This window comes from Aythya fuligula, chromosome 24, assembly GCF_009819795.1.
Source record: "Aythya fuligula isolate bAytFul2 chromosome 24, bAytFul2.pri, whole genome shotgun sequence".
In the NCBI taxonomy this organism is placed as follows: Eukaryota; Metazoa; Chordata; class Aves; order Anseriformes; family Anatidae; genus Aythya; species Aythya fuligula.
In genome coordinates this window covers 4,043,059-4,114,087 of record NC_045582.1, presented here as the reverse complement: position 1 = coordinate 4,114,087, position 71,029 = coordinate 4,043,059, and the positions used below count along the sequence as shown (strand labels likewise).

General features: G+C 48.6%; 1 protein-coding gene across 1 annotated transcript; it reads left to right on the top strand.

The window, feature by feature from the left end:
* The first annotated feature begins 34,502 nt into the window (after window positions 1-34,502).
* CRHR1 (corticotropin releasing hormone receptor 1) lies at window positions 34,503-61,631 on the top strand. Its single transcript, XM_032202820.1, has 13 exons — window positions 34,503-34,592; window positions 42,799-42,883; window positions 51,282-51,401; window positions 52,891-52,976; window positions 54,083-54,189; window positions 54,466-54,586; window positions 54,943-55,096; window positions 55,316-55,376; window positions 56,337-56,409; window positions 57,481-57,566; window positions 59,310-59,445; window positions 59,630-59,671; window positions 61,491-61,631. The coding sequence occupies exons 1-13, from the start codon at window positions 34,542-34,544 to the stop codon at window positions 61,629-61,631; spliced, it is 1,263 nt and encodes a 420-aa protein (XP_032058711.1). The 5' UTR covers window positions 34,503-34,541.
* The last annotated feature ends 9,398 nt before the right edge of the window (window positions 61,632-71,029 follow it).

Sequence of the window (71,029 nt, the reverse complement as noted above, 5' to 3'; positions counted from 1 at the left end):
GCACTCAGCATCACATGGTCCACATCCCACTGTTCCATATGTGAGGGACTGGACCTCTCTTCCCAGGGCTGAGCTCAGGGCTTGGCCTTTCTGCTTCATCAAAACCATCGCTTTTCTTAGCATCAGAGCCACCTGCACAATGCCCTTGACTATGTGCAATCATGGCCTGCAGTTAATCTACTCTAACAAGTCCTTTGGGAGGCTTTGGTAGTAAAGGCCCTCCATGGGGCCAATTAAATGCTCCAAGAAACTTTGGTGTTTGCCTCTGACTTTAGGTCCTTGAGAGATTTATTCTATCTCCTTGTTGTACCTGAGGTACCTGAGCATCAAATACACCATGGGGGTCATTAAAATGAAGAAAGCCTTAACAAGATATGTCTATTTTGACAATATAGTTCAATTGTTCAAAACTTCTACAGCTAATTGGTCAAGTTTAAGGAGTGCAGTAAAAGGAAGACTTGAATGAGGCCTTTATAAAGAAAGATTTTTCATATTTACTGATAGTTTTCATTGCTCTTGAGTTGAGGCAAATAGTGATAACAACATTCCCCAGCTGATGTTGATCCAAGTCTTCTCCTAAGTCTCTCAGTCTATTGAGGCTGGACACCGTATAGAAAACCTTGCTCCTCACCTTCCAGCTCTGCCATTTCTCTCACTGACCACCTGAGCTTTGCATTGATTTTCCTTACACCAGAATTCTCCACTGAAATCAGCAGCTGGATGTCACTGCCCCCTTGCACCAGCTCCCACCTTAGGCTGCACAGAGGCACAGTGTTTTTCCTTATTTTGAAGCAAACAACAGTAAACCATGATACAATTCACTGAAATATAGAACAAACACCTCAGCTGTGTGCCAAGTCCAGGCTGCCTCTAGACAGTTTCACTTTTCACAAGGGATAAGTGTAGTAGAAGTTAGATTGAAAAGAAGTGAGAAAGATTTTTTAGATAAAATATTTTAGACAGCTAGACACAAACAGAGTTGAGGAGCTAGATAAGGGCAAGATTGGACAGAGAGATGTAAGATGGGCAAGCTTGAACTCCCTGATGGGGTTTAACTCAGCAGGCAGCTAAGCACCACATGGGCATTCACTCACCTTCCCCCCTCCCTCTCTGGGATGGGGGAGAGAATCAGGAAAATGAAGCCTGGGGGTTAAGATAGAGACAGTTTATTAGGACAGAAAAGAAAACAAACAAAAAATAATAATAATGATATTAGTACTACTAATAATAATGTGTGCAAAGCAAGTGATGCACAATGCAATTGCTCACCACCTGCTGACTGATGCCCAGCCTACCCCCAAGCAGCCAGTCCCCCCCCACCCAGGCCAGCCACCCCTATATATTATTCAGCATGACGTCAGATGGTATGGAATGCCCCTGTGGCAAGTTTGGGTCAGCTGTCCTGGGTCTGTCCCATCCCAGCTCCTGCTGCACCCCCAGCCTGCCCACTGGCAGGACAGAGCAAGAAGCTGAAAAGTCCTTGGCTTGGTCTAAGCACTGCTCTGCAACAATTAAAACATCAAGCATGTTATCAACACTCTTCTCATCCTAATCCAAAACATAGCACCCTACCAGCTACTAGGAGGAAAATTAACTCTATCCTAGCTTAAACCAGAACATATATCCACCCCTTATTCCATACAATTTATGTCATGCTCAGATTACACCCTTTCCAATACATTCAAATTAATCATTATTTTCATTTATGTATATATGTCCACTGAGTTTGCACAGTCCATGACTGACTTTGGGCTCCATCTGTCACAGCAGTCTTTCAGGGCAGAAGAGATGGTGTGAGATGTTGGATCATCACACGTTGAAGCCGGTTCTCATTCCATCACACCAACACATACAGGTGTTGGGTGAGGGTCATATTTATATTTAGCATTAGGGTTAAGGTTAGTGTTTTGGCTTGGACAGTGCAGAAGCGTAGAGTCAAAGATCTTTACTTAGATATGGTCCACGGGGTCCATTCCAGCCACAGCCCTTTGTTTCCCTCCATGAATTTTGTATGAGCAGTAAAATATGCTTCAATTCTCACTTCTTTGTCTTTACAAAATCAGTCCATTTTGTGACACATTCTCGCTTCTTTAAATCCATACTTTCAGCTGAAAAACTGAACCTGTGGTGGACTTTTGGCCAGGAGTATAAATTAAGAAGAAACTCCTTTAGAAAGCAGAAGGCGGCTGTCTTTTTCATACCTGGCAAGTTTGGAAATGTCTCACTCAACCAAACTGCACAGGTTCACTGTTCCCTGGCTGGTTCACAGCAATATTCATGTCCAACATTTGTGCATTTTGTCCCAATTTTTCCTAAGAACATTGATTATCAGTTGTCCCTAGACCATCTTTTTTTCTCATCAAGGGAGAGAAATATTGCATATTCTTCTTCTTTTTCTTTTCCTTTTTTTCAGGTCTCTAACTTTCAATCTTTATTACTTTTATTTCCTGTGTTCATGCATGTGTTTATCTTCCTGAAGCACCTTTTCCCCCAAATCCGACAAGTTGCAAACACTGAATGTGTGTATGTTGTTTCCAGCCCTTTGTGCAGCTGCTAACTGAAATGCAGTCACCCAGAGAGAGATTTTAAAACAAATCAAGTAAATAAGTAAGTAATGGCCATTAGCCTGATAGTGATGCACATAGTCCATGGAAGTTAATCACAGGGAGCAAGAGTCTGCTGAGGTAGAGAGCCTTTATTGGGGGAAGGGGGGTTGATGGTGTTTTCAAAAGCTTTTGTCAAGGGCAATGAAGGAATCTGGCAGTGAACACTCACATTAACCCTTCCTTCATGTCATTAGAAAGTGGAGTATTTCCACTTCCCCCATCCCTCCAGCTGTGAAAGAAAGAAAGAAAGAAAGAAAGAAAGAAAGAAAGAAAGAAAGAAAGAAAGAAAGAAAGAAAGAAAGAAAGAAAGAAAGAAAGAAAGAAAGAAAGAAAGAAAGAAAGAAAGAAAGAAAGAAAGAAAGAAAGAAAGAAAGAAAGAAAGAAAGAAAAAGCAAGCTTCGTTAATCATACTCTAGTTATTAACTTTTCCAGTTTTCTTCTGGCTTGGAGTTTAATAAATTAAAGGCTTTTAAAATACACCCCTCCACATTTTTGTCTCTAGATAGCATTGCTTGGTTTAAAGAACATATTCAAGAGCAGATATAATCAGCTGTCAAAACAGGGAATAGATTTTTGATTGAAAATGAAGCAAAACTGTATCAGAAACTTTATAGCATGGCAGTGTGGGCATCACCTGCTGTGTTTGTTTCCCCACAGCCTAAAAAAAGACAAGGGGAAGAAAAGGGTAATTCTTACCTCTGAGACATTGTGCCCATTATTACACAGATGTTGATGGGCATGCAGATGAGACAATTCACAATGTAGAAAAGTCTTTTAATTATGTTTAATATTCAAATAGGGACTTAATGTGGATTTCTCTAGCTGTACTTACAATAATTGCCATGAAAATAATGGGTCCTTTCAGGGATAAATTAAAAAAAAAAAAAAAAAAAAAAAGATGATGAAAGAAGAAATACACTTTGGGCAGGTCCAGTGCCAAACCCTTGTTCAGTTCACAAGAAGGGAACAAAAAATTGTTTACTTGGGGCTGATTAAAGCATGAGCTGGTGTGAAACATTTTCTCCTCATTTTCAGGCTCATCGTTTATTTTAATTCACCCAGGGGAAAATAAATAAATAAATAAATAAAATTATTTCCAAATAAGCTTTTTTTTTTTCCTTTTTCCAGAAATAACAAAATAAATGCTCCAACTGCTTCCATGCAGATCCAGAGAGAGGCTGCAGATACATGTGCATGAACATCCTACTTTCCTCCTTTGTTATTAACAAAAGTGATTTTGCTTCAAGTGGTATAGCTAAGACAGAGGGTGTGACTTTCCCATTCCTGACTGCAGTATTTACCTACTGTATCTTCCTAATGAGCCAGTATCATAATTATTGTTTGTACTGAACCATGCAGGCACACAAAAAGAAAATGAATCTTCAACTTGTTCTGCCCTTCCCTTTCATCTATTGCCATATTTTTTTTCTCCCTGTTCTCCTGCAATGCTCTTCGGCATAATTAGTAGCATTCAAATAGCTGTAAACACTTTTAATTTGGTTTATTTTATCTTCTCTCATTAAGTCAATGAGCTTAATGCATTCACAGATTGTGAGGCAAAGAATCATTCACCTATGCCTCGCACTTTTTGCACAAAACACAAGCTCAGACCAAGCAATCACTTTCAAGAAAGTGAACTGACTTCAACAAACTGCTGTCTATCAAGGTAGAGTGGAAACCTTTTAAACGAGATGGAGAAAATGCCAGAGAAGAAAACTTTTCCTCTCCATCCTCTAATTAAAAAATAATTTTCTGAGTGAAAGCAACATTTTCTTTGGAACATTCTTCTTTTATCAGAAACTATTGGGGAAAAGACTAGAAGAGAGGCCAGAAGAATTGTCTGAAATGAGGTCCAAAAAACACTTGTGGAAGCCAAAGTAAAGTCTCATTAGAACTTCATCAACAAGTAGGTTTGAATTATTCCTTCTAGGCAAAATGTAAATGAAAATAAAGATGATGACAGTAGTGTCATAACCATCACTCCAGTGAGGCCATTGGTCTCAACCCAGCTCTATTCTTGCTCCAGTACCATAGCTCTATTTTAATCCCTGCAAGTGATTTTCCAGCTCTATAGCTCTTGCTGGCCCTGCTACTGCTGCTGGTTCTTCCCTGCTTAAAAAAGCCAAAAAAGGGATCTATTCCCCCTTGGGTTCCCAAGGAACCCATTGGGATCAGGCCATCACTGCCCTACAGAAGGCTGTGCTCAAAGCCTGGTCTTTTCAGTGTTCAGTGGGTCCTTTAATGAAAACTATACACTCGTTGCACTGCTGTTGTCTTGGCCTGATGTTTTGATGACTAAATTTCATTCAGTTTAATTCCATTTCAGTGACTTAGACTGCAAGAGAGTCATGTACTTTTTAATGCATGAATAATTCCATACAAAATACTTTAAAATTAGCCACTTTGCAAATCCCAGGCACTCGATGGTTTAGGGGATAGCAGACCTCAGTGTTCATTAAATATTAATCTGCCTGGATCATGCGTATCCATTCTGATACAGTCTCATTATACCACCCCACTGTATTTTTCCAGAGCCCCTGCCTGGAATTGCTGTTCCCAAAGAACAGCCCTGAAAGGCATTAGGTCTGCCAAGAAACTGCTCATGATATTTCATTTTCATACAAAATGTATTGTAATGCCGCTTCCTAATCCAGTCCTTTAAATCTGTCTGGACAATAACATGGTTTGTTTTACAGAAAATAAATCTTTTTGTGCCCTTAATAATAATGGCAGTAAAAACAAACTAATAATCCTAGGAGACAGGAGAAAAAGCTGCTGCAGCAGTTTTGTCAGCTAACTTGCGTAAATAGAAAATGGTGGGGAATAGAAGAAATGCAGATGTACACTTGTCTGCTCCACAAAAAGCTCTTCTAAGTGCATCTCCGCTGATGGAGGGAGCAGCCCCGGGTGTGCCTTGTGCCTTTCTCCTGCACTGCTTGCTGCAGAAGTGCTGTTTTGATGACAGTAATTGAGAAAGGGTTCAGGTAGGAAAGCGATTCTTGAGACTCTGAGAGTTCCTTGGCAATATGTGCAAAGTCAGACTGTGTCTCCCAAAAGTGCACTGCAGAAAGGCTTGCTAAAATTGCATGATGCTTGTATTTTGATCCATTTGCAGTTTGAAAACAACAACAACAACAAAAAAGGGAAAATAGTATAATTCAGTTTTAGCTTGAAAGACCTAAGTTCTAGAAGGTCTTCTTGGACACTGAGAGTTGTATTTATCTTCCTTGAGCTTCCCATATAATCACCCAGCCATGGTTTTTAAGCCCCACACTGTCCTGCTTTTAGGTCTAACATCCAGCTACACCCATGGTGCTGGAGCTGATGATAGGAAGTATTTCCAAGGCCACACAGCCAGCTCTGGCAGGACCAGGGATGCCACCACATCCAGTGGGGGCCAGCATGGTGCACACAGCCTGGGTCTGGGCAGGGAGCTCAGCCCCCAGGCATCTCCTGCAAACACCACACTCTTCAGCCTCAATCTAGTAATACACAGAGCAGAAAGCCTTGATGATATTCAGTTCCTTTAAAAGGATTTAGCCATTCTGCACAGAAGCAGCCACATTCGGGTCTTCAGACCCACAGCAAGTGCACTATGGGCTGTATCCTGCAAGCTGAAAGCCCTCCTGGGCAGGCTTGAACAGCTCTCCTCCAAGCAGCAGCTGTGAGCTGTGTGGCCACATCCCTTTTCTAGGATAATTCAAATACAAAAGGGCAAAACAAGCAAGGCAGCCACAATGAAGCTGGATAATTTGGCATCCCCTCCACACACCCATCAGAAATGGCTTGGGCTTTTTTCAGGCAGGTGAGAAAGAGCTAACCTGCCTCCACCATGAAGGGTTGTGGGGAGCAAGAGACAAAACTTTCCAGTGTCAGGTGAAGAAGCTCATTTCAAGGGGCTCTCTTCCAAAAATCAATTCACAGGTGCCAAACCGCTTCCTTCGTAACCTAGGCTTGAGATAATTAGATAACATTTAAAGTAGTGCCTCTGACACTCCTGAGCTCATGTGGCACTCTGAGCCAGGACATCCCAGGGATAATTCTGCAGTTTCTGAAGGTAGATATTTGCTTGGAGGCTAATGAAGTCCAGGCGGTGTTATTGAAACCACAGGGCATTAGTTACAGGCTAAGGAAACAAATCTCATGGCATAATCCTGAGGCGTCTTTCATGTTCTAATTAAACCTATATATAGCAGCTGCAGGCAGGAACAATTGCCTGAAAAACTTTCTCATCTGCTGAGTATTTTTCCATCCACCCCCCGCCACTACCCCCACCTCCCCTAACCTGGAGAGGGTCTGAAAAAGATCCCTCGCATTGATTTGGAAGGAGAAAGAGAGAGAAATGCCAGGCAGATAGAGATCAGTAGCATTTCCAATCCCTGAATCCTGTCTGAAAGGCACAGTGCTGCTGACACTCCCTGATAAGACCCACTTGTGCTGTGATAAGGCAAGGCCAGCCCAAGCCACTCACTAGGGGTCGAGCACAGTATTGTAGGCACCAGCTTTTTCTCTTTCTCTAATTGCAAAGCCAGGCTGGAGATAGGACAATAAACCTGAGGTCCTGGGGAAATCACAAAGGCTGTCCATGAGAATTAGTGTTCAGCAAAGGTCGGGAGGGGATGGGGCAAACTTCTCAGCCTTTTAATCTAGGAAGGGTCACAGGAGACAGAAGAAGGAGGGCAAAAGCCTGCCGTATATTTCAATGCTTAGCAGAGCCATCAAAGTGATGGATGATGAGTTTGGGAGACAGAAGGCACTGGCAGAAGCTATTTCATTGGGACAGTGAGGTCAGAAGACGGTTTACAGGAGGCACTGAGCACAAACTGGAGCACACTCTCTGAACACCGGGAAGTGTTTCTTCACTGTGCAGCTGACAGCCCTGGCACAGGCCGCCCAGAGAGGTTGTGGAGTCTTCTCCTGGGAATTCTTCAAAAGCCTCCTGGATGTGGATTTGAGTAAACAGCTCTATTCTGTGATTCTGCAATTCTGTCAGACTGGGATCCTGGTGTTCACAAGGGCTTGATGTTGCTCAATCTCTTAATTTTTTTCCACCTTGCACAAGTGGTCTTTTATCAGTTAATTTAGCATCCACGTTATGAGTTTTTCTCCCCAGCATGGCATGCACAGAGTTCTTGATGCTCGTGGAGTAGAAGTCAGACTTTCCCAGGATCTTGTGGGGGGAGCAGTGGGGCATGCGGTGAGGTTGCACTTCCAACCGTATCAGACATGAGGAGGCTGGAGTTAGTTTAATGTGCAAATCCTGAACCACAGCACTGGCTGAAACCTCTTCTAGCCATGTCAAATACTACCCAGAGACTGGTTTTACCCCAGGGAGAACACTTGTAAGAAATGTATCTGCTTTAGCAGACCTTTCACTAAGAGTAATAGAGTGATAGTCTGGGGTACAGATTCCCATGGGAGCTCCCTGGGTTGTCCATGCTGTGACAGACATGGAAATGAGATCCTCTATCATCATACCAGGGGTATCTGAAACCCCGTAACTCTAATTTCCCTTCACAGGGTCTGCTTCAGAACTAACACTGAGGGTATCTTTAGCCTCAAGGCAGCAGATGAAGGGCTGAGCCTGCCGACAAGGAGGCATACTGAGATGTTCATTACCACCCTCTCCATGCCAAAGGAGCCCCTCCCACAGCAGGGATTATTCTATAATTAGCTTAAAGAATAAAGAACTTTTAATTAAGGACTGAAATTCAGCAGGCCATCTGCCTGGTTTTATTTGCAAGCAATAGGCATATTCTGCTGGCAGCAACATTTTTCCTGGTTCTTTTCTCTAACCCTCCAAGGCTCTCTCCTGGGCTGACACCAGGACTGAGCACATGAGCCAGTGTCAGCACTTCACAACTATGCTGCCCAAGACACTGCATTGTAATTTGTTGGTTATTACATTTCAAAGCCACTCTCAGAGACAGGCACGACAGCAGGGAGGGCATCTCAATCTCGCAGTCTTCCTGCCACCGCTTCTCAACTCCATGACAGCATCTGCTGCAAGAAACCCACCCAGAAAATCTCAGCAGACGCTCTTGCCATTAGTTCATGGATAAGCACTTTAGGCTGCTCTGCAAATACTAAATGAGCTTCAGGACGACCAGAGGCACAATTCCTGAAGCCTGCCTGTCTTGCACAATTGTGGGAGGTAAAATAATTTGGATAGGTGCTGATCTGGATGCCACTTTGACCAACCTGTGAAAAGATGCAGGATCCAAAAGGCTCCTACAATTGCATGATTATTTTAACACCTCATTACATTCCCCTATTATAATCCATATGCTTTCTGAATCCCATGGAATAAGCCATTTCTTCTTTAATATCCTTTCTGGACCTGTCATCTCATAGTTCTTACTCATTTAAACCAAGGTGAGACAACATTTCATGGTCTTGCAATGAAAACAGAAGTTTCCATTTTGACAACACAGACATATTTCATGTCAATCAAAAGCTGTTAAAATATTTTGACATCTCCAAAATTACTTTTTTTTTTTTTTTTTTTTTTTCTGTCCCTCAAAATCTTCTGTTCCCTTAATCACACTTGTAGAAATAAGCTGCATTCAGAGTGGCTCTGCAGGAAAAAAGAGAGATGCTAGGGTAAAGCCTCTGTTTGTGGCTTGGTTCCCACAGGAATGCCCATGGGCATCTTATGTCCAGGAAAGGCCTCACTGACAGATGTTCCCCTGGTCCTGCCCATCCACCCTGACACAACTTCAGTCCCTGCAACTCTGCATCGAATGTATTTTGGGGGAGTAGAAAAGAAAAAGACTAACTAGTTCATCTCCCCATGCCATCCCTCTCTGCCTTTTCATCCCATCTCCAGGAGAGTAAGGGCTGAGGCTTAGGCAGGGGAATAGCCTTTCACAAGGGCTGACTTAGGCTGAATTCAGACGTTACCATCCATCAGCAGAGCCAGGGTGCTTGATGGTGTGCAGTCATGAAAATGGGTTAAATGGACTTACCCTATTTCTTTTCTGGGTGGGCCAAGAGGGGGGAAATAGTTGATTGCTATAGCTTAACAAAAGGAAGAAAGCTGCTAATTTATCAAACTGAGACTGTAACTATTCCCAAAATGAAAACCAGCTCATTTTGTAGCACACATTGGATCAAGTCCACAGGACACAAGCTGTTAAATGGGGCACCCAAGACATCTCTGATATTCATTCATTCATTTTCTTGTGAGTTTCTCCAGCTCCATTCAACAGCTACAGCCACACAGACAAGAAATCAGCACCATGTCATACTGCCAAGCCACACCACTCAGTCTCACCCCTCCTCTTTGCTCTGCTCCTCACTTTTGTATTCAAAGGCTGTTGTTCTGGGCTTGAAGTGAAGCACCGCAGATCAGAACCATCTCTGGAACTCTTCATAATATCTGTTGCTCAGACTTTGAGGCATCAGGCAGCTTTTCAGAGCCAAAAGATAAAAACAAGGTGTAGTCTGCCAGTAATGCCTGAACTGAAATTGGTTCATAAATATATTTACCCAGTTGCAGATGGCTAACTGATGCATAGGAAACACACTCTGCTATTGTGTGAAGACAGAGGTACGGAGCAAATCCATCTAATAAATTATCTCCACAGTCCACACAAGCAGCTCACAAGAACATCTATCTCACCAGGCAGGCTTTCAGGCAGACACTAGTAAGGTGTGTGTTTCAGTAGCACAGCTGCAAGTCTTCATTCATTTATTTATTTTTCTTTGCAAAGGAGGACAATTAATTTCTAACCAGCACATTACTAGCTTTCAGCACCTAATCCTCAGGTCGAAAACTGCTTCAAGAGTAATATGAGGGAGACATTATGAAAGGCACAACAATCGGGCAGTCGGTGACTTCGGCTTAAAGTAAATGATCATCCTTCCCCTACTCCCCTTTAATTGAAAAAGTGGTACTGAAAAAAAAAAAAAAACTTTGAAGGTATGAAAATGAAAATTAAACACAAAATTAAACAGCAGTTGAAAGCTTTCTCTGTGGAGAGGGGTGTTTGCAGAGCACTTTCCACAGTCTGTCACAGTGACAGCTTGCAGAATCAATAGGAGAAAGGAGAGAATAGCATATCAGGGTATTTTTGGAAACTCATGAAGGCTTACAGGGAAATTCCTTTGCAGGCAAAGAACAAATATTTATTGCCCTTGCTTTATTTCTTTGGCCCACTACAAGACACGAAGGGCTCTTTCTCAGATCTCAATAAACAAAAGCTGACATGCATCCTCTGATCTTTTGGTCAGGTTTTGATTAATGCTGAAAGACATGAGGAGCATAAAGAACTAGTCTGATATTTGTCTGGGGGGCACCAGTTGGAAATACCAGAGATAGAATCCAGAGGAGAAATTACCTGGTTTGGGTTTTGTCACTAAGTTTACTGAGAATCCCAGCCAGAAATCTTGAATGCCTAAGATGCAAGTACAAGCCCAGCCTGAACTGAACGTCCAGCCCAAGGATATGCTCCAAACCAAGACATGGGGAGATGCTATGCAGATCCGACCCAGTCTGAAGGTTGTTGTTCTGACAGCCCAAGAAGTTGTTCTCCCTCTACAGTAGAAAACCCGGCAAAGTTTAGCAGCCAAATAGACTTTACCTGTATTTAAATCTACAGGCACAGACCTGTGGGCAGGAGCTCAGCCCTATGGCAGCTGTTTTTTGAACTTCTTGATAAAATGCAAATCCTGAGTACCACCTAGGCACACACGTGTAACCTGCCATCTCAGTACAGGCAAATCTCTCCATGCTTGAAATGTTTATGGTTTCCTCTTTTTGCTTTAGAAGAGCAAATATTTATGATGAGAAAATGTCCTGGTCTGACAAGCAGGGTTTCTTTTCTATTTCTTTCACTTGCAGATGCCTGATTTAGGAGAGGAGATGAGGCAACAGGTATTTTCCTGTGGTGGGGAGTACCATTGCCAAATGTTTGGAGCTCATCAGATGAAAAGTGCTATCTGTTCTCCAACCACAGACTACCTCAGGCCTTTGCTCCAGACCTCAATTTCAGGCACAATCCTAACAGAACAGCCTTTCCCCACTCACACCTTGCTAATTTGCACAATTCCTATCACCTCCCCCAGCTGCCAGACTGCTGCCACCACCAGCACGGCTTAAACAATACATCAGCGGAGGAAAGTACCCCCATCCCAATTAGTCTGGCAAAGACTTGTGACAGCCCTGATGAGGAGCTGCTGTTGAAGTAGTATTTATTCTACCTGAAAACCCACCCTCGCTTTCATGGCACATTCAACAGCTTTCAGAAGGAGAGCTCTGCAGCATTAAGACCTGCCTCCATGTATTGGAATAAATATGAGAACACTCAGGAACAGGACCTGAATCCCATCGTGTTTTGCTGCATTTGCTTGTGTCACAAATTCAGGCACTTGAAAGACTGAGTCATCCTCCTCCTCCTGACTCAAGCCGAGGGATTTTGTCCAGTTGTTTCTCCTATAAGCTCCTGGTGATGTTTTCTTCTCTGGCAGCCTTCTTAGGGGGTGATTTCACTGCAGGTTCAATGCTGACAGCCGGCAGAACGTGCCTGCTGGTGTGCCAGCCCATGGGGCTGGTGTTGCAGCTTCAGCTGCAAGACAGTGAATGGAGCAAAAGGAATAAGGCAGCTCACCAGACCTAAGGGCTTGTGGTTGAGTAAATGGAGATATCTAGCCCCATGTTGGATGCAACAAGGTGGTCCTCAGCCTTTGGCCATCTCTTTTGATGAGTCTATTATTTCCCACTGTCCCATGTCATATTTTCCAGCCTCAGGGATCTCCAGATAGCTTGCAGCAACTCAGCAATAGGTATAAGTGTTTGGACAGCTGAACTGCTCAAGGTGTCTATTTTAGGCAACATCTATTGAAACCATGTGGGACCAAGACAGCATTCCTGACCCAAAATGGTTGGAGCTCTTGCTGAAATACTTCTATTTTCTGCCAGATGCTCTAATTCTACAACTGGCACTCTCCCAACATCAAAATGTGGCATCGGAAAACCTATTGCTCTGGCTCTGGGTGCATATTCCTGCTTTCCAGCAATGCCCTGACTTCATGCTCATCTCCTCTGTGCCTCAGGTGAGATGCCAGCAGAAGGGAGCATTGACTTCTTGGTTTGTGCTCCCCGGTTTCTGATCTGCTGAACTCGGTGCTTGTCATGCAAGCAACATCGTCTTGCTCCATGGCTGGTGGGTGGCTGTCTGGAAGTGGAGTGGAAGTTGTTTGTGGAATATGTAATGAGGACTTTGCATGTATGCAGATCACTTGGAGATTGGCTGAGCTCAGCGTCTCACAATGATGCAACCTCCTACTTGTCTCTTTTTGGTTTTCTTAAACACAGGAGAACCCTTCCCTTCCCCCATCCAACTGAAAAATCAGGATTCTTCCTTCCCCTCTCCACCTGTTCCATCAAATTGAGGTGACTGATTTAAGTCACAATATTTTAGAAACGATAATTGACTCTGGGTGTCTTCAAGCTACTACTTGATTTTCTGAGCCTGGAAAAGTAAAGATTTCAAACTAAATTGCAAGCACTAATCCTAGACCCATGTTTTAAATGGTAACTGGATTTCCAGCACCATCCCGGATTATTTTTTCTGATGGGATCATTGAGAATTGTGAAAGGAAGTAACATGGATTTCATTTTATTGTCTGTTCCCAGTGCTGCAGTCTGAAGTGTCAGAGCAGTCTTACAAGAAAGACAGCAATAGTTGAGGCTGGGGGCTCACAGCTCCGGACCAACAGGGGTAGGGTATTCCTGCGCCCCTCACCCAGGGTTTCTAAAGAGCACCTTGCTTCCTGTGGCAGCATTTGCAGATAGTGGACAGGGAGAGAAAAGTCCTTTTTTGTTCAAACCTGGAAATCAATCTGAACTTCTAGAGCTGGAAGGGGACACCTTGTCCATCCTGCCACTAAACTTCACTTTTTGGGGAGTAAAATTATATTTTACTTTGAAGCTGTTTTGTTCCTGTGCCAAGGTGTGTGTTTGTTTTATGTCTCTGCCCTCCCTCTCTCTGTGTACCAGAACCCATGCTCTGTGCAAGGTGCCCTGCTCCATCCTGTCTCCCACTCTGTTTTTCACATCCTGCATCCCTCCTTCCTTGAACTGTGCTTCAAGGCAAGTGCTTGCTACAGAAACACTGGCTCAGGTTGGAGAGGTGGGGAGAGCGAGGAGGGCAGAGGGATGGGATGTCAGCAATTGCAGTGGAAGGGAGAAAAAGACAACAGAAGGGCAAGGGAGGAGGAAAAGTATTTGCACCTTCTCCTGCAAGACTGTTTTGTTGATTATGAAGACACTGTCAGTAGAAAGATAAGAGAATGTGTTTTTTGTCAGTAAATCAGCTGCATAGCTTCTACAGTGCAGAAGTCCAAGCTCCTGTTCACACAGCTCTGCTGACTCTCAGCAAAACACTTCCACCAAGAGACACTGAGATGCCCAGGAGCACCAGCAGTGTTGCTGTACTCACTGTCTTAGCCCTGATATTTGGCTCAAGTTCACAGCGGAGGCAGAGAGAAAGCCTTGGAGGTGTCTGGGGAAGCTCAGATTCATATTTCAAACAGCATTGTTGGCTGAAAAGTGTTTGAAAGATGAAGTGAGAGCCACAACCCAGGGCACAGGAATTATTTTGGCAGCCTTGGATGTGAGGAATGCTCACTCTATCCACCTATACAACTGCTTGCTGCTAGTAGGTGTCTGAGATGTGCAGTGTCTCTGAACAGAAACGAGTGAGCAGTGGGACGCTTACTTCATCACTTCTGCTTCCTTCTTCTTCCTTCTTCCTTTTCATTTAGCTTTTCCTAGAGGCTTCAGTTTCTCACATCATGTGCTATAAATGATCACTCGGGCTTTAATGTGCTTTGTATAATTGTATTATTTCCAGAACAGAAGTCAGAGGTTGCCTTTGGTTTTTCTTTTGAAGTCTTTTAAGAAATAGCTTCCTCTCTTATGAAAACAGTGGTCATTTCTTTCCCCTAAGAACATTAACTGGGTTATTTCCAGGCTTGTTCTTTGATGAGGTTTCATTCTTCTGTATGTCTACATCGCCGAGGAACAGATACTGGCAGCCTTGAAAAGATCTCCAATAATATTTGGGGAGGGGTGGAGGGTAGGATGACTGTGGGTTTTTGGTTTTGGTTTTGGTTTTGGTTTTGGTTTGGTTTGGTTTTGTTAATATTAGTAAAGAAACAGAAAAATATGCTTGTATGACATGAGAAAAATAAAATACTTTCCAGTCCATTAGGAACTAAGGAGATTGTTAACCAGCATCTAATAGGAACAAAACTATATTTATATAATTTCAAATAGATAATCCCAGATAATTTTCATTCAGAAGCCTTCCAAAAGCTTCCAAGGAGCTCTCAAGCATGCTGATATTAAATGTTAATGAGTGATGAGTCCTTCTCCTTATGGGGGAGCTTGCAGAAGTTAATGGAGCATTGTGCAGAGAGAACAAGCAAGATGTCACAGACCACAACACATTCATAAAGCAGACGTCACTCAAGGACATGATGGGGAAGTTGATCATGGGATTCAGTTAATTGGGAGCAAAAGGCTGGGAATGTCTTGCCATGGGTTGTCTGAGGCTGTCTCTGGTCAAGTAAATTTTCAGTCTTACACTTATGGTTGATAAAAGTACCTGCTCTTGTGTGATTGATTTCAGCTTCTGAAAGGCTGTTGGCTTAGCACTGATTAAAAGGTTAGCATTAAGCCCAAAGATGGCTTGGTCTGCCCAGCTGGACTGAGAAAAGGTATCACCTCTTGGGCCAGAGCCTGGCTTGCCAGTGTTAATGAAGCACATGAATAAAGAGCTGCTGGGGAAATCACCTTTGGATGGGATGCTTCTGGGGGAGTGATGCAGAACTGCTTCCAGATGCTTCCCTCCCATTTCATCACCACCATGCAATAAAGGCATGTGCAAAGCTATGTAAATTGGTGAATAGCAAAGCAGTGAAGACAGAACAATATCACAACTCTCCCTTACAACAAGCCTGCTCTAATCCATGCATTTGTGCAGCTTTCTTCCCTTCAGCTCTCCCCAGAAACAAAACTCGGCATTGAAGAACAAGCCAGGCTTTCCCACAGCAGGCTGTATCCTGGAATTTGACAGAAGATGAACCAGGCTACATAAGCACTGAACACCAGTCTGGCTCAAAGGGCCAGAGGCAGTGCATGCCTGCATTGCAACCAGAAATGGTCAGCTAATAAACGTGTGCTACCCTGGCTCTGCCAGACAGCCTACATGAGCAGCCTGGGTGCTGTTTGTGTCTCCCATCTGTAAGAGAAGGTGAAAAATCAGAAGGGACTGAGAGCAGGAGTCAGGTGTGAGTGGAGACAGGAAAAATGCAATAGTATGGGAGATTTAAAAAGCTCCGTCTGGTTAGCTGTTCAAAAAGGGGGGGGGGGGGGGGGGGGGGGGAACAGAGGTGATTTGATGACAAGGAGTAAGTGTCTCCCTGCAGAGAAAATAGAAGCTACTCAAGCGCTCTTGAATACAGAAGAGAAAGAATCAGTGGTGAGGATCTGAACCAAGGCAGCTTTGCATTGGAAATGAGGCAGAAGATTTTTCTGCAATGAGCATGACTAATGCATGCAACGAGGCATTAGCCATCCTTCTGTCATTCCAACCATGAATCTAGATGCAATCTAGATGAATCTAGCAGCCTGACCATGTCCAGTGGAAATGATCAGGCTCAAGAGCAAATGATGTGAAAATTGAATAGTGACTTTACAGTCCAGTCCAGGCTCTGCAGGAGCAGAGAGGCTGGAAATCATGGGCTTAGCTATGTGTATGAGCCCATCCATGGCTGGAGCAGCCCAGAGCAAGGGTTTGTCCAGCAGAAAGGCAGGGTCCTCAACACATGCTTTTTATCCAAATCTGGGATTTCTGCAGAAAATTGAAAATATTTAAACACTAAAAGTCTGCTTTTTATTTTTTGCTCTGGTGGGACACATCAGGCCTTTGACCTGAGCTGCAATGATCCAGATATCGGGGACAGGACATAGAAGTGCACACCTGCTCCAAAAACTGCTGAGAAACTGCCTTTGCAGAGAGTAGAAGGAGTCTTTAGCTTCCTCTCATCTGAAGCACTGCGTTATCCCCAGATTTACCCTCAAATAATGCACATGCCAGGTTAACTCCTGATGAGTGAGTGCCATCCTGGTGGGGAATACAGCGCAGTGTCAGTGACTCAGCCTGAGTGGGAGAATGTGCTGAGTACGAGGCATGGGGGGGGATGACTCACAGCACAGGAACAGGGGTTTGCAGGTCCAAAGGCAGCTAAGGAATGTGAAGTCCCTGGCGCTGGAGGATGATATGAATCAGGCACAACTTTACACCTTTCTCATCCGTTAATGAAAAGGAAAAGTAGGCCAGATTGGAAATAGCTGGAAATGGAAACCCTCTCTGGGCAGGGCTGACTCCACTTCTTTGCAAATGGCATCTATGGTGATGGGGAAATTCCAGCAGCCTCCAATCAGGACAGCCTGGGCAGCAACAGCCTCCCGCAGTTTTAGGGAACCATCGCTCCCCTAGCACTGCCCCTGAACACCAGGGACCACCCATCAATCCTGCCTCATCCTGAGGACTCCTAAGGAAAGATTGCCCCTCCTGCAGTGAAAGAAAGTTCATCAGATTCATGCTAGCAGCAGCATAAACCTTCACAAAGGAGCTAATATACCCCCTTCTGGAGTGCCGTGTAGTTTAAATGAAAGCTTGCCGACTAATTAAAATCCCTTCATCCATCTCATAAACATCCTGGAATCGTTTTTCTCTCTGACTGAATTATTTAAGAGTCCATTCCCTCAGGATTCCAGATGATTGTTTTAGTGTTGCATTGCTGCAAGTTCAGTGTGGTGAGAAACCCTTTGGCCTCTAAGGAACTTCATTTGTATAATAAACCAATACTGAGATATTGTGGCTCTGCATTTAGACATTTTCCTTCAGTGAAACCTGCCACTGGTGCAGGAAACCAATAACGCAAAGCTTTCAAGGACACCTCTGCTGCCCTCGTGCTTGCAGAAGCATGGGAAAGGGTGAGAGAAGGGGGCAACTCAAGGCTTCGATCAGTTCCCAACTCACTTGGCAGAGCAGCCCCAGAAATTGCACCTCCAGCACAACCAAGAGGTTCACATGGGATTGGGCTGGAGGAAGAGGAGGAGGAGGAGGCAGGAGCTGCTTAATTAGGCCCTGCCACCATGGAAAACAACTGTGGCATCATGGCTAAATGGTTCAGGGGACTTGTGGGATATAACTACACAGCTGAACAGAGGGGCTTCTGCTAAACTGCCCCAGCAGACTCCCAAGTTGTTCTCTTCTACAGCTCCAGCTGAATTTCAGCCATCTGTAGGTGGCAGCCAGACACAGCAGGACAGCAAGCACTGTCAGGGCTGGCTGAAGTCCCCGTCAGGCCTGGTTGGGAGGCCCAGAGTCCAAGCAGACCTGCTGATGTTGGTTCCTTTGCTTCCACTGGTACCTCGCAGCGTGCTTTGCTGGGCAGAGATGCCACAGGGGAAAGGAGCTTCTATAGCTACAGTCTATGCCATATCTTTACCTGCAGCTAAAGTTCCTGCTAGCCCAGTCTTTCAAAATCTGCTTCAAAATCCACCGCTATTCCTTTTTGTGACCCCTTTGGTAGGTCTTGACCCACCAACAGATGGGCCAAGGCCTTCAAATCAGGCAAAGCTCCTCACCCGTGGCAAGGGACAGACACACTCCAGAGCCTGGCATTTCCCATCTGCTTAGCTTCTTGACCCATGAAAGATGCCTTTGGGATCCCTCTTTCTTGGGCCAGGCATGTACGTGGCAAGGAATGATGCCTCCAAATGACTTTAATAATGTGGAGAAGTGATTGATCGAGGCATTTCACATGAGCGCTATCACTTTGCCTCCCTCACAGTCACTCTGGAATTGCTAATCATGGTACATCAAATCCAATTTAATTTCAATTACAATCTCTCTGAGAAAGCTTGTGGCTTCTCTCCCCATCCCCCTTCATGTGCTGCATGCATCCTGCTCTCACAGATACACAGAGCACTCTCAGAAAGGAAAAGAGCCGATACATTTCTGTTGCATTAACAAAAGTTTTCACTGGCTTTTTGCTCTTCCACACATATAGGCATAATGAGAAAGTAGGAATATTATTAACAAAATGTTACTTGCAATATTAGGAGTTAATAGATTCCCATGGGAAAGAGACACAGTTCTGACTTCAGCCTGACACTTTGGAAGAAGCAGAAGAAAGAACTTTTTTTATTATTTGAATGACATGCGGCTTGGAAAGCTGATGAAAATTGTATTGATTTCAACGAGGTTGTGGAATCATTATGAAGGATCTGGCTAGAACATAGAATAGCTGTTTATCTATTCTGCAAATGACATCTGCAAGCCTTTGTATGTTCAACAGGAGCTGTGAGATTCAGGGAAAGACAGAAGTGATCTGTGTCTGCACAGCTCCATGGGAGACGAGGGAGGGGGGACATGCTGCAAGCAGGAGGGAGCACTTGGGGAGTGAGGGGAGGGAATGGGCAGAGAACAGAGGGACACAACCCAGGCTGGGACCTATCTTCACCGCTGGAAAAAAAAAAAGGGGGGGGGGGGGGAAGGCCATGGCCAGTGGCAATAAGATGTGCTTTGTTCTTGGCTGTGGTGTGCATGGCCCAAAACATGTGTTTTTATGGTCAAACTTCCAGATGTACTCATCCAGCTCAGCAGTGCCCTTCTGCTTCATCTCAGGCCTGACACATACATACACATATATATCTGTGGATTTTATAATTAATTCCTACAAGTAGGCCAGTGGGGCTTTGACAGTGCTGAGATTGCCTCTAGCATTTTCATTTTTCCCTTTATTATTTTTTTTAACTTTGCAGCTGCTCCTGCCTGCTCTACAAACCTAGTTCGCTTTGGAAAAGAACATGAAAAGTGGAGAAGACAAAAGCAGCAATTAGCTATGTGGCCCTGCACACAGTCATTAGAGCACAGGAGATCAGAGCCTCCCTCTGAAGAGCAAATTACAGCTGGCAGCTTTGTGGGGGCAAAGAGACTTCCAAGGAATGTCACAACCAGGGTTATTTTCATTTCTGTTCCTTTCCAGTTTATTGCAATTGACTCTGATTTGGAAAATGTCGTTTAAAAGAATACTAAATTGGAAGCTCTCAGAAGCAGCTCTTCACCGCTACTCTGGAACGTGTGGGGTTCACCCTGATTGCAATATGGCTGGACCCAACCCCATGCAAAAGCATGGGATTTTGAAGAGGTTATTGGTTATTTTATTGCATGCCAGCACAGTACAAGAGCCTAGAGAGTCTTCAAACACACCCCAGGCCCGCCACAGGTGAACACTTGGAGGACAACCTTATAATTTGTCTCTCTTCCCTCCTGTATAGAGATAGCAGGGAGAGAGCTGTGTGCTGCAGTCCCCCTCTTCCCTTCCATCTCTTACAAGAGAAATACAAATCTATATGGTCCCCCATCCCCCTCTCAGTTATTATTTTTTTCTCTATTTCCCCTTCCCAGAACACTTTTTTCTTTCTTCCTTCCCACAGCACACGTGCTCCCAACTTTCAGGAGTTAGCTCTAATGAGTTGCAGCCCTTTGGCACTTCTCCCTGAAAATAAGCCTTTTTTATTTCATATCCAAATACTTTTCAAATTTCAGCAAAGCCAAGAATCTGCCTCCAATTGAAAGAGCTTTTCAGAAATATGTCTCAAGCTGAAGCATGAGCCTCACCGGAGCTCTATACCCGTGCAAGTGAAAATGGAAGTTGTCAGGAGACAATGAGATTAAATCTTCACAAAGTGTGAATAGCAAATGACCAGACTGCTATGAAAAAGAGAGGGTTGGAGATACAAAATGCTTCTAAATACAATTTCTAAAGATTTTGAAGATGAAATATAATATAATAAGGAAAGAAAATAAGAAGGAAATCAAAGGCAACAGGAGAAGCATTGACCCTTTGGATGGAGAAGACAGCCAGAGCCAAAGGTCATTCAGGGCTGTCTTTGGCTGGGGACCAGGAGGCTGCAGGTGGGGTGGCTCTTCCACAAGGGACATCAGGGCCACCTCCTCCTTGCTCAAGTCCCCAGTGACATGATATGCACTGTGCTGGTGCAGCCAAACCTAACTGTGTCTGAATTGAGGAGGGGGCAGCACAGGTGTCCCCAGGCACTACCTTGGATACTCCTGTGGGCGTCCTTTTTCCTTTCTGAGGCTCCAACCCTAGGACAAGATGAAATGTGCCCTAGAAGCCCCCAGACTTCCTTTATGGCTTGAAGCGTGATACCCCTAGCTTAATACTTTTATCCAGTTTCTTACAGGAGTGACTTATTAAGCAGCTGAGTGTTTTACCAGCTCACCCTTGCCCAGAAGTGAGTATGCCAGTGCTGGAGGAGAACTTCAGTGTGAATAAACCTTGACCCTTCACTTTGTAGGGGTCTGCTCTGAATAAAAGCAACGCTATGAATAAAAGCAACGCTTCCCACTGCACCTGTAATGAGAGCTGGGTTATGAACCTGCTCCATTGGCTTCCACAAGATCCCTTGTTTTCAGCAGAGAGCATCCTAAATCAGAGTGGTGATGCCTGACCAGTCCATGGATAGTGGTGCCAGTAGGGTGCAGCGAACAGGACTTTGCTTCTCTCCCCACACACTTGAACACATTGGACTCAGCTCTGGAACTGAGCTAACCCACATACTCAAAAACATAATGAGAGTATTGGAAAGAGACCATGTGAGAACTGATTGACCGTGCATACGCTGATGTCAGAAATTACTTAGCTGAAAATGCCACCCAGAGCCAGGGGGGCTGGGGCAGCCTCAGCAGCCAGGACATGGGTGATGGCACTCGCTCTGCCCACACCTGGGACTTCCTCATGTCCTCTGGCACTACGTGTTTTTGTCAAGGCAATTAAGTGCAAAAACGCTCCACTTTCTGATCTAGCAAAGGTTCCCCCAGGCAGTCCCCGGTGGAGCAGAGCATTTATCAGAGCCACAGACAGGCAAAGCTCTCTGTGGATCTGCTTCCCCCAGGCACTGTCGCTGGACCAGGCGCCCTGCCTGCAGCCTGGCACCGCTCACTGTTTCCCAGCTGATCCTTTAGATTTGCTCTTTGCCTCCGGCAAATCCCTCTGCATGGCTGCTGTGCTGTCAGCCTGGCTGAGATGAAAATGCTGTTGAGCACCTGCCTGGTCCTCGCTCCCTGCACCAGCAGTGCTTCTAGTGTGGAGTAGTAGAGGACAAACAGCCTTGTCCATCTCTGTTTTCAGAGGTGAGCTGGACTCTGCTTGCAGGTGATCATTGTCATGACTGGAGCCACCTTCAGTCATTCCTTGGGCCCTCTGAGTTATTTCAGCAGAATCCAGCCAGGTGGATGAACAATGTCCACTCCTTGCCCTGTTGGCTCCAAGGAGTGTTCTTCTCTCTGAGCACACCATGGTCCTTCAAACCCTCACAAATACAAACAGCAAACCTCTACAAATCACGGTGGAGCACAAGCCTGCTTTTTTCCAGTTAATGCATCACGCTGTGCAATTTGTGAGCCTTTTTTCTCCCGCTGGTACCAACACTTACGTCCCCTGGGAACAGCCGTTATTGAAATAGAGGAGCTGGGGAAATAACTGCATCCACACCAAGATATATACAGACAGAGAGAGAGACATCTAATTACTCCACTTTTTTAGGACCGGCTCTTTTCCTTGTAGGATGTAACTTTATTGGCTTACAGGTTATACCAAGGAGCTCACGATGTGCTGCAGCTCACCAGCATCCCCCAGTCCAGAGTCTGATTTACTTCATCTCCAGTGTTAGTGAAACATCAAAGCTTGAACCCCTCCAGTCCAATCCAAAGTATTTGTCAACAGAGCCTCGGGTCAATGTCAGCAACTCTGGTTGGTTTTATTCCTTCTCTGAGGTTTCTTGGCATCACAGCTGAACACAGGGAACCTCTCTCTAGCTCTCACTCATTCAGCTCTCTCTGTGCCACTACATTTAAGTGGAGACCTAATGCATTGCAGCAGGTAGCTTGTCACAACATATTAGCGGGGTATCTCTGGATAATTCCCTTCCATCAGCTGAACTACATCTCACTTTCTGGGAAGATTTTAAGATTATTTTTTTTATGTGTTGTACAAGGCTCAGGAAATAGCTGTGACTTGCTTTTCAGGGCTACAGCACAGCCTGGATGGTCCTTCACCTGCTGATTTTGATGTATGCCTTGAACTGATTTTTTCCCCATATCTGATGACTTTCCTCCCCTTCTACCTTTGTCTTGCTGAAGCCTTCATTCATCTGACTTGTCATGATGATGTCTCCTATGGGGTGGGAAGAAAGGAGCTTAAGGTGAGCAGCCCCTGTGCGGAGACCTCCACAGAGACAGATGACCACCTTCACCCAGCTAGAAAGATAAAAGTTGGAATGAAACGAACAGAAAGGACAGAGGTGAAATAAGTGGTTTTGCTTTACCAAATGTTTTAGTGCCTTAAAAAAATCTCCCAAGCCTGACACCAGGATGCACTTAGGCCTTTTCCCACTGAACATCATTTCCCAGCCGCCAACTCATTTAGCATTAAATAATCCCAGTTGCCATCACGGGCCTGGTTAAATGGCAGGCAAACGGATACAGATCAGCCTGCCTCATCCTACAGCACAGTGATTACATGGAAGATGTATTGGCTGGGTAAGATTCACAGCGCAGCTATTAAGCTGACTGGGGACTGATCCAGGTCCTTTGGCTGGAATAACAAGGTTAATCACACAAACTTGTTTCATGACAATTATTTTTGTGGCTCAAGCTCCCCACGCATCTTCATCATAGCAGCATGAACACAGCATAGAGACCATGGGAATGGCACTGAGGAACAGAAATCATCTGTAATTCACTGCTGTCTTCCTGGGGTTTGGGATGAAGCTGCATCCCCTCTTCAAAAGGAGCCCTCTGAGAGGGGATCCAGGCTCTGGGCTCACCGCAGTGTTAGGAAACAAGACCACAAGTATCTGGGGATGATCTCAGCTTCCAGACACTGGATTTAGGGATGGAAACATGGCTGAGCCACTGCCAGAGTCCCAGCACCCCACGACCAGACCCTGGGGCACAGCAGCAGGGTTTTCCTTCCCCTGATCGGACCTGCAGCCCTACAAAGCTTGTGTTAGAATAAAACCTATGGCACAAATAAGCTCTTGCAAAATGTACATTAATTTCAAGGGACCAGAGCAAGCCCAGAATCTGATGGGATCACTGGGAAGAAGGGCTGGTCCCAGACAAGATGCACAGGTTCCTTCTTTTCCACCAAGCTAAGGCAAGCACTTCTGGTCCCTGGCCAGCTGAGCATGCTAAATGATGACAACAGAGTGAGAAAAGGGACAGAAAGACATTAAAGGCTAGGAAAAAAGGGGAAAAAAAATCATCAAGATCTCTCTGACCTGGGCAATGTTTAAATCTCAGGAAGAATTTGAGCATTTTAACATTTTTCTGTGCATCCAAGGGCCCTGGCAGAGGTCAGGCGAAAGGTTTTTTGGTTTGCAGTAGTGGACCTTTGCTCTGAGAACAAACCTCCACCCTGGTGTCTGCCACCAAGGAGCAATTTGCCTCTGCAACCTCCTGAGCTTATAAAAGCTGACAAAGGTCCTGGGTCACCTCAGGACAGACAGGATTGTATTGATGGTGATACCTCAGCCTGGCATGAACATAATGGCTGTGTGCATTAGTTATATTTATGCATGTTTTTCTTCTTTCCTTACAAAAAACAAAAACAAAAAACAAAAAAAAACAGTCTCTCGGTGCTCCTCCACCCTTTGACTGCAGCAGGACATCTCTGGCACTGTAGAATCGCAGAATTGGCCAGTCTTGCCAGCTACAGTAAAACTGAGCCCTGATGAAACTGCTCAGCAGCAGGTATAGTCTGAAATACAAAAAAGTATCAAAAGACATAGCTCTTGTCCACCAGCCAAGCACTGGGGCAGTGGCAGGTGAAGACTGCTGGTTGTTTCTGCTCCCCCTTATTTTGGGGCATCTGTGATTTTGTTTGCAGTTCTCGTGGAAACCAGGAGGCAGTGGAGTCTAGTCTTGCTTGTGTCCCCTAGGTGGCATCTACAGACTATGCCATGACTTCCCAGCGCTTTCTCGGGGGTAGCCTGCTTTCTGAAACTCGGCGCAGCTCTTCCCATCGGGCTCGATGTTGACTGCTTGTGTTTGCAGCAAAGGGGCTGAAAAGCCACCAACCCTCCCTGGCCACATCTTCTGGGTTAGTAACATCTCCACCAGCTCCAGCTGAATTTCACCCCTCCCCTGATGCTTGTATCTCCTGATGGATTCACCCTGTAAAATTCCTGCTTGAATACCACATTGGGATCCTGCTCTGCAATTCACCCTGTTAAAAGCATTTATATATGTTATAGAGGCTCTGCTTTGCCTCTATAATGTTCTTCACAAGCTGGGAGTTAAGCTTAGTTTGCAATATGGGAAATGAAAGCACAGAGGAGCCCTAATATGCCCAAAACAGTGGAGCCAAGCAGATTTCTCATAAGAATGAAAAATACTGGGGAAAAAAAAAAAAAAAAAAAAAAGCCTGATTTCCCTCACTGCCCCTGATCTACAGCATATGTGGAGGAAATTGCATGGGGTCATGCTGGTCCAGGTCCCTCTTGTGATGTAGGGATTGGCCTTTGGGCATCCAGTTTGCTTTAGCCCAATTTTCAGGCTTACCTCTGAAAAGGTTCCCATCTGCCTGGGGTCTGGTCTTCTGCAGCTGTCACCACTTCTCTCCTTCCCAGCACACCTCCAGGGACCGTCACACCTCAGTGCAGCCAGGCTGGAGGCAACTGCCCCTGTGTGCTCTGCCCAAATGGGGAACGAGAAAAGGAAACTGCTGGGAAATCCCAGCTCTGAAATGCAGGAGCTAAGGAAAGAGCAAGCAAGGACAGGCCCCTTCAAACAAACATCTGCTGGATTAAGCTCACAAATAACACATTGTAGGACCCTTGAAATAATCCTGGTCTTTGACATCTCCCCCCTGGAGGATAGTGGGTGGTGAGCAGTGGTTTGGGGTCACAGTCCGGAATAACAGCAGCCACTGCGCTTCTGTGCACCTGTGTCTGGGAGCAAACTCCAACAAGGCAGCTCATCCTTCCCTGGTCAAAAGGAAGAAGGTGCCTCAGAGAAGCTGCACTGTGACCTACATGTACTTACAGAAGGGCAGGAGGTTGTACTGGACATCCTACTTATCGAGCACACGTGTGAATTTGCTGGGGAAGCATGCTGCTCACAAAGGGATGGGGTGCAGCAGGCTGCAGTGCTGGCTCAGCATCTTGGAGCATGACATAAATCACCACCACTGCTCCGTCCAGTGAGTGTGGGGGATGCATGTTCCCTATAGGTGCTCCGCACAAGATAATAAATGTCTGATCTCTGCCAGGAGGCAGTGACAAATCAGCAACACATTTAGCTCTGACCTCCTTGCACATGGCACTGCTCAGGCGCTGGGGATTCAGCCACAGCAGAATCCACTGGGACATGAATCGGCCAAGGACGAGGACACATCCCTGATCTTTTAGAAATTTTATCTTGATAAGGCATTTCTTATTCCTTGATATGGGGTTTCTAAGGGCACCAAGACTTGAGAGCATCTCTCTGGGGCTGGACCAGGCTCCCATCTTCTTGCAGAGCTTTGGCTGCTGTGTGCTCCCCATCTGAAATCCCAGCAGCCCAGAGAGGTCCCTGAGGGTCCCTGTGACCATGGCCATATCCATAGGAGAAAAACGAGTCTGTGGAGGATACCCTGACCTGCACTACTTGCCCGTGAGGAGGAGAGGATACCTCTTGGCAACACCACCACACAATAAATTACCAGTCCTGTGACCAGGTTGAGGAGACAGAGCAGGTGACGCTGAGAGAGCCTGTGCATTTCTGGGCTGGGATTAGATGTAAGAAAGAATAACCAGTGCTAGAAATCACAGGAATGGAGAATAACCACACTGGAGGCCTGGGTGAGCAGCCCAGGCAGCCACTGCCTCCATGTCCTGACCTGCTTCTCCCTGCCACCCCCTGCCTGCTGCTCCTTGACTAATTTTAGGTTAAAGGAACTTTATCAGCTGCCGAGCCTCCAGCATGCTCCAGGCACTCTGTAAGAACCCAGACTGCTCCCTGTGGCTTTCCAGAGGGAAAAATATTCAAGAGGTTTTGAGGGCGGCAGAAGTGACAGCTTGCTGCGAAGCACCCACAGCTCCTGCCTTGGAAGAGCCTGGGAAAAATATCTCCTGGACTGGAATTTCTTGAGGACCATTTCTTGGCATCACTGTGCTTGTTTTGGCACCTTCATCTTAGGGGAGACTCTCATTTAATGCTGGAGGAGGCATCCCAACTTCCTAGAAGGCCCCAGCTGTTAAACGGCCTAAATTTCCAGATGCTTTATACAGAAAAGATCCACTCTGGGCTTCTTATCCTCACAGGTTTGGTGCCTTTGGATCATGTTTCTTTGCTTTCATTTTCTGTTTTTCCTATCTGAACAGAAGAAGACAATTCCTGAAGGTTCAGGAGCTGGAGCCTGAACACAGACCAATATGCTGGGGCTCCCAATAAACCTGAGCAACATGAACAGCTCTGCCTTGAAAGCAAATGAAACTTGTTCCCTCCCATGGCCTTGCTCCTAGCCTTGAACGTGGCAAAAATTGCATCTTGCACCTTACTAGGCTCACCTTCCAGCAGGAAGTAGCTTTGAGCAGACCAGCGCACTGAATTGCCGAGATGGAGCCAAAACTTGCAAAAATGTGTTAATTCCGATGCATATGCTCAAGGTAATGGGAATGCAGAGACTTGTGTTGAGTCATCCTGTGGTGCAGCAAAACCACTAGTAGAAAAAGACCCAGGAGACCACATCCCTGCCCAGAGTGGGTGTGATTGCCCTTCTGTAAAGTGGATGAAGCCCATGAGTGGGGAAGATGGACTGTGTCTGGTGGAGCTGAGCACGGTTTTCTTCTGCTCGTAGATCATAGTGATGCCAGCACACCTTCTGCTGGCACACGAACAGAAGCAGCTCCAGCTGCTGTCCATTTCCTTCCTGCACTGAAGATCTAAACCTGCTGCTCTCTGTGCTGCCATCACAGCTGGTTTCTGAGCTGCTTCTCTTGATAATTGGCAAAGCACAAGCAGCAAGATTGATCGGAGAGTGGAATTAGATTCTGAGGCTGGTAGCTGCATGTCCCAGCACCCTGGAGACTGTAATCGCCTCAGTGAGCATCAGAAAGTAGGGAAGATGGACAGGGAGAGAGGAACAAGCTGTAGCAGGTATCTGCTAATGCCTCCATGGGGCTCTGCTGATGGATTCAGCCCTGTGGAATTGCAACGTGGAGAGGTTAGGGGACAGTGTCCTTTCTCAGGGCAGCACACCCAGTGTCGAGCAGCTGGGGGTGAGGATGTGGCAAGGGAGGACTTGTTCTCCTCCCCTCTCCTCTCCTCTCCTCTCCTCTCCTCTCCTCTCCTCTCCTCTCCTCTCCTCTCCTCTCCTCTCCTCTCCTCTCCTCTCCTCTCCTCTCCTCTCCTCTCCTCTCCTCTCCTCTCCTCTCCTCTCCTCTCCTCTCCTCTCCTCTCCTCTCCTCTCCTCTCCTCTCCTCTCCTCTCCTCTCCTCTCCTCTCCTCTCCTCTCCTCATTTTTTCTTTTTCAACCAGAAAATAGCAATGCACTTCTCCAAAGGCAGCTCTGACCTGTTATTAACTCTGGAGTTAATACAGTTTCTACAGTGATGCTCTCCGTGTGCATGGAGGGAGGAGTGGGCTGCCACACACAGCTTTCCCACTCACATGCAAAGTCCACCAAAATGACATTCAAAAGCATATGCCAAAGAGGGAAACACATCCCCCATCCAAACTGGATTCCTTTCTACAGACCAGCTTTGTGATTTCCTTCCCCTTTAATAAACTTTGGTTGACCCTCACTCAGCAGTTAATTTTACTTAATGAAAGCAAACTCCTGCTTGAATAACGATGGAGTAAAACATTCACAAGGAACACAGTTAACAAACTGCCAAGTTTTTAAACTCTATGGAATTGAGCATTAGTCCTTTCTATGCACCTGATGGTTTCCATAAAGAAGAGCAGACCAAAAGAAACACCCAGTAAATGGCTGGCCTTTCTTATATTTCCCAAGCTGAAGCAGCAAAAATCTACAGGATCACAGTTACCACGCTCCTGGAGAAAAACATTTGATAGAAGTAGGATTTTTACCTACATGGCCAAACCATTTTATCACAACTAGTAGGCGAGATAGTTATCCCATCACTTCTCAGATCATCCACCTCATCCACATTCAAGCCACAGCTGGAGAAGAAGAGGATGTGGAAACCTGGGGTTCATCAAGTGTCAGGAAATTGCCTGTGACATTATTATAAGGAAAAAAATGTGCCAACATTCCCAAAGACACACACACACACAAAAAAATAAAGGCAGAGAGGATATAGAACTGCTCAACACTTTGTCAGACTTCTTTTGTGGCTGCCCTGGCAAACTGTGTTGTACCAGTATCAACCACATTAGCCATGAATATTTTCCAGAAGCCACGGTATTGGGCTCAGAAGGATGGAGGAGAATGGCTTTGGGGGATGTAGCCTTGCAGAACACCTCAGAACATCAGTGGAGTTCAGCTTGGGGTTGCAATACCCTAAAAACAGATGGAGATGAGGCCTCATACTGGCCTTGGGTGTTGAAAAGAGACCTCTCATTAAGGAATCATCCACCCTCTCATTAAGAAATAAGGGAAGGAAGAGGAAACCTTCAGCAAAATCCCAGCAAGAGCATAAGATCTGCCCGAGCAGGCAATGATCTTGGTCCCCCTATCCTCCCATACCATTCCTGGCAGGCTCTTGCTTAGCCTCCCAAGCCCATCGACCCCAAGGGCACTGGGCCATCTGGTCTCTGCTCTTCATGCTACCATAATGATGCTTTTTATAGAATTTTCCATTATGTTTGTTTTTACTTTACTTTTATTTCGCTGCTTTTTTGCTCTCTGCATAGAGGCCCCGTGCGTCATTCCTTCTGGGTTTTATTTGATTGCCTTTTGGAGATGAGAAGATTAATATTTCATCAAATGTACAGGGAATAAATAACCAGATTTGAAAGACATCCACAGTCTCTCCTGCCTTGACTGGCATTTACGGGGCTGAAAAAAGGGGAGGTATTTTTACAATGAGACATTTCTGAGGAAGCCACAATCCTTGCCATGATCTCTGCAGAACATTTCCATTGCTTGTGGCACATCCATACCCACAATGTGGTCATGCTCAAAGTGTGCATTAGCTGTAACATTCAGCACACTGTGGCTGTGGCTTTTCACCCCACCTTGCCAGTGGCAGGTCCCCTGGGGGCATAGGTATGTCCTCATGTCATCAGAGCTGCTCTGGCTACAGTCCATGCAACAGTATCATCTACACCTATGCTACACTGCCACGTACATCAGCACAACAAAACTTTCCTAAGAGAGATGCAGCCACAAGCAGGCTGGCTGGATGCTGGCAGGTTCATGCATCTTTGTCACACAGCTCATGAAAGCAGAGCACTTTGGGCTGCTGGCTCACTGGGATGAGTCTCCAGCGTAAATCTGGGGAGTTTTTCCGGATCACAGACTGTGGCATTTTGTCTGATAGGGAACACGAACATGGCAATTGGCAAATTTGGGTTGACTTAGCTAAAAGCTTTTTGATTGAGGAAAATAATAATTATGACTATTATTGTGATTAGTTTAGCATCCTGCCTTGAGGTTTAATTAGCTGTAAAACAAAAGCTTTTCTCTTCCCATTCTATTCAAAACTGACACTTCCCTCCAACAGAAATCTGAAAAATATGACAAGCTATTTTAAGAAGCTCAGAAATCAAATTAGATGTTCAGTGAGATCCCAGATCTTTGTGGGTTTCCCAGCTTCCTTGAGTTGCTCGCTTTTATTTGCAGATGCTGTCTCAGCGTTTCTGTTGACATGATGTACTGATGCACACAATCTGGGAGAGGGAAAAGAAAGCATGGGAGGGAATTATCCGTGCACTGAAGGAATCGGTCGCTTGCTGCATGGAGCAGTGAGTCAGAGCAAGACTCAGCGCACCGTGTGTCCTGGCTGGCTTTTCCTTCTCCTGGGAGTATGCTGTTTTCTGTCCCTGCATGACTGCATCAACAACTCCAGCCTCTCTGGTAGAGTTCGATGGGATGAGCAAGGGCCCAAAGTGTCTGGAGGCCACCCAAGCCTTTCTCAGGGTCTTCAAGGCCAACAAACCTTTCTGCCAGCACAGCTCTAAGGCATTAACCATTACAAGTAGTTGCTGGTTGAGCAAGTAGCCAACCTCCCAACAATGTATTCAGCAGGTCTTTGGGTTAAGCTTTGCCCTGTAAGGCTTGCAGGGACAAAGCAGGCTATATGGAACTGTTAAATCCAACAAGACTGCCCAAAATTTGGAGCACAGTTGTACAATGTCTTGGCATGTGGAACACCTGGGCCCAGCAAACGCTTTTTTTGGGCAGATAGAATTAGAGAACATCTTCTTCCCTTCACTGCAGGTCCAGAAGGAGAAAAAATGGTCAAAGCTTGGAGACAGAGCCTGAAACTGGATTTTAAAGCAGGTCCTCACTGTGACAGCACTTCCTGCACTGAACACCACACGAAAACCCATCCTCTGCTTTCCTCAGTTGTCACAGAAAAGGAACAGCCCCAACCAACCAGAAGGGAAACTGAGGCCCATTGCCAATCTTGGCTGCATTTTCAGCTGAAAAGCCAAATTCCACTCTTCTACCAGCTTGACCTCTATGTCCATGACACTGGGGATTGCTTTTTGCCTGCAGACATCCCCGTTGGAAGCACCAAGTACCCGTGGCCATCACTGCTACCAGTGCCCCAAGGGGGAAATGGGGACGTGTGCCAGGTTCCCCAAGGGCAGGGACTGGCTCTGGTCTTGTCCCTGTTGGCCATGTCATGCTGGATGGGTGCACAAAGCAGTCCCAAGGGGGCTGGGAGGATGGCTGCAGGGTGACAGGAGACAACGGAGGAATGCTGCGGTGGCATAACTCACACAAACAGCCCCAAAAATCCAAACATCCTGGAGCTGCTTGGAAACAAAAGCATCAAACCATGTGCAGTTACATAAAATAATAATATATCAAAAGCAGATAAAGTCAGGCTAAATCACTCCTCTCCCTCCTTCCTGGAGATCCAATATTTCTCTTCATTTTCCCCATCCCTAATACCCATCTCCTACGTTTGTCTCTGCACCGCACCAAGGAGTTTGAGATTAACCATGACGAATGGACTGATTTCCTTGTCTCAGGGACTGTTTTATTTTTCCTTTGCTACATCTGACAAGTTGCATTTTGCTATAAATCCCCTCAATTAGGCCTTTAAAACAGCACTGCAGTCATTTCCCTGATATATGGGGAAGGAATTATCTTCACGTCCCTGGCAACCAATTCCTTAACTAAAAATAGTTGGTGCTCTCTTTGGCTTTCACCCCACACTCCAGGCACCTGAGATGACAGTGGCTATTATTGCATGTGTCCTGGCCTGGACATGCTGGGATGGGTAAGGACTAGCCCCAGGAGGGTGAAAATGGTGTTTTCTCCTGGCATTTCTGACCAGCACATGCCACAAAGCCTCACTCGTGGCGTGGGAGTGAGGTGAGTCTCAGCACTGCTGGGGACCAGGCCAGACCTGTGGCTATCTGCAGAGGAGTGAATGCTCACCCAAGCCTGATCCTGCAAGGATGTGGGAGCAACACCCACTTAGGCAGTGTCAATCCTACAGCTCATAAGTTCAATACCAAAAAAAAATAGCCATTACCAGAGAGCTGAGCTGAATTTGGGGCATGGTGTGGAAACAGGGTCCCCAGTGCTCCTGGCTGTAAGGTGTCACCTGTGCCTCATAGATGTCCCCAAAACCAGAGCGTGGAGCCATGCCCCAGCCCCATGACACTCTTGGGGAAGGGGCTGAATTTTTCTGCCCATGGGGAAATGCCAGCAAAAATTCTGCCTTGCCCCAGAAGACTCAATCCCTGCCTCCTCACCACCGAAGAGGGATTTTTCCCTTAGAAAGTTTTGAAGAGAAAGGAAATGCAGAGGTAACTCTGGAGCATGTCTTGTCCTGTCACTTCTGGGGGGTAGGGATACTAGGAGATTTAAGAAACAAAGAGTTTCCTCAATTTATCAGAGCTTTACATATTTTCAAACTCATTTTCCAAAGCAGTGACACAGTTTGTTAAATCCAGCTAATGCTGAAAGATTTAGGTCTGGGTTGTTTATTCCCTTTAATGACTGGGCTGGGAGCTTTTACCCTTTGGGGTTTGGGGTGTGCCATTGGTTGCAGCCCTGGCCAGCCACTCACACCTTGGTCCAGCAGATGCAGGAAGGACCTCATTCACCTTGTTCATGCTCTCTCCCGTGCTTCACAGGCAGAAAGTGGCTCAGCAAAGATGGATGGAGGCATAGGTTGGGAATCCATCAATGGACACTGCCCTCTTATTGATCTGTCTGCCACATGTTGTGGTCAGAGGCTGTGACTGGGACAAAGAGGGGTGCATAGTGCTACACCCTGCAAGGGGCTGGCAGCAGGTGCACCAGAATCAGGAAGGGGAAATGTCTTTTTTACCCCCCAGAATGGTGACACTGAAGGTTATGTCTGCCATTGTCCCCTTCCCAGCAGCGTACCTGGACTCTCCTTATTTTCTCAAGGAAAATGGAACCATAACTTGCTGCCTGGCTTTCTGCTGCCAGGTCATTGATCCAGGCTGCCTGGGGCAGGTGAATGAACCATGGCTGGAACAAACACCCCAAGCCCCAGGTGGGTGCAGAAGGGATGCCCAGAAACCGCTCTAGCTTCACACAGAGATTCATCCAGCCCAGAGGTGGACCCAAGAGATGTGGGACACCACCCCAGAAGCTCAAGCTGGAGGCTTCCAGGTGATTGCACAGAACAGAGACCCCTTAACATCCAAGTTTTAGGCAGGAGGGCATCTGTTAGCCCCAGAAGCACAGTCCAGGCCCCCAATGCTCTCCCCCTCCCCAGAACATGTGTCCCCCAGACCACTGCCCCCCGCTATCAGTTCAAGTCCCACTGCTCCCGCCCCATTGCTTCTGACCCTTCTTCCACCCATCCTATGTGAAAAACAGCCCTCAAGCAGCACCCCCTCCATGCCTCAGTTTGCCCTGTTAAGATCATTGTCTCCAGCACATCCCTGCTGCATGCAAGGACCCACGTCCCCCCCTTGTCCCTACAGTATCTCGAGGAGGGGCTGAAGCCCTTTCTCCCCCATCCCTTTGGGAAGTGGAAGGGGGCTCCCACCTCCCTCTGATTCACCAGCCGGTTTGCAAGGCGCTGCCAACTGCAGCAGGGACGGGAGGGGAAGCTTCCCCTTCCCCTGACCCTGTGCCAGAACAAAATCTGTGAATGCATCAACCCCCCTGCAAACTGCAGCCCAAATCCCGCTGCATGCAGGCACAGGTGCCCGCAGCCTCTGCATGAGAGCCCGCAGCGCCAGCAGCAAAATGCCGGCTTTTGCGGGCAGAGAGAGGAGAGGTCCGGGTCCTGGGGGGAGGAACGGGGGGGATGCGGGACCTTTCCGCTGCCGAAGATGCTGAGGGAGAGGAGAAAGGGAAAGAAAGAAAAAAAAAAAATAGTTGGAAGGCGCCAGGGAGGTGGAGGAAGGAAAAGGGGAGGAGGAAGAGGAGGAGGTGGGAAGGGGGGAGTGGGAGGCTGATGGGGAGGGATGTAGCCCATCGGCAGGCGAGCTGCAGGGTGGGCAGCCGGAGGGGCGGCTTCCAGGGAGGTTATAAAGGCAGGAGAGGGTCTCTGAGCGAAGCGGGGGGAGTGAAGGCACCTACCCACCTCCGTGCGGCCCCGGTACGAAGCCCCGAGGATTTTGCAGCCCCGACGGCAGAAGGAGCCCAGCAGAAGCGGGGAGTGCTGCCGGCCATGCCCCGGGGAGCTGGGCGCAGAGAGAGTTAAGGATGGTGCCCAGCCTGCGTCCTGCCCTCCTCCTCCTCCTCTTCCTCCTACAGGTAAGGTGCTCGCCAGCCCTCTGCTCCCCCGGGGACCCTCCTGCCTCCCTCCCCTCGGCACCCTGCCCCGCTCGGTGTCTCCGCGACGACTTTTCCCTTTCTTTTCAGGAAGGGAAAAGTCAAAGGAGACACAAAGAGCCCCCGGGAAGGCTCCTCCACCTGAGCATGGGGTCTTGGCAAGAGCTCACAGCGCCCAAAAACTAGCGGGGAGGGGGCTAGAGCCAGGGACTCACCACCAGGTCCCCTCGAGAGCAGCCCGGCTTTCCCAGCAGCTCCCCACCTCACACCTCCCAGTGAAACCAGCTGCCACCAGTAGCCCTTAGCTGCCCCCTCCCAGCAGCCTACTCTGGGGGGTGTGATGGATGGGGACAGCACAAATGTAAAGCTGAATTATTCTCCCGCCTTTGACTGATTTCCTAAAGAAACCTCTCCTTTTTCTTCCCCCACCCGCAAAGCTCAAGACTTTCCTCTCTGAATTGCTCACGGTGGAACTGGAGCCACTGCTAATTTTGCAGCTCTGCACAAAATGCAAATGCTTTGTCAGAAGCAATATTTTTCCTCCCTGAGGGCTCATCAAGAAAGCAAATGCTCCCAGCCCAAAGCATGTTCAGATCCCAGACCCCAGGGAATGAGGCGAGGAAGATGTTTCCTGAGCATTATTGTAACAGACCTAGGTGGGCAGTTAAACAAAATGACCAAGTTTTTGATTAAATCTCTGTGTTGAGAGTGTTAAAAAATAAATAAATTTGCCTGGCTCTCTGCAAAATGCTGTCTCAGTGGCCCAGTTGTGACTGCAGAATTAAAAGGACGGAAAACACAGAGGGTCAGCCCTCACCGTTAGCACCTTTGTGGTTCGTACATGCAGGCTGGTTTCTTACCACCCAAATTTAGCTACATCTTTGGATAAAAAGTTCTCACCTGGGTGAGAAGAGCTGATGAGCACCCAGTGACTGCCCTGCCAAGTTGGTGCTGCCTTTTAAAGCTTCTTTGACTTTTAACTGCACAGCCCCGTCCTGTTTTATAAGAGCTTTGGTTTTTTGTTTTGTTTTGTTTCTGGGGGGGAGGGAGGGTTGTATTCACTAGCTCAGGTTTTGCTCGGCTCCAATGTAAGCAATGAAGGTGAGATAGAGCAGGAGCTCTTTCCCCTACCCAGGTGCCCCTTGGCTGGTACATAGGGACACCGTGGGCAAAGCCACCACTCTGCTGCAATAGGGTTGGGATCCAGGATAAGGACAGCCAAGAGAGAATGACAGATCCCTGTAGCTACCGTGGGAGCAAAAAGTAGTCAGAAAAACAGTGCAAAGGTACTGAGACACAGCTCCCATGCTCTGCTAGACCCCACCAGGTTTGGGGGCTTCCTTAGCTGCTTCCACCTGTTCCCCAAGGGTGGTCTTCCTGTGAGGATGGGGGCTGAGTCCTCAAAACCCTTCAAGAGTTTGAGATAGAAACTACCCAGCGCTGGGGCTGGGGCCAGAAAGAGGGTCACAAAAAGCAGCCCAGGCAAAGAGGAGTTTCCCCCAGCCAGCCCTGAGCAGAGTACCCAAGCTGCAAAACACTCCTTCACAACCCACCCATCTATTTTGTCTTAAAAATATGTACAGTGAGTATTTAGATCCTTTTCTAGCATTATCCTACACTCTCAAAGAATGCAATGCCCTGGCTCCATGATTTTCCCAGTGGTGTTGGGACTGTCCCCAGAGTCTGGTGGCGCAACCCAAGCTGTGGGCAAGGCCAAGCCTCTTTTGGGGACAGCATTAGCTAAAAGAAACAGGAAAACTTCAGCCTCGAGCAAGCCCATCCCTGCAGCCTGCAAGCACAGAGACCTGCAGCAGCTTGGCTCCAACAGAGCCAAGGGACAGGTCTCTCCTGCTTGGGCAGGCTTTGCATCCTGCAGATCCTTGGGCTGGCACAGCTAAGGTGTTCCCTGTGCATCAGCTCTAGTTCAACATTGGTTTGGCCACCTGGCCATGCAGAGCAGACATCCCTTGAGAGGGTCAGACAGACAGACAAGGAGGCAGGCAGCTAACTCTGGGATATTGCTCTCTGGCATCCTGCACATCATTTAAACAAACTAAACACGTGGTTGAAAAGAACAAGTTCGCATGCAGTGATGTCAGGAACTGATGACATTTTGAGGGCTGATAATACTGTAGAAATGTCTTACAGAGCCAAGGTCTGACAGTGGGGGATGGTGTCCCTTCTTCCTTGATCCACTCCAGCAGCAATAAGCCCCAAAACCAGCTCCCCACCCCTTTGCTGCTTTGTAGGACACGGAGACACAGACACTGGGGATCTCCTCCAGTCTTTGCATTCCTTAAAAGCTGGAGTAGATGCAGTGTGTATGAGCTCACCCCCGTGATTTCACATCTTCAATGAAAAAGTGAATGGAAATGGCACAGCTTGTTCCCAGAATAGCTGCTCTCTCGCCATAGGATGAATATATAGAAATGCAATCAGAATAGCCTGCACAGAAGGCTCGATCCTGCCCTGAAATACAGCCCTGCTCTCCAGAAATCCCACACAGAGCTGGCTCAGAAGTTAGTTGGGAGCAACCAGTTCAAGCTGAGGTCCGAGGCTGCAGCACTTGGAGAGGTTACATCTGTGTTTTTAACAGTTGGGGTTGGAGAAGGATATCCAGACCCAAAGCCAAGCACAAATCTTTAGTGGATGTCCCCAAGTAAACAACCCAAAATGCCTTTCTCCCGTGCTTGAGAGTAGTTGCTCAGGAGCGGTTGGCTCTTTCTGAAGATGGGAGAACATGCCCAGAGGCCCATCTGTTGTATTTTTTTTTTCCTCAACTGTATTTTTCCTAGCAATACCCTGGGTTGTCAATGAGTCACCCACGGAGAAGAAATTGCCTCCATTCAGACAGCAGTGGGCAAAGGGTGTTGGCCTTTTGCAGACAACAGTCCCCATTCCACCCTGAAATCCTGCACAGCTCAGCCTGAAAACGCAATGGCAAATGCAGCTGATGCTTTGCTGTGCTCAGGGTTTCCCCAGAGGCGAACGCAGATAAACTGAAGGAAAATTATAGGTGAATTGAATGGCAGATGTTCAGCCCAGGGCATGACCCTCAAAAGATGATGGGTGAGGGAGAGTCACGGGGCAGGTAAGATCTGGGTTGTGGGAGGCAGCTGGGGACAACAAATCTCCACCCCCCGAAGTGAAAATATCTGAATGCACAAAGGTCCCATAATTAAAGTCTGCAGAGGACCCATAATTAAATCCTGCAGAAGAATTTAATACAAACGCCTCAGAGAAGCAGTCCTGTGGATGTGCCCATCACTCCACGTCTTCTCTAGCAGCCTTTGCTCTGGCCAACCCAGAAGCCATAGGAGCTGCTTTGATTTACAGTGTCTCCTTCCCCAACTTGCTTGTGTCTTTAGCTTTCAGCACCCAAATTACATTATTCTTTTTTCACCTGTCCCCAAAAACCTGTGTCCCTTTTGATAGATAAATGAAGTCAGAATTATTTATGTGCAGCGAGAGACTGGAGTGTAATCCAGGAAAACCTTTAATTGCCCATAAATCAGGTTTTACAGGCACTCATTTAGCCCTGATTGATATTCTTTTGTTAGGTTCCGCATCCAGCATGCTCAGAGAGAGACTCCAAACAGAATAAATGTTCACACCAAAGCCTCTGTCAGAGGCTGGCCCTCTAACATGGCTAAATTCATATGTTCCCAGATTTTAATGCCAGATGGAAGCATTATCGCCGTCTGCTCCCTGTCTCCTCCCCCCCCCCCCCCCCCCCCCCCCCCCCCCCCCCCCCCCCCCCACCTCGGGTAACATTAGCTATAGTACATCCCTCCAGGTTCTTACTTTGAGCCTTGATCTGCTGCTTTGCCTCGATGCTCGCAGGGCTCTCGTTGTGGATTTGCACAAAAGTAAGAGAAGGAACAGCAGTTCAAAAAGCAGGGGCTCGAAGAAACCGTAAATCGGGGTATGGCAAAGCAAGTGACTGTCAAGGCATGGGGTCATACAGGGGGTTTTCATGGGCCAGGAGCTCCCTGGGGTTATCATTTGTGGCTTAGGACTTTTCCAAGGGATGAAAGCCCTTAAGGTGAGGTGGTAAGAAGCTGAAGTCAAGTAGCTGAGGACAAAGGTGTGAAAACGGGACAGGGCAGGCTGGAGGCACGGTGGCCTCCTCCACGTGCAGACGAAGGGCAGCTCTTTGGGTGAAGCTTTGCAAAGGCCACCTCCAGCTTGCAGTTGTGGTGTCGGCGAGTTGGGCTGCCCTGTGCCCTCCCTGCACACCTGCTGGTGTTGTTCTGCAATCCGAGCTTGGCGTCCAGCTCCTGCCATGCTCACTGCATTCAGCACCCCCAGTCTGGTGCCTTTTCCTGCAGGCTCATGTCCAAGAGCAGGATCAGTCCTCAAGGCAGGTCCAGGACAGAGACTGCTCAGCCCTTCCCCAGCCTGTATGTCCTGAGTGTCCCAGGAGGGACTTTCTTCCACGCTTACTTTTGGGAAAGTGTGGAATGGTGTTACAGGGTGCCAGCAAGCCCAGCTGGGCTGGAGGGATGGACCAAGAGGTGTGAAAGGTCCCTGCAGAAAGGACACAGCAGGGTGGCTGGTGTTGCACCCATGTTGTGGAGAGAAACCATGGGCATGTGTCCTTGGGTGAAGGAGCCAGCAGGGCAGAGCTGCTGGAAACCAGGTTTTAAGTGCCTCTGACCAGGAGCAGAGGCCATAAAAAGTGTCTCCAGAGATAAATCCTTCTAGCCCAGGTCCTGTCCCTGCATGGTACACGCAGGAGGACGTGAAACCCCCTTCCAGATGCCTTCATCCTGAGGGATTTGCTGCAGTGACTGAACCACTGGGGCTGCTTTCTGCTGCTCACAAAAGACCCCCCCACAACCCACCTGGAGGGGGTCTCAGATGCTGTCAGCATCCATCAGTCCCACTGACCGCTCTGACTCTGAGCAAAGCCACTTGCTCACGTCTTGCTAATCACTCTGCTCTCCAATTACAGCCCTGTTGGCCACGGAAAATCCAAGCCCCATCTTGGCTTGCTAATTAGGCCACGAGCCATCTCTCTCGCTGCTTGGAGCTGTCAGCCCTTCCTGCCATGCAGATCCGATCTTGTTTGAGGCAATGAGATCTCAAGGGGGGGAGGACAAGCCTGTCTCTGGGTAACATGGGATGGGAGGGTGCCGTTTGACTCAGATGTTAATTCATTAATTAATATCTGTGGATTGCTTTGGAGAGAGAAAACACTGCAGGGGAACATTAATTCCTAATTGTTGTTAATTGAATTTTGCTGCTAGGTCAGTGGCAGGTTAGAGAGACGGATGCTCTGTGCACACACATGTGCGTGTGTGTGCGTGCGAGTTTGCTGCTCACACCCAGATCAGCAGTGAGATCCTGAGCATCCTTGTGCTGATGAACTGGAACAGCTCCAAAAAAAAAAAAAATCAAGCAGCTCAGGGCATGGCTGGTGGGATGGGATGGGTACATCCCACCCTATGTGGTGCAGCAAAGCCTGAGTAAGATGCCCTGTGTGCCTCTGTTTCCCTTCTGGCTCAAGCTTGATGGGGGTGGGACACTGACCACAGCTGGTGCTTGCTGTGTACAGCATACAGCAAATGCTGGAGCAGTAGCATGTTGCGGTGTCCCAGTCATGCTCTGCAAGCTCCAGTCTTAATCAAGTGTCCTCAGCATCTGCCGAGATGCCTCCACATGTGAAATGGAGATGTTAGCAGAGCCTGGGAGGGAGATGGGTGGCTGCTGAGACAACAGCGGTGGAGCCATGGGTGGCTCCAGATGGAGGAGAAGCTGCTGCCAGCACGGGGCCATGCAGCTCCTGGCAGAGCATCATCCTTGTGGGAGAATGCCCTGGCTGAGCAGGACCTCTGTGCAAAGTGGTTGCTTCTGCAAAAGCAGACTGCTTGTTTTAGCCTGCACAGCTGAACGCTCAGCTGAAGCTCTCTGGGATTTTGGCAGCCTAGGAGAGGTCACAGAGGCTTTCCTCGCTGCAGAGCATGGTTTTCAGCAGCCTGTGTCAAAACAGGACAGGGAGGGCAGAGGGAAAGAGACGCTGGAGCATGCACGGCTCCATCTCAGCCAGGCTGGGACCTGCTGGGTGCCATGTGGCAGCTTACAGCAGGGATGCTTTGGCAGGCAGAGCTGTGCAAGGACAGAGCTTTGACCTATTCCTTCTGCAAAGCCTGCGGAGGGGTTAAAGCAACCTGCGGGGGACAAAACACACAAGAGAGCCTGGCCATGAGGCTAAGGGGCAGAATGCTTTTGGTTCATGCAAATCCACCTAGAGTCACTACCTTATCCCCTCCAGCTTCACAGCTGACGGGAGCAGGTAAAAAGGCTCTGGTGTGAGCTTTGGCCACATTGCCGTGAGACAACATTCAGAGTTTGGTTTAAAAACAAAAACTGATTGTTTCATTTTATTTTGGGGATTTTTTTTTTTTTTGATTTTGCAGTTTTAGCTCACTTACAAAGCCTGCCCAGACCCTGCACTCCCTCTCTCCATCCTCACCCCCTCCAGCAGTAGCTCAGTCCATGCTGAAGCCCGGTGCCAAGACCTCTCCCTGTGTCTGCAAGGAGAACAGGCACTGCCAGGCTGGAGTAGGCTGTGATTAGCACAAAAACGTCCAATTAACACTTGCAGACCTGTTCAGGTACGCAAACCATCCCAAGCGCTTTGGGGAAGAAACCTTTAACCGCAGCTGCCTGTGCAAAGAGCCACCAGATCTAGCTGACACTGAGCAGAGGGGATCCGGCCCCATCGCACCCTGGTTTTGTCACCTCTGGAATTCGAGCACTCTCATCTCTGGGTTATGCTTCATTCCCACTGATCCCAGAGCATCACTGAATGTGCTCAGATCCCCTTACAGTGCTTGGGGCAGGGATCTGCTGTCGGATCCCCTCTGCCATCTGGAGCAGTCATAACAAGGAAGCTATTCTCAGCTCCGCTTGTGTGTCTGCCTGACATCTCTCTTGCTGTCAAAACCAGCTTCCTAAGGCAGTAAATAGTTGTTTGGAAAAAGAGCAAGTGGGTGCTGAAGCTTGTCTCCCCGTCTGAATAAATTCCGCTAATGCTTTGGTAGGGTGCAGGAGATCTCTGGGTGTGTCAGCAAGAGGAGCCAGTGTTTGTATGGCTCAAGGGTATGGGGAGGACTGTGTCCTTCATGTGCAGGGTGGTTTTGTAGGTAAACGGCACTCGGGAAGGGACATCAGGCATGGAGGAAGAAGGCTCTGGGTTCAGCCTCGTCCACTGTTGGTGTCCATCCCCTGAGCAGAGGGATCAGCCCGGGTCACCCCTCTCAGGTGGAGCAGGAAGCAGGCAGCTGTGCCTTGCCCTTGCAATCCCTTTCCTCAACTTCAGTTTCCCCAAGCTCCTGCAAAAGCCAAAGGAGCAGCAACCTGCAGTCCATGTGGCTGTCTCCAGGTCATCCACCGTGCCTGCCACTGCATCCAGCCAGTGCTGGCAGAGTCTCTAGGGTGTTCCTGCCGTACAGGACCAAAGGGCTCATTGCAATTGCTACTGGAAACCATCACTCAGGAGCAGCTTTTTCAAAACTGCTCCCCAGGCAGATGGAGTAAATGGTTTTCACTTCCAGAGGAGCTGCTGAGCTGCTCAGGAGCAGTTCTGTAGAAGCTCTTGCTGATGGGATAGTTTCTGGTCAATGCTTGCCAATACAGCAGGAATGGCAGTGCTTGTAGACAAGCCTTTCTGCTAAAAGAAAACTTCATCCAGACCTGATTGACTGGATCAGGTCTCCTTAAGGATGCATATTAGCATCTTCCCACTGACAGCTTACAAGGCTGTGATTTTAATAAGGTATTGCAAATCTGAGCACAGTGTCAGGCTCATCATGTTTCCCCTGCCTGCTCTCAGGATGCAAAGATGCTAAAACTAAAAATGTTGGTTAAAATGCTAAATAGCAGAAGCTCTGAGGCCTGGCGGGGGCTGTGCAGGGCTGCAGCGTGAGTCGCTGGGGAGGATGTTTGGGGCAGAAGATGAATAATGGGTGGGAAACAGAGCAGAGAACAATAGTCCCCCAGCCCCAGGCTGGGAAACCAGTCCCACAGACTGGTGCACATCCACCATGCAGATTTTGGGGTGACATCCATCAAGACATAGGCAAGCTCAGATCTGACCAACTTGCTGCCACATCCAAGAAGGCACGGGGGAGCTGCATATTGTGTGTATAACCCTGCTACCATCTGATTTCTCCCCACACAGGCATTTCTCCTCTGGGATAGCCCAGTGGCAGCCTCCATCCAAGAGCAGTACTGCGAGAGCCTACCGCCCGCCACCAACCACACAGGTGAGTGTCCTGCATCCCCAGCCTGCCCTTGCCTTGCTCAGAGCACCTGGGGCAGAGGTAGTTGGAGGAGGGGGTGAGGGGGGGGTCTCTGGGCTCATCCAGCTCCTTTTCAGGGGGTGGGGATGTGCTGAGGCTGCATTGCAGCCCTGTGGTGAATGCTGCATCAGCACCTTTCCAGGGTGTCAGTTGAGGCAGGTGGAAGATGCAGAGCTCAGGAGAGCTAAAAATAGAGAAAGTAAATGTGCGTGGGGCTGAGCTGGGGGGGGAGGTAGGCAAAGAGACACCTGCCCTGTGCCTGCTCCAATGCTGCCCCTTCTCTGCATGTCCAAGGACACCAGGAGCCAAAGTGGTCCTTGGTACCAACTGGGGACTTTTGTCCCCTACGTCCACACCTCACTGGGTTACTGACAGATTTAGGGAGAGGAACAGTGGCTGAGGGAGAGGAGAGGAGCTCCCAGGAACCAGGAGAGAAGCCCTCCCTGGCTCAGGGTTGCTACAGAGTTCATTTTCCCACAGTTGAAAGAAGACAAAGCGTGCACCAAGCAATTGCCCTGCTTGCCCCAGTCCCTGCTCAGCAGAGCATCCCTTGCTGTTAGGGTGACAAAAGTCTGATGAGTGGCACCCTGCCACACCGCTCCCATTAGCAGCAGATTAAAAAGTTGTTTTTAAGCAATTCCAGCTTAACATCAGCTGATTCTGTGCCTGGCCCATTGGCAGAGCCCAAGGCATGGTGCTGAGGAGAATCCCCAGCCTGAGACATGGAGGTAGAAAGCTGAGGGTAAAGAAAGGCTGGAGGTGGAAATGGAAATGCCTTCGTGTCTCTGTCCTGGGTGCTGTGCAGGTGGGAAGCCCGGTCATAACTCAGGGACTTTGCTCCCTGAAGGTTTCATTACTCTGCTCAGCAAGGAGCGTGTCCTTGGCCACATTAAGCTGTGATAAATTTTGTATTTTTCTTCTTGTTACTCTCCCCCCTGGTACAACCTGTGTCTGACTCTGATCCATGGCATCGTGGGGTGCAGCAGCCAAGCACCTCCAAATCTTCCCATGATGCAGGATCTGGCCCATGGCACAAGCTAGGGTGGCAGCACCCCCAGAGCCTCCTCATGCCCACCTCACGGCCCTCATCATCTGCTGCTGTCACCACCTGAGCCTGGGGCAGAGAGCAGGGAGTGGGGAGCATTTTCAAGCAGCTCGTGCTGCTTTTTGCAAGCACTGGGTTTTGTTCAGTTGGGATTTGCCAGTGCAAAGCCATGCAGGAGTGAGTGCGTCTCAGCCCCCGTCACTCTGGGATGAAGAGCACAACAAGCCAGGCTGCAGATTTGCAAAATCTCCACTATCTGACCTGTCATGCCTGGGTAACTCGATCGATTTGGGATGGGAATGGTGCACACGAGAGTTGCTCCCAGCTCGGGGAGGGGGCTTTGAGCAGGAGCTGACACTAATTGGCTTACGTCTGTTGTTTGGTAAGTGGAGCTCAGCGTCAGCCTTCATCCTTGGGGCCCATTTAAAGCCCTGCCTGATTTAGGCAGCAATTCTGAGGGGGAGATATTTACAAAACTGGCAACTTTGTTTCGAGGCTATTTAACATGGAGACTTGTTAGGATGATGCTAATGAGAATTGCAGCAAGGCCGCGAGACTTAATTTGTTAATGTCTGCGTAACCCTCAGGAAATGGCACGTGCTAACAACACGAGCCCACGGATCCTCAGGCACGTGGAGCGGTGGGGCATCAGCTGGATGCAGAGAGGGGCCATGCCACGGCGTTGCTCCTCCAAAAAAAAAAAGCCCAGCCTGGTCTCTCCCCCCTTCTCCGATTGCCAGTCTCTTCATTACTTAATTTCACACTTTTTAATGAGGATGCACAGCTGTGCAGTGCTATTGCTGGGTGCTGGCACTCTCCAAAGCATGCGCATTGAGCTGAAAAGGTCTCTGCTCCCAGCGGGGTGGTGCAGACAGGTCCGGGTGATGCTCACCAGCTTCATGTCCATCATGCTCTAAGCACCCTGTCCACAGCACAGGGTGGTGTCCCTTGGCATTCAGCCTCATCCAGAGCCCTGCACAGATGTGGTGGCTCAACCTGACTGAAAATACCTCTTGGTGGGCCTGAATCTGGCTGGTTGGCAGCTGTGCACGTAGGTTAGCTGCTCCGTCACTGAGGCTGCTTTTCTGTTTACTCCTCCAGGCAGAAATTATATCAGGCTGGACCTGAGATCAACAAGGTGTATTAGAAAAAAACAAGTCAGCTCACACCTCCAAATGTCTGGAAGCCAAAAAATTCCCAGGTTAGGCTTAATTAATCAGAAAGAAATAATGAGGATCAACATCCCTTGTCCAGGGTGGAAAGGTGCTGATCCCAAGGGCTTCATGCCTCCAGATCACTGCCAACAGCAAACTGTCTTCCTGAAGATTTTGACTCCCCAAGGCCTGTGCACAGCTGTTTCTCCCTTTGCCCTGCCACAAAATGGCTCACAGAGGGACGAGGTCATTTCACTCGTGGGGATGAAGCATCCCGCTGTGGTCACAGGACAGTTTCCCACCAGGGTCTTTTCCGGGGAAAGGAATTAAGAACCCGAGCAGATGGGAAAGCCTCTTCCTAATTAATAGATAAGGCTTTTCCAAAGCAGCCCAGCAGAAAGCACTCGAGCAGAGCGGGTGCTCCCAGGGTTATTTTGCTTTTCATAACATTCAAGCTTGGATCAGCCCAAGGAGCTGGCACCCAATTGCTAATAGCTCTGGCTGCTCCCGGCTGCATGATTTACCACTTTAAGCCGTTAAATTGTTATCACAATAAATTGTTATCACAATAAATTGTTATCCTCAATCTCATGTGTGTGCCCAGGAGTGAGCATGGAGCACAGCTGATTTCTTCCCAGGAAAGAAGTGCTTTGGGCCAGTGCATGTTCAACTAAAGCAAAGGAAAATGACACCAAAGGCAGAAATGAATAAAAATGTTTGTTTGTTTTTTTTTTAAATGAGCCTTTTTCAAGGGCAGAAAGAAGCATTTAAATAAAGCAAATTGAGCTGGTCCAGATGCAGCAAAAACTGGTGGCTGAGGGGCATGGGAGAGCAGCAAGCAATGCGAGCATTTCCTTCACATGTGCTTTTCTGGACAGGTCTGGAGACATGTTTTGCAGCAGGTGACATTTTGACCAGGAGCCTTCCCACCCGCTCCAGCCCCACACCACTGACACCACGACAGCCGTCCCTGCCCGAGCCGCGGCTCTTTCATTCACTCTCTGACTCCTCCAGGGAAGAGACTGGAATTTAAATTCATAAAGGTCAAATTAACAACATCACTGCCTCTCTTCCCTTCAGCCTCATTGGCATCTCTCCCACTGATGCAGAAATACTAATAAAAGGGCTAAAGAAGCAGCAGGGAGTCCTGGCAGGGGCTTAGCACCAAGGGATTGCAGTGATAGGCTCGGGAGCTGAAAATTTTGAACTCACCTACATGAAAAAAATCAGGGTGTTTAAAGTGTATGCTGGTATTGATAAAGCCATTCTGCTCCATCATCTGGGAAACAGGGATGTCAATAGAAACTTGCTTTTATTCATAGGTTTTGTTGTAGTGGAAGAGGGAAGACAGTGATGATTTGAGGTTTTCTGGTAGGAAGCAGCACGCTGGCACGTCTCAGCGGCAGCTACACCAGTTAAACTGCACTTTGGACTGAATGCAGTAAAATCCTTGCCAGCTGCTCCATTCCATTTTAGCCAAATCAGAGAGGAAACCTCTATCAGCAAGGGATTGCAATTCTTTGCTCACCCACCAGCAAAGCCCAGGCGAGACCAGGGAATAAACCACTGGCTGCTGCCCTTGGCTATGACACAACCCCAATCACACCATGGGGCGGATCAAAACAAGATCTGCCCCAAACCAACCCACTACATTGCATATTCTGTACAAATATATGACCACAATCCACCACATTATATACACAATACATATATATGATTCACATAAGCTTGATGTGGGTCAGTCTCAGCTGACAGCATCGCACAGATGCATCCTATCGATGGCAGAAGCTAGGCGTGGTGCCTCCTGTTTATCCTTCTCCAGAACAGCAGCAAAGACCTCAGGGGGCAACCAACAATGGTGAATAGCAACAAGCTGAAAATTCATTATGAAGACACTTCACTATCATAACGCTTAATTAGCCTGTGTAATTATTTTTCTTTGAGGATCATGAAACTTGAATGCTTGGGAAGATTGCTGGAGATTTTTCTAAGGTCTGGGCTCTTACAGAAATAAATAGAAACATCCAACACTGACTAAAGCAGTGCTGGATGTAGGGTGTGAGCAACAATTGGGGTATTTTGAGACAACCACAGTGTTCCCAGACATGCTGGGTATCCATCCTCAACTCAGAGGGAAAGCAAATAGCTCCAGAACCCCAATTTCAGCCCCATATTGATGTAAATTGCCCCTCGGTGCCTCCAAGTGTTCCTCACAAACATTCAGCACCTACCCCTCCTGAGCACATCAGAGCCTTTAAATAAGAGCATCCCCACCAAAGCCTTTATGTAGGGGTAATAAGATATAGAGTGGCTCCTTCTGCTCTACCAGCACGGTAGAGCTGTCTGGGGCATACATTTTTTTCACAGTGTGGGTCTGCCCTCCAGGTGCTGCCTGCAGTGAGTGTATTTTGGTTAGACATGGAGGTTAAGCCCTGATTATTAAATAAAGGCCCTCAGAAGTGATTGCCAAAGCAGAGGATGTCAGCCCGCTTGAGAAGTGGTCACTGAGGCCGTCAGGGTGGGCAGAGATGATTGTGGTTGAGTAAGATCTCCAGACGGGTAGAGATATGAGCTAACGCATCTCAGCTCTTACTCAGCCACCTGGGACACCTGAGATGAATAACTGTATCACTCTCAGCATGGAGTGAGTCTATGATTCAGTTTTCTGTTGTGTCTCCTTGCCCCTTTTGCTTTGTGCGGAGGCAGAGAGGCTTTTCCTCCAAGCAGCTGTAACTTGCTGGGAATGCAGAAACAAACTGTGACGCTGCGTGGCTGCAAAGCTTTGCTGGGGTGTGAGCTGGGGCTGTGTTTATTGACACTGCTGCATCAGCACAACTTTTGCTTTAGCCCTCTTCATGCCATTCTAGTAAGGGTTTGGTGGTGCAATCATGTCCCAGGCCTCCTGGTACCAGCTTGAGGGCACTGCAGCCACGCGTCTGGTGGTGCTGGCACAGGACAGGCTTGCTCTGTCCTCTTTAATTTTGTTCCAAATCTTCTGGTGGATCAGCTGGGGCCAGGGCACTTTGCCCTGCCAGGCTTTGTATGTCTGTGTGGCTTTAGCCTGGAGTCATCTCAGGAGTTTGAGTTGCGGAGGAAGGCTGGGGAAGACTCTTTTACAGAAACAGAAGGGAATCTGCTGTAGTTATCCTGATGCAGTTATGTTACAGCTGTCTCAGGGTAAGTCCCTGGACAGGCATTTTTATTTTCAGGAGAAAGGAAATGCTTTGCTTTGTTCCAAAGCTGCAAAAGCCTGAGAGAAATAGGGTGAAAAGGGATTTGGATGACTTCCCCTGTGCCACGTTCCCTGTCTCAAAGCAGGACCTGATATGGATGCTGCATTTCTGTGTAGGAGGGAGCAAAGTCTGGGGGATTTGTGTGCACGTAGGAAAGTCCCTGACCTTTCTTGCTGCAAAGACCAAAACTGTGGCTGCACCGCCAACAGTACTGAGAAACCTGGAGCAGGTGTCTACAGAACCTGGGAGAATAATCCCTCTGCAAATAAGATGGGCCACGAAGCAGATCTGAAAGCATTTAGCACTGATACATAGCATTTCCATGCTAAACAGAGCTCTAAATGCTGGGAGCTGCATGCCTCTGGGGAGCAGCTGGAGCAGACGGTCGTGATGGGCAAAGGGGACATCACAGCCCTCCCGGCACTCTTCTTTTTCACTGGTTTACTTTAACCCTTCCCCAACAAGAGACTTTCCTCCCTACATGCTGGACAACACAATATTTCTATGATTCAGAAAGTGGGTGAAACATTATAGCTATATTATTATATATTATATATAATTATAATACATATAATATAAACTAGATTCAAAACTGTCTGGATGGACCTGCAAATGCCATTTCCAGCAGCACTGGGGCAAAGCCTGCTCTGCATCAGGTGCAGTTCCAGGAGCTTTCCGCAGCCTCACACCACTGCAGCCCCAAGCCCAAATCCCACCCCATGCCGTAACCTTGATCTGTGGTACACAGAGGGGATAAGGTCCTGGTGATGCTGATCCACCTTCTGCTGGCTCTGTCCACCCCGCATCCCCACCGTGGTGGGATGTGAGACCCATCTGCTGTCTTTGTCACCTGGCAGGTGGTTGCAGTGCTCTGATGGGAGTGCCAAGCAGTATTAAATCAAGTGCTTTGGAGAAATATAGAGGTATTATAGCCAATCTTGAGCAGAACTATAACAGCACAATGCCTTTTTGCCTCATCACATCATTTCCACAAACTTATGGTTTTGGTTACTAATGGTATTGCAGTGGTTTTGCTTTACTAATTGGAAGAGTGCTGCTGCCAGCCTCTGGCTCTGATGACTTTTAATTGCTGAGTCTTGCTGCTTATCCCCCATGAGCAGCCTGCATTTGTGCCCCAGCACAACCTCTGCGAGGCAAGAAGAGAAACTGAGGCAAGGGAGACTGGAATAAAATGGGGGTTGTGCTCAGCCCCCAGGAGGTCACAGGGACACTTTTTGCCATTAGCATTGTGCAAACCCCATTTTCCCATACCGGGTTACTCCAAATGAGTATTTCCTACTACAGGTATACGGGTGGATTCCCAAGTGGCTAATGGGGAGGGGGAAGTGGGCACTCACACTTTAACTTTGTCCTTAGTAGAAGCAATCACCAGTTCTTTATCTGAATGAGTATTATAAAATTTTAAGCAGGGACTTCATTTCCTATGACCCCCCTATTTCTCTGTCAAGTTTGGGTCAGAACACCTAAGGAGCTCAACAGTTGCTAATAGATGCAGATGAGCACGGACATGCACCCTACATGCGTGATTAAATGCACCTTTTTTCCCAAGAAATACTGGCTTAGAACAGTTAACTTAAAGGTTGCTACAGCAACCATACACATTAGGAAAGCTAAAAGCAAAGGTCACTGTTAAAATTAATTTCTCCCTACAAGCTATGGAAGGCAGAAGATAATGTTCTGCACACTCGGATGTTTCCCCAGATCACACACTTGGAAGTTTCTTTCTCTTGTAAAGAGATCTGAACCAAACCTTCCTTTTCTTCACACTGAGAATTTGCTCTAAGAGTGTCCCAAGAAACAACGGTATCAATTTTTCAGATAAGCAATGAAAAAAATACTACACTTCCACACCCCAAGAACTTTCATCATGCTAATAAAGTAATGCTTCGCTTTTCTGTTCTGCTGTTTTTTAGGCAGCTCTACCCATAAGATGTCTTGGAAAAGGCTTCCAAATAGCGACCTGCTCTGTGTCGAGTCCTAGTGGAAAGGAAACGCTTTGTTCTCACACCCGAGGAGCTGCAAATTGGGGGGAGTTTGCCTTTGGAAATGGCAATGTCTGGCTCTGTGCTGGCAGCACAAACATCTCCATTACCCAGGAGCGGTTTGCACTGAACTCTGCCCCCTCCTGGGCCTGCTGCCTATCATCCATCTGCTGCCTGCTAGGGATCGCATTGTATTGATATCACAGCCGTTGTGCCTCCTACCTCACTTTGAGATGTAGCTAGGACATATTTAGCTACAGTACATGTTGTTCTAAATATACACAAATTATACATAAAAAAGCCTGCAATCTGGCCTACCTAATGTCTACATTAACACACTTGTGTAGCTGGGAAAAGCACACAAGTCCTGCTTGAAATCTGAAATAGCAGCGGCAGACTTGGAGCTTTCTTCTTGGGAAAGGCAGGAATAGACCAGCAGAGATGGGCAGGAAGGAGATGTTGGAGCCAGGAGATGTGAGAGGCTTGAAGGAGCTCTGAAGAGTGTCCCACCAGCACCAGGATGGAGTTATCACAGGGACAGTAAAAATATGGCTGTAGCAGGGCCAGATGCCTAAGTCATGGCTGAAGAAAGGAGAAGGGCTGGAGGATCGGAGCAGGGGACCTCAGGTGGAAATCTGAGTCAGAACAGCAGCCTTGTGCAGAACCAGGCTTAACTTGGATGCTTAGGCAAGACCCAGGCAATAGATACAGAAAAGATGGCTCAGTCAGTCCCTGGGGAGCCTCAGCACAGACAGCATTTGGCGTCTGCCTTGAAGCTTCCCTCAGAGCTGAGCTTGCAGCAACCCATCGGCTCAACTGGGACCAAAGCCCCAGTTCCCTGGGCAAACCCTGAAACCTTCAATGGCCTGGAGATGGTCTTCAGTGGCCTGGAGACCTCCACTAACCTTCAACTCTTCTCCCCACCAGGGCCCCAGTGCAACGCCTCCGTAGACCTGATCGGCACATGCTGGCCCCGGAGCGCAGTGGGACAGGTGGTGGCTCGTCCTTGCCCCGAATATTTCTACGGTGTGCGGTACAACACCACAAGTAAGCTGGGCAGCACTGGTGGGGACAGGGTGGGTAAGGGATGGGGGGTAGAGACACGGAGACACAAGTGACAAAATGTCCCTGGGTGCAGAGGCTGTTGAGGTGATCTGTGGTATGTGTCAGCCAAAAAGGGAAGAATCCTTCATCTCAAATTTCGGAGAGCAAGATTGTATAAGGAGATGCTCCTGGGCATGCACTCATGAAGGAGAAGAGGGCTGATGTCCCCATCTTGGGGACAGGGAGTGAAGAGGAAGCCTGCCCTGCTGTTGGAGGTGCAACACAGGTCTACAGCCCCCAGCTGAGCAAGGACACGAGGACCTTGCAACTCATCTCCCAGCATGGGTGACTGAGCTGTCACTGCCAGCGAAGTGCTGGGAACAGGGGATGAAGTAAAGGCACTTGGAAAGCCCCCAGAGCCATTCCTAGCATGCAGATGAGTTTCTGTCCACCCAGATACTACTTCTGGTGAAAGAAACATCTTGCTTCATGCAGAAAACATCACATTTTCTGTCCCACACCCTTTCACCGCTGCAGAAGATCACACGCATACGGCTCCTGCTTGGCAGCACTGTTCATGCAGCTGCAGGAGTCTCCTTGCATTAATCTGTACTTATGCCTGCCTAAGAGCCATCCCTGTCCCATCATATCACCCTGATGAGGCTCGTGGTCTCTCCTTTTAATAGCAGAAGCCCAACATCGCCCTGGTGCTGATGTTAATTGGAGGCAGCTCTGGGGCCATCAGAGCTGTGCCTTCCCAATTAGCCTTGCCTCCTCTTGCCATCCTTGCTGGGAGGGGTAGAAAGCTCCTAACACAGGGAGGGGAGAGCAAACTTCATGCTGCCTCTGCAGCAGCACTCGCTGGACGGTCGGTGATTGCTGGAACAAACGGAGGAGTTGGTTTTGTGCTGCTCCTGCTGCATCTCAGTGGTGGAAGGCATCGGGGTATCCCAGCACTGAGGGACAGTGCTGGTGCAGACCCAAAGCCCTTGAGTGGGACTGAAATGTTCCCATTTTGTTGTAACTGCCTCTGATTTCCAGGTTGCATAGGGAGTAAAAAGAAGCTTTTCCAAAAGCAATTCTGTCCAGGTCTGGAAACACCAGGATGGGCTTTCAGATCTTAATGCACCATATTTTCAGACCACGAGTGCTTTGGAAGGCTTGGGGAATCATCCCAAGGGACAGATCTTCTTGAAAGCACTTCCCCAGGCCTTGCTACTTTCTAGGAGAAAAAAAAAAAAAAAAGAAAAAAAAAAACACCTCTTTGCTTTCCTCTCTGTAAAGCTTTATAGAGCAGTGGTAGCAGCTGGGGAGTTTGATCCTCTGGTCTCAACTGAGGCAGCATCTGAGCTGGCTTCAAAGGAAAAGACACCACAGGCTTGATAACAGAGACCCTACGTTAGTGATGACAATCAGGTCACATCTATCACATTTTGGGGTTTGTGCCCATCTCCAGGTGCTGTTACCCCCCTCTGTGCACCCTCTCTTTCAGACAATGGCTACAGGGAGTGCCTCGCTAACGGGAGCTGGGCCGCACGGGTTAACTACTCCCAGTGCCAGGAGATCCTCAGTGAGGAGGTAGGAGCTTGGTGGTCCCTTATGCTCTGGACAGGAGGGTGAGGGATGGATGTTGGAATTTTGAAGGGCACCAGCACCCAGGTCAGGAATGGCCCAAGGGATTGGTGGAGCTGGCTGTACACCAGCAGCCAAGTGTACAAGTTTGCATGCAGCATATATGACCCTGTCCTTGGTGTGCATTTTCATTCCCTAGGGAAAATTTTACCATTCCTGGTTCCTTTCATGTTAAGCCAAGAGGGTTTGCAGTGTGGGGTGTCCTCGTCCTGGGCTGCTTGGTGCAGATTGGCATGTCCTCCAGCCCCATTTCCCTCCTCTGCTTCTCCAGCTCCTTCCCAGTACAAGAACACAGCACAAACCTTATCCCTCCCTGCTGGCAATGTAATAAAGGAGATATTTAGAAAACTGAGAGGGATGAAAAATGGGTACCATGAATTACAAGCCCCTGAGTAGGTCAAGGCACCCTTCAGAGCAGAGGAGAAGAGATACAGGCTGTTCATTTGCAGCTGATAAGCACCTCTGGTATTTGGGATGCTGATATCTCTTGCCAGGAATGGTTTTCTCACTCAGTTAATTGCTAATTCACGGGTTGGATGAGTGCCTAACAGCAGGAGCAATCAATTAATTTAATTATCACTCATGCCTTCCTGTGATCCCTTGCTCCCTTTGCCCACATTCAGCCCAGCCTCTCAGCTGCCCCTAGGGCTAAGGGGAATGAACTGAGACATCAGATGTCATGTTGCCGGAGAGCTCAGATGAATTACAGCAGGATTTCCCCAGATGATGGCTCAGGGATGCCCCAGTGCTGAGCAGGGCTGCTATAGGAGCAGCAATCCCGAGCTGCCCCAGTGTGGGTAGGATGTGAAATGCCTGAGCCCATTGCGTGGCCAGGTTTGTGCATTTCTGGTCCAAATTAGCCCCATCTGACCAACCCTGGTGCCTTCCAGCCTCTTCTCCTCCATCCTGTACTAGGTGGGCTCCAGTGGGCTTCTGAAAGGGGTCCCCACGTCTGCAGAGCAGCTCTGGGAGGTGACATGGTGGAGGAAGGAGGGTTGTGGGGTGCTTGGGTTTCTGCTGACCCCTTTCCTGTCTCCTTTCCCCCTCCCCAGAAGAAAAGCAAGCTGCACTATCACGTCGCTGTCATCATCAACTACCTGGGGCACTGCGTCTCCCTTGGGGCCCTCCTTGTGGCCTTCGTCCTCTTCATGCGCCTGCGGTGAGAGACCTGACCTGCTGCCCTGCTCCTGGCAGGGGCATGAGCCCAGAGAGGTCACCCCACAGCCCTCGGGATTGGGATGGACCTGGAACCCCTTTGTTTTGCCATGTCCCGTCCCCCCCCCCCCCCCCCCCCCCAAGGCTATTCCTCTCTCCTCTGGAGAGATCGTGCCTATCTTCAGTGCCACATATGGCCCTGTTCTCCCCTGCAGCCCAAACGGGGTCAGTCCCCAGACCCTCACCATATTCTGATGGTGCTTTCTCCCCCTGTCTGCAGGAGCATTCGGTGCCTGAGGAACATCATCCACTGGAACCTGATCACAGCCTTCATCCTACGCAACGCCACATGGTTTGTGGTGCAGTTCACGATGAACCCAGAGGTGCACGAGAGCAATGTGGTAGGTGCAGCCCAGCCCTGGGGTATGTGGGGAGCTCAAGGATCCCAGAGACAAGGCCAAGAAAAGCAGCTTGGGATGTCAGATGGGGTTGCTTGGTGGCTGGAGGACAATGAAAGTCTATGAGAAAGCCAGGTTCAATTGCTGTGCTGGGGTCTGTGTTGTTGTGTGCCTCGGTCTCCCCACTGTAACACACCCATATTCTTGCCTTTTACTGTGGCAGCATGGAAGAAATTGTCATGGTCTGTTTGGGGCACGGCCCTGGTGGGAACAACAATGCTCCATGGGAGGTGACCAGTTTATTGTCTCTGAAGTAGCTCTGCTCTTCACCCTGTGTCACCTCCTAACCCCCTTGGCAGGTCTGGTGCCGCCTGGTCACTGCCGCCTACAATTACTTCCACGTCACCAACTTCTTCTGGATGTTTGGCGAGGGCTGCTACCTGCACACGGCTATTGTGCTCACCTACTCCACCGACAAGCTCCGCAAGTGGATGTTCATCTGCATCGGCTGGTGTAAGTACCAGCGCTTCCCCTTCGCCCAGCGGGTGGTGCCCACCCCCATCCTCTGCTCCTGCTCCTCTTCCACCTAAATAGCTGCGAAAAGGCTTCCAGGAGCAGGAGGATGGGAGTTGCGTGCCTGTATCAGCTCGCCCTCTGCAAGAAAATCACCGTTATAGCATAGCCTGGTTGTGATATCGCACCCCTGAGGCCCATGTGTGTGTTCATCCGCAGGTATTCCTTTTCCCATCATCGTCGCCTGGGCCATCGGGAAGCAATACTACGACAACGAGAAGTGAGCATCACTGCTCCCTACCTGCCCTCTACCCCAGTTCCCTGCCTGTCGGTCATGCCAGGAGCTGTGCACCAAGCGGGCACGGATCCCACCTGCAAGGGCTCATAGGAGGCAGGGTACACGGAAAGGGTGGGAGGAAAAATGATATTCTTCCATTCTTTCTTTTATCCCACCTCTAGGCTCTTTGTGACACGAGCCCTGCCTGCTGCTGCATTTTTTCCTTCAAACTGCAAATGAGATTTTTAAAGGGGCAAAAGGCTAGATTAAGACAGAGCTCCTACAAAGTGTTTGCTAAATGGAGCTGGGATTTAATCTACCAGTAGAGACATAAACTACCACCACCTGAGCCATTTTCACAGAGACTTGTTAATGGAGGACTTAACAGGAACCTGATGAGTTCATCACGGGGATGGTGGAGCTGAAAGGAGCCCGCACAGATGAGTGGCAGCTCGCCTTGTTTTGCACTGCTGGTTTTGCCCCCTGGCTTCAGCAGCCCTGTTAGACACAGGAGAAGCACCAATTTAAAAGAACCCAACTCTCAGGACACTGATACCTGCATGAGCTCCTGTGGGGTCTGCTGGGGACAGAGCCACCCTAGTCACAGAATCACAGAATTTTCTAGGTTGGAAGAGACCTCAAGGTCATCGAGTCCAACCTCTGACCTAAAAGTCATAAAAGTCACGCATAGTCCTGTATGCGTGTCATATTGTCCTTCCATGCCCCAAAATAATGAGTACCCATAAAGACCCCATACATGAGGGGTCTCAGAGAAGCTATTCTATAGCAGCTACTCACTGCTATAGCAACTTAAGTCTTTGTGCCTTCACCCTATGGACAGCAACCTACAGACATAATGTAAGGGCAAGAGTAAATCCAGGTCGCTCATGCTGCAGGCTTGTCCCTAACACCTCTTGTCCCTAACACCACATGTCCCCAACACTGCCTGTCCTTGCCTTGCAGGTGCTGGTTTGGGAAGCGAGCAGGAGTTTACACTGATTACATCTACCAAGGTCCCATGATCCTGGTGCTTCTGGTAAGAGCAAAGTGACCTTGTTTGCAAATATTGGGTCCTCCCACCCGAACTGAACCTTGAGCAAATTTGGACACCTAGCCCAAGATGAGAATCCATGTGTGTAGATCCTGATGACTTAGGATAGGCTAGGAGGGTAGTCTGGAGACCTTGCTCTAACAGGGATGCTCCCATCAGCAAAATTCCACAGGCATCAGTGAGTCTCTGCCCGGGCACTGTTTGGGTGCACGTTGATGCTTTGCCAAGCATCAGGAGCTGCCTGGAGACCTCATCCTCATGCCTTGATCTACATCGATTTGCTGCTGGCTGAGCAGCAATGCTTGAACCAGAGGTCATATAACCCCCTCGGGCTTCCCTTTTCCTGGAAGGGACAAAAAGGAGCAGGGCTGGCAGGTCACAAGCAACAGTGCAAGGCATTTGACTAACAGGTCCAGAACCAAGCACAGCTTTTTTTTTTTTTTTTTTTTTTTTCCCTCCCTGCCCAATGCTGAGAAAACCTGAGAGGCCATTAATCACCGACACCAAGCAGCCTCCCCTCCACGTCCCTGAATAATCAAGACTGCTTCTCATTTCCCAGCCCGTCAGGTAGCTGGGCCACCTGTAATCTGTGCCAATTGTGCTCAGCCCCCATCTCTGCCAGCCCTGCTCTCATTAGTGGATCAGCAGCCAGGAGATCTGCTCCCTGCTGTGATGGCAGCCAGCCTCCCCAAATCTTTTTGTCAGCCTTATCATCTTCGTCCCCACTTTCCTTTTTCTCCCACCCTTCCCTCACCCATCTTCTGGAGTGCCCTTCTGCCCCTGCTTCTATGAGTAAACTCCTAAATCTTATTGGAAACATGCTTTAAACATGTTAAATGCAGATGTCCTGCCCCTGCGCAAGGAAGGCAGTGCAGGTCATAGTGAGAAGCAGGTCCACGTGTACCATACCAACTGCTGCTTGCTTTTTTAGCTGCCCAGGCTTGGTTCAGGCTCAAGAGATGTTCCCAGTTCCCCTGGCACAGCTCGTTTCCTCTGCTGTGGAAATAGAAGAGAACAGGGGGAGCCGACACTAACCAGCTTCCCTCTTCCTTCCAGATCAACTTCATCTTTCTGTTCAACATCGTCCGGATTCTAATGACGAAGCTCCGAGCCTCAACCACATCAGAGACAATCCAGTACAGGTAAGAGCATGGAGGGAGAGAAGGCAACTAAGCAGAAAGAAGAACTAGAAACCGTATTGGCAGGACTGAGGGGGGACAGGAACAGCCCCAGTAGCCATGCAGCAAGGGACTATGGAGACATGTAAGAGCACCTCAGATGCTTTCTGAAGACACATGGCCATTGCCATTTGAGAATCCTGGTGGAGGACAGCTGGATCAGCCTTTGGAGGGAGCTGAGCCCCTTTGCAAAAGCATCTTCTGGGGGGACCCAATCAGCTTGTTGGGGTCAGGGCTGCAAATCCTGGCATGGAAGTGAGAATTGCATTGCCACGAAGCAAAGGGTGATGAAGGAGCAATGAATTGAGGCCACCCCAAAATCTGCTCATGGAGCTGCAAGAAGGCAGCACACAGCAGGAAGATTTAACCATTCCCTGCTGCAGAACATGTCACAGGCAGCTTGGAGGCACGCGGTCAGCTCTGGAGCACCTGGAAGAGGAGAAGAAACCTTGGACTTTGACCGTGCTTCACCAGATTGTTTTCTGAGCAGGGATCAGTGAATCTCACTGAGTTCAGAGAAGTAGGTTTGGAGTCGAGGGTGGCTTTTTTCAGCTAAAAATGGAAAAAATTCACATGCTGTCACTAGAAGATGCCAGCTTTCCTTGTCGCAGAGTATTGAGCTCTGGGGTGAACAAAGTTGAAGACTATTGAAATAGGCTGGTTTGCCTCAGGCAGCAATTCTGAGAGAATTTTTTTTCCAGCATTTTCCTGCTTTTGGCAGGGAAGATTTTTCACCCTGGGGCAGAGGAACATCTCCATTTCCCAGAAACATTTTGTGGGACAGGAGAACTTGGACAGCTTGAGTGGGTATAAACTGTGCAGTCCTGCTTAAACCAGAGCCTGGAGGGCTCCTGCTCACGTTATACGATGGCTTTTGGTAAAAGCAGATGGATACTCCACTGCTGTGACTGTTGCCCTGGGAAAGCTATATCAGAGCAGGTTATGTCCTTTATTTTTAATCTCAAATTCCTGTTTCTTTTTTTGTTATACTCCAGTTTGCCAGCTGAAGCCCCCTCTGTCCTCAGTTATTGCCAGCTCTTCTGTGCCATCTGCCAGTTTGCATCGGTGGCTGGGGCTCTGCTGTAGGTCCCAGCCTACCCAGACCCATCAGGGATGACATTTTGTGCATTAAGCTGCTGTTGGAATCTGTCTGTTAACAGAATTTTTAAGAAAGAAAAAAAAAAAATGTCAGCTTGGCACTGTTGTCATTCCCTAATCAAAATGAATGAGATACTGAGCCCCTACCCTTCCTGTGCTCTCTTGCATCAGCACAATCACTTTTCACAAACAGCACTTGTAATCTCATCAAGAAAAGATATCAAATTAATTAGCTGAGATAAGTTTTTCATAAACCCGTCTTGATAGGTTTGAATTATCTTACCCTCCTTAATTCCCTTTTAACCGAGCCCTAGATCAGCCAGGCAGTCATGTCACAGCAGCTGAAGGTCGGGTCTCATTTATCCACCTGCTATCCACCACCCATCCGGGATGGAGAAACCAAAGAAGGTGCCTGCTGCGCAAACCAGCCCAATAATTTGGGGATTACATTAGGAAACAGCCCAACTCTCCTCTCTCCTCCCCTTGCCACTGGTTGGTCCAGACCTAGACCCACCAGTCCCAGTGATGCTGGTGCTGGGAGCAGGCTGGGGCCAGTCCCCGTGCCCAGGGCCATGTGCTGGTGGCTCAGCTTGGTGGTTTCTCCCCCAGAAAAGCTGTCAAAGCCACGCTGGTGCTGCTGCCCTTGCTGGGAATCACCTACATGCTGTTCTTCGTCAACCCAGGGGAGGATGAGATCTCCAGGATTGTCTTCATCTACTTCAACTCCTTCCTGGAGTCCTTCCAGGTAAGGTCCTCAGCTTTGGCCCCCATCCCAGGCCCCCACCAAGGGCTGTGGAGGAGCACAAGGTGTGACTTATGTCTCACCCTGCTCCATCAGAAACACTGACCTCCCCAAACCTCGGGGTTGCTCCAAAGCCACTCAGCCTCGGGGTAGCTCTGCTGTGACTCTAACGTTTGTCTCCTTCCAGGGTTTCTTTGTCTCCGTCTTCTACTGCTTCCTGAACAGCGAGGTGAGCACTGGGGGTGCTTGGGGTGTTTGTGCCCATCCTTATGAGAGGATGTAGGCTCAGCCTGAGGCTCTGCCCCTGCACAGGCACCCAGGTCCCCAACTGAAGGTGTTTGCAGAGTCAGGCCAGTACCTGCAGCTACAGGCACAAGCACAGGTTGTACCTAGATGGGAAACTGGTTGTTGCCTGGCTCTGTTTTTTATCCTGCCAGTGGGATCCGGCATGAAATGGGAGTTGTTTTTCATAGGAAATTGAATATATGGTTCCAGCTCCTTTTTTTTTTTTTTTTTTTTTTTTTTTTTTTTTTTTTTTTTTTTGTGAGAATAGCCCATGAGTGCCCCATCCAAATCAAACACAGCTGACAGCTTCCAGGGCTTGGCAGTGTGGACAACTGTCCCCAGCCTTTAAAAATTATTCCCCGCAGGCTTCATATTCATTGTGGCTTGTTTGGTCACTGGACTGGGTTTAGTAGGGATGTTCAGCCTCCAAAAATGTGAGAAACTGAGAAATTTTGTTGCTTCTTTCACATGCAGCAAGAAAGGCAAGGCTCTTGGGGAGAAGTCTCAGCCCAAATGGACCGTATCTCAGAAAAATATTAGTTTCCCATTGTTTCCTCCTATTCGGAGGAGGAAAATCCACCCCTGAGAATAAATGTTCTGGGGGTGCATCTGTGCAATTTGATGGATCAGAAGGGTCCAGAGCCCCCATCCCTGTGTACACACCCATGACACCTCTCAGGTTCTGACCCAAAACACACCAGCAAGCAAAGGAGGTGAGAGCAAGGGCTGATCCTGGGACTGATCCATTCCTCCTCCTCCTAAATGCTCTCACACCTTTGCTGGCTGTGATACAGCAGCTGAGCAGAAAGGCAACCAGCAAATCCCCAGGGACTGGCAACATAAAAAGCATTTTAAATCTCCAGAGATGATGCAGACCCCTTTCTTTTTCAAATTTGTTTTCAGGAATAAAAGGCAGCTGACAGCATCCTGACATAACAGGCTCAGCTGTGCTAAGTAACACACTAATGCAATACAATAGCAGTATTAATATACAATATACATATATATGTACCATAGGAATTGTTGATGTAGGAGGAAAAGAAACTATGCCAGAGCTTTCTGGTGGATCAGGAGCACCTCGTGCCATACAGCTCATGGTCCTTCAATGATCTCCATCCCTCAGTCCCAGCTGGGCTGGCTGGGGATTTTGGTGTTTGTCTCAGCCGCTGTCGATGAAAAGGCATTTCTTCAATATTCATTTGCCATGCAAATCACTTGGGCAGCTGTCAGCCAGGATTGATGCTGAAGAAATGCCACCGGTGCAGACCAGAGAAGCCATAAACATCCCCAGCTGTCACTCACATCCCTCCTGGCCTGTCACAGCAACCATGAGGATAGCTGGTGCCTCGGAACAGCTTTGGAGCCCAGTTTGATGCTGGACCTGAGTAGTGAGACCAGAAAAGAGGAGGGGGAATGGGATGTCTGGGTGCCAGCAGGACCAGGCTCTGTGCCCTGGGCTCACCTTTGCCATGGGGGGAAGACCACCCTGCTCTTTCATGGTTTGACAGAGGAAGGGGTTAAACTGCTCTTGGGATCTGACCTCCAACACAGCCTAACTTAAAGACAGGATTTGCTTCCTGCACCTACTACTTGTTAGGATGAGACATTTCTGTGCCTCAGTTTTCCCACAGGGAAAAATAGCACAACACCCCCTATTTCCACTGCTTTTTGCAAGTGGGGGCACAGATAACCCCTTCACAGTGCCCATAGCTCAGTGTTTGCAGGCCTTTGGTTCCTAAATGTCCCCTCTGTGTCACCTCCAGGTGCGATCAGCGGTGCGGAAGCGGTGGCACCGATGGCAGGACAAGCACTCCATCCGCGCCCGCGTGGCTCGTGCCATGTCCATCCCCACCTCCCCGACCCGTGTCAGCTTCCACAGCATCAAGCAGTCCACGGCCATCTGATGAGCCGGGAGCCAGCTGCCCAACGCGACAGCGTCCCCATGTCCCCCCCTGCGTGGGTCCCCCGGCACGACGTGGGAGCAGGGTCCTGCCCGCAGAGGGTGCACAAACTCGCTGCAGCTGTGGGAAACCCTACGGAAGCTCCTGTCCTGCTTGCCAGGATGAAGCTGTAGGATGGGACAGCCAAGATGCTGCTTTGTCATCACCACGGCTGCAGTGCAACCTGCCGGGGTGGCAGGAGGAGTCCAGAGGGGTTGCACGGCCGTCCTGCCTGCATCCATCCCAGGCAAGATGCTGCCTGTCCCATTTCTGCCTCGTGTTTGTCACTGAGGTGTCAGGACACAGGGACCCCCTAGGGACAGCTGATGGGGTTAACCCCTTGGCTTGGGATGCTGCTCAGGGGAGGCAAAAGCCTCTGGGTCGTTGGAGAGGATGGAGAGCCCAGGGCTGATTGCAGACTTTGCTATATGCAGCTGTGTTTTTAAACCACTGGGGTTATTGGAGTCCCCCGAGTCCCTCACCAAGTCCCCGCCAGGTTGTTGCTCGTCTTGACGCTGAGGATGCAAGGCAGAACCTGGGTAGGAGAGGGCAGAGAGGCAGGAGATGGACTTAATCCTGTGCTCCACCTTGGTGGGTCTCCAGGGCTTTGCTCCTGGACCTCAGCGCAGTCACCGAGCAGTGGCTCAGGTCCCCTCTGGCAGCCCCCCCAGGGACGTGCATGTCTCTGCCCTGCTCTCCTCCTCCCTGCCTCGCTTCCACCCTCACCGTCAGCTCTGTGCCAAAGCTGCTCCCTGACCTCATGCAGGGCCCAGGGCCGAATCCTTCCCGTGCTGGGGTTAAGTGCCTTGGAGGAGTGGCTGCCTCCATCCCCATGCCGGCTCCTGGGCCCTGCCACGTCCTTGATCCATCCCTAGTGCCCTGTGTGGTGTGGTCACACCAACCAGCTCTGTGTGCAGTGGGAGGTTTTGGCTCTGAGCTCCTCAGAGCTGTTTTCCCTCTCCGTGCAGGGCCAGGGATAATCAGACAGAGGGATGCTTCTGAGGGGGTTGAGGCTGCTTGCTGCACCCCAGGGATTTTGCATCCAAGGTCCTGCAGGGTCTGCCAGAAACACATCACGCATTTGTGCCTCAGTTTCCCCATTATAAAGAAGAGGCATAAGTGTTTTCCTTCCTGGAAAGGTTTAAGTAATTTTGGCATTGCAGTATTCTGGTTTCCTCAGGGTGCACCATCAAAAGGAATAAAATCTCTTTTTTTTTTTTCTCTGAAGTCAGGCACAGGCTAAAACCTCCAGGTTCTTTCTTTAAACATTTGCAAAATTCAGCTGTTTGAAGCAAATCCCTCCCATTTCTGTCTGAGATTTCCCACCTGCATGTCTACTGTGCAGCCAAAACCAGAAATGTCTCCGCTAGCATGCTGGGAGCAGCAGCAGCTCCCTGTATGACCCAGTGACCACATCACGGACCATTCCCGGCACGTGGGGCAGGTTCTGGTCCTTGCACATTCCTCCATCACCAGCAGCCCCAGAGACTGCCCCTTATCCCATGTATGGATGAGAAAAAAACCCTGGAGCAATCAATGGGAAAAACAGCAGGTCCCAGCTTTATTCCCATATGGGGAGATTTGCAGAATGGTGCAAATCCCAAGGAAAGAGCGGAGGTAAGCCCTCCTTAAGGCATACCTAGAGCCGAGCCCAGGCTTCTGTCCAGTGACGGAGGCACAGAGGCAGACATCCTGCAAGGAAGGGACTTGCTCTGGCCCCCTGGGTTGCTTTGAGCTCTGTTGGGTGCTTTGGTGGGCACTGATGGAGATCTGCTGGCTGTGGAGAAGGGGGAACCCTCCCCAGGGAGCTTTTCCATTGTACATACAAGAGGTGTTACCAGAAAGCGATGAGCTACTGGTGCAGTTTGGATGTTTCTAAAGCAGAGTCACTTTTGGTGGGAAAGAAGCTGTAAATTGAAAAAAAAAAAAAAAAAAAAAAAAAAAAAAAGGAAAGGAAAGAAACCCAAACAAAAACATCTGTGTTTGTATCGCTGTTTTTTCCCTTCTCTTGGTGGTCGGCTCTGACTGATGTGACTTTGCTTTCCATTGTTGGAGAGGTGTGTGTGTGCTCAGCCTTGTCTGATTAAAATGACTTTGATTCCTCTCTCAAGGGCTTTTGGGGCATCTTTATTTTGGGGAGAAGGCACCCCCAGCGTGGCCTCTCCTCACTTCCCAGCTGCTTCTTGTGGCCTCCCTGCCTCAGGGCCCCCTGCCCAGAGGGTGGAGGGGGGATATAGGTTCTCCATGAAGGTACCAGCCCCATCTCACTGAGGAAGATGAGAAGCACCCCTGTGGGTCTCCCACCACACAAATACCACCAAGGCTAGAAAAAACAGTTTCCCCTCCAATTTTTCCACATGGAATCTGGTGCTCTCTCTCGCAGCAGAGCTAAGACAGAATTAAAAAAAAAATCCTGTGCAATTAAACCTGAATTTCATTTCATACATCAATGTTTACTAGGGAAATTCAGACACAAACATCTCTTTCTGGTCAAGCTCTTCCACTGCAGAATTAATTCCCTCATCACACTGAGCCTTGGAGAGCGCTGTAATTTGGTAAGCACCATGCACATAAATAATAATTACAGGTTCCTGCTGATTACATGATTGTGTTTGAAAGTATCGAGTAGTTCTGAGATTAATGACCTGCCAATCGCTGTCTCCTGTGCTCTTGACAAGGTTGTAGCCTCTAGAGGTAATCCTGCATTAACCCTTGATGTCAGCCAGGCACCTATTGGAGAAAATTGAGGCAGAGCCTGTCTGGAGCCCAAACGGAGGGAGGGAGAGGAAAGCTCAGTGTCGTGGCCCTCCTGGGAGGAACTCAGCTTTCAGCCCACATTCATTCAGGCCACCCTGGGCAAACATCCCAGTTCCTCCTCCAGTGCCACAGGCACCATGCACTGCCCATCAGTCAGAGGGTTTATGGCTTGAATTTAAAGCCAGGCTGGGAGCATCATTCCCATCCCTCCATCCTGGCTCAGACACTGCATTTCTGGCTGGTTGTCCACAGCTTTGGGCCAGGGCTGGAGTTTCAACCTTCTCTGATGATCCTGGAAGGGGTGGGAGGTAGGGAGGGAGAGGAAATCACATTTCATTTTATAGCCCAGTGGGTGAATTTGTGGCCGTCCACCCAAGATGCCTCTCATATGCGATGTGTCATCCTCCCAGAACTGCCAAACCCCCAATAAATAATTCATTCTTTAATTCCAACGCCTTCTTGCTCACTGCCCTTCCCCAGCTCGCATCTTCTGCTGACATTTTTCACCACAGCCACAGTTAAATAGCTTTCAAAAGCATGTGGCAGTGCGAGACAGGCAGCCCTCCACCACCCTCATGAAATTTTCAGGGGGTTGTATTTTTCCAGTTTAGAGGAGATCTAAAGATGTGCAAGCAGAGCACCCTCGGATCCCATTGGGCAGCCTGTCTGCTCAGCAATTGAGATAAGTGGGGCTTGGGGACATTTTTGCCATTGGAAACTGTTGCTTTCAGGCTGCTGAGCCTCCTACCAATAGGGGAAACTGAGGCATGGATTTGGGCCGTGCTGTAGAACCAAATGCTGGGCTCTCCCTGTTGAGTACCCTCCTGCAGACACTGCTGCAGAGCATTCTCCATCCCCAGCCTTCCAGACCTGGACCAGCCTCAGGATCTGGAAAGGGAGACCCTAAATTTGGATGCAGCAGAAGAAGGGTCACAGTTCCCTGAGCTCAGCACCATGCCCATGGGGACCAATGTCCTTGCAGGTTCCTTCAGCAGCAGTTTGAGATCCAGAGCCCCCTCTTCTCTCGTGGTCTCTGGCTGCTTCTTTTGCTGCCATGGGAGCTGGATGAGGTCCTTCTTGCAGGAGAACCACTTGAGAAGGGCAGCTGGCAAGTCCCAGCAAGCTGGTGGCTCCTTCAGAGCTGCACGTGAAATACGGGACAGAAAACCTGGATCAAGCATTTATAGCATTCCTACTGGCAAAAGTGTCAGCACAGCAAGAGCTGGAGACCTTGGAGGAATACAAGCAAGGGAAACGTCAGCCTGAGAAGCACACGTGAATGAAAAACACTGCAAGAGCAGTGTCAGAAGCTCAGTACAGGCCAGGAGAAAACAACGTGACTTTGTCCACTGGGTAGAAAGGAAAATAAGATGAGATATTCAAGAGAAGTGTTGGATTATAGGCTAGAATGATTACATCTCTATTGAAGTTTGACCAGCATCACAAACCCAAAGCCATGACAATAGAAATGCTTATGATTCTGATGGAAATGATTTGGGTGGTTAATGGGAGCTATATTTTAATGCATTGATGTGGTTAAGATGTGCTCAGAAACCACAGATTGGCTAAGCAGATAAAAGAGCCCTTCTTTGTGCTGGGGGGACAGGGTGTGCTGCAGAGCTGTGCACGCAGGGATGTTTCTGGCTCCCTCCTTTGTGCCAGGCAATGCTGAGGGAAGCTCAGCAATAAAAAATGGCAAGGCAAAACCAAGAAATATCACAGATGGTGGCAGGGAGACGAGCTAGGCTACCGTGGCTTGTCACCAGCATGCCCCACCAGCACAATGTCAGGGACTTCTCCATGTCACGGCAGGTTTTCAGCATTTCATTCTCATGTATTTCTATTTATTTTTCCCAAAAGCACTGCCCCAACACACTGTATGATAGCAAGGAGGAAAAAACAAAAACAAAACAAAACAAAAAAAATCTCCAGAGGTTTTCTCCTACAGAACCTGTGTCTTGGGCATGTTCTGCCTAAATTGCATGGAGAGATTTCAAAGCCCCAAAGCATCACAAATCCCAGCCTGGCCAAACAACAGGCGAGTCAAGCACCACAGCCTCGCTGGAGAGGATGAAGTGCAGAGACAGCGCCATGGCAATTGTGGGAAATCTATGCAAAACGGGCAGCAATTAAATGAGAATCAACTGGGTTGCAAGAGGAGAAAATTGCTTCTTTCGAACCCTCTTGATTATAAAGCTGAAGCGGCCCAGAGCTCCTGTGGCTTATCGCTGGCATGAACAGATGAAGAGGCTGTTAATCAAGATTGTCAGAAGCTTTCCCTGAGCCAAACGCCTTCGCTGGAGCTCCGGAGGGTCCCTTCGCTCTGCTCCGCCGTTAACCACTGGTGCTCTGGCTGGAGCAGGCAAGTAGCTCGCCCGTGCTTCCAGAAATTAGGATTTACAGCGGTAGCCAGGAAGCCAAAGCCTCCAGCAAGGTGGAATGCACACGGAGCCTTCACCCTCCCTTATCCTGTGCGGCCCTTCTCCGTCCTTGACATCCCGAAAGGCCAACTGTGTCCGCCGTCTGTGCCGCCACGCAGCCGAGGACGTGTCAGCCCTTCTCATGGCAAGAAGCACGGTCTGATAGCCTGCCAAGGGGGCTGGCTGCCAGGACTGGCAAAGGGAGGAGGAAAGTGTTATTTCTCTCCCCTCATCCACCCTCACTCCCTGGCAGGGCAGCCAGATGGGCCATAGCCTCTGACATCCACATAGCCCCAGGGAAGACCAGCAGGAGTGACACCAGTTTCAGGGCAGGACCTGCCTCCAGACAAGGTCAGACCAGGCTCTCTGACAGCCCTTTAGGCCAGACACCAGTTCCTCCAGTCCTGCAGCACTGAGAAGGGGCTAGGGTGCACCTCCTCAGCTCCCTTAAGTCTTTCTGGGGGTTTATAGCAAGGAGGGAGGGTGGAAAATCACTTCACTTTGCAGCTGAAGCAAGCAAGGAGCACACGTGGGTGCACGACCTGGCTCACCCACTGCAGGGGGCTGCACAAAAACCAACCTGTCTTTGGCTTAGGGAGGTGACCACCACCCATCCCTCCTCACTAGCTTTGGGGAAAAAAAAGAAAAACAACACAAAATAGGTGCCATGTGGCGCTCAGCAGCTGAGCTGCAGCTGCCTTCTGTGCCAATTACATACTTAAACTAACGCCGCGGCGTTAATTGTGTTAATAGTAGACTAATGGCACACCTAACAGATACAAACCAGAGCTAATTACCCAGCAGATCGGCGCAGAGCTGCCCGTCTCAGCGAAGCACATCACAGCTGGGAGCACCCCTGTGGTACATTACAGCACGGAAAGGACACGTCTGCTCTTGGCCCCAGCAGGAATTGCTCCCTGGTTCTCCCTGGGGCAAATTAAGCCTTTTAGCATGGGCTAGGAGACACATTTAGCTGTTACCTCCCTCCTGGGAACACCTATTTGGGAGCTCTCTGACTATGTGTGCAAGAGCACCCTGGGTATGGCCATAGGCAGTGGTACCGCTCCAGGGACACCCAAAAAAAAAGGTCAAGGAATGGGTTATGCCTAAGGAGTAAAGAGGACTGGGGGAAGGCACTAACCCTGCAGAGGGGATGCAGAGGAGCCACGGGGCCACCCCAACCTCAAGTTTTGCTCCATGTTCCCCTTCCTGACGTCTGGCCCCATGCTTCGCGGCACCTCGCTAATACCCTTCCCTCAGCTCCTCCAGCTCCGGTGTATGAAAACTGAGCTGGAAACGTCACACAACCCCAGCCACACATCCTCTTCCCAGGAGCATCACAGCCCAGTGCTAAGCAGGCAGTGAGCAGGGCAGTCACGCAGGCTCCTTCCCAAGGGCTCTGTGCCCTTCTCCCTCTCACTGGAGGGTAATTAGTGCCTCTCAGCTTGGTGATGCTGATGAACCAGCAGCAGTGGTGGGAAATAAAAGGGGAGCGGGGAGCAGTCGGGTGATGGGATGCCAGACGTCAAACCTAGCCTTCAGCAAATGAGTAGACCTGTCAGGGTCTGACCGAGTTTAAGCCTGTCCAGCCTCCATTAGCAGTCTGCTAATGAAGGGCAGGATGCTCGGGGAGTGTTTGTGGCATGGCTGGGCACTGTCATCAGCCAGCCAAAACAGCACCGTCTGCCAAATACCCTTAGCTCTGCCCCTGTGATGCTGTGCAGGAAGCAAAGTGTCCGAGAAATTGAAATATGCTTGGGATGGAGGGAAAAGTAGGATGTAGAGGTAGTGATTTCAGATAACTGGAGAGCCTGAAATCCATTGATGCTCTTCGGTCAAGGCAAAGATGCATTGAGGAAGAGATTGAATGAGGCTAAAGGAGGACCTGAGCCAGTCGCAGGGTCCATGACAGCATTTCACCTCCAGCCCAAAATCCCACTTCTAAACACAATGTGGGCACTGAGGCACCCTGGGTGCAACAGTAAGGCTGGGGTGTACCCTGGCAAGCCCCAGGCCAGGGAAGCATCATCACCAACCCCATTACACACTACACACACAGGAGATGGCTTCTCCATTAAACAGACATTGGTCTTTGCAGCTTTCCCAGCACTGGCTTTTGGGGGGATTAGGAAAAAAAAAAAATGTTTTGGAAGCAATTTTCCACCCAAATCTGTATCCTGGGAGAGATCCTCAACATATATTTCTGAAATATCACAGCAAAACATTTTAAGCTTGAAGGAGAAAAAAGTCACTCTGGATTTGAGGGGAGTTTGACAAATTCCACCAGAAGCCCTACGCGCCCTGCTCTGTGACAGCACTGCTCATAACACAAAATACTTTTCTCTGAATTCTTATTTCCAGCCCCAGACATTTCCAAGCAGGTACAGGCTGGGCTGAGTGGCTGTGGTTCCCTCTCGGCAGAACATTTTTCATTTTCCCTCCCAATTGCAACCTTTGCGGTGATGCTGTGCTGCCGACCTCGCTCTGAAGAAGGGGCTGCATTTCATTAGCCAGGGCAAAGTATGCAGCTGCAAAGGAAAATCGATAGCTGACATCTGTATTTATGTATGAGCTTTTATTAATGGAGATTTTGGAGCTGGGCTGATGTTCTCTGTGGCTGTCCCTAACACTCACAGCTCCCTGTGCTCTTCCCTCTACAGTCAATAGCCATGCCTGTTTCCAAAGAGATGCACTTTAAAAAATCTCTGCACTGCTTACTTTACCCAGTGGAGTGGGGGGGGGTTGTTTGTTTTTTGTATTTTTTCAGCAGCTCAATAATATTCATGTACAATATAAATTAATACAATGTCCTTTGATGCCCTGGCCAGGTCGATGATGTTTCTCTCTTTTCTTCCCCATCTCTTCCCTACAGTAAAAGGACAAGAATTCCCAGGGCTTATGGTTCTCAGTCAAAAATACTGTTTTCTTGAGAAACATTTTGGGATTGATTACTGTTTTCTTCTTTTACAAAGTACCTATTTCTTTCTTGTTTTTCTTTCCCACTGGAAGATCAAAACCCCAAATGTTATTTTATTGGCAAAGCTTTCAGCTTTCAGTTGCCGAAAACCTAAGATGCTTTGGCCTGGAACCAAAATCACAGAATCCTTTCCAAGGAACATTTTAAAACCTCAGAACTGCTCGTAGTTATGTAGGTTTTCAGTTAAAATTTACGAAGTGGCGAAGCCCTATTTTTAACAAGCCCTGCGACAGATGTGGTCTGGGCGGAATGCTGCGCATCCATCACCTCTGTCTGCAGGTCACATCGTCCATCGTGCTCACAGCCACGGCAGGGACAAGGATGAGAATGCTCCAGCAGCTTCCTCCCCATTCTAGTTCCTCCTGCACAGTCACTTCTGGGGTAATTCAGTGTCTGGGCTGCTTTCACCTCCCCTGAGACCAAGCAGGGAGCACAGGGTGGGACCTATTTGCAAGGCATTCGTTTTGGGTAGCAACAAAGTACTGGTGGAAGCGGCTTTCTAACTGGTCTTCTCTCCGCAATATCAGCGAAAAATAATCCCCAAAAATGGAAAAGGAAAAAAGAAATGCAGACTTGAGGACCTTCTGCCTGCATATGCCTTTTGCCTGGCTCCTCAGGATGCTTTGAAGTCCTGGACTCTGCCAGGCTGTGGCCACGTCTGGATCCTCTTTCCTCTTTCTCTCTTTCTTCACCTCATTCACTGCCTGAGAATGAATTTAACCTGTGGAGCTGCTGCTTTCCCTTTGAAGAGAGATGCGATTTAAATGCCTTCTCCCCCTGATCACCATCCCTCCAGTTCTCCCGCAAAAAGAAAATGAGGGCTGGAAATCACATTTGTGGCGATGCTGGCACCAGCCTCGGCATGCACGGCACTGCGCCAAGGCAGCGCTGCGAAGCTTGATTGCGCTCAAATTGAAAACTAATGACCGCACATCAGTGTCTATGTGCTGGAGCGGTTTTCTCCTCATTTAGTGAAAATGAAAAGGAGAGGCAAGGTGAGCTTAGCTTGCACAGGTTCTTGATGAACCTGGGTTTAACAATCTTCCAGTAGTGTTGCTCTCCATTAAAGATGTTTCTCCAGAAAATACCAAATGCTGTAGGGTGGTGTCGGTGTGACCCCATTCCTTTTTTTTTCCTATTAAATTCCACCAACTATTTTCTTTGTAATTCACCTCCCAATGCACTTCTACACAAATTGATTTCTAACT

Coding starts and splice junctions, on each gene's coding strand:
- CRHR1 (XM_032202820.1), top strand. CDS start 34,542: ATGGTGCCCAGCCTGCGTCCTGCCCTCCTCCTCCTCCTCTTCCTCCTA. Junction 51,402..52,890: donor TGTGCGGTACAACACCACAA/GTAAGCTGGGCA, acceptor CCTCTCTTTCAG/ACAATGGCTACAGGGAGTGC. Junction 55,377..56,336: donor CAATACTACGACAACGAGAA/GTGAGCATCACT, acceptor CTTGCCTTGCAG/GTGCTGGTTTGGGAAGCGAG.